General features: G+C 49.0%; 2 protein-coding genes across 2 annotated transcripts in view; both read left to right on the top strand.

Annotated features, from left to right (window-relative positions):
* Window positions 1–9,250, top strand: part of LOC8035825 (histone acetyltransferase p300) — an 11,361-nt gene extending 2,111 nt beyond the window's left edge. Inside the window, exons 3-6 of the mRNA XM_029980879.3 lie at window positions 491–695; window positions 6,778–6,896; window positions 7,296–7,577; window positions 8,970–9,250. Coding sequence (XP_029836739.2) covers window positions 491–695; window positions 6,778–6,896; window positions 7,296–7,577; window positions 8,970–9,209 — 846 coding nt within the window. The 3' untranslated portion in view covers window positions 9,210–9,250. The remainder of the gene's footprint in view (window positions 1–490; window positions 696–6,777; window positions 6,897–7,295; window positions 7,578–8,969) is intronic.
* Window positions 9,251–14,687: 5,437 nt separating this feature from the next.
* On the top strand, window positions 14,688–69,677 carry LOC8035826 (CREB-binding protein). Its single transcript, XM_029980876.4, is given in 30 exon segments — window positions 14,688–15,216; window positions 18,931–19,388; window positions 20,318–20,497; window positions 20,906–21,184; window positions 21,785–21,989; window positions 22,671–22,817; window positions 30,928–31,098; window positions 35,705–35,966; window positions 37,064–37,181; window positions 37,674–37,863; window positions 38,548–38,897; window positions 46,656–46,739; window positions 47,006–47,302; window positions 48,174–48,358; window positions 48,470–48,801; window positions 50,768–50,886; window positions 52,037–52,207; window positions 53,185–53,342; window positions 53,453–53,533; window positions 54,026–54,082; window positions 55,402–55,479; window positions 55,626–55,693; window positions 56,043–56,190; window positions 57,248–57,508; window positions 58,342–58,507; window positions 61,647–61,853; window positions 63,449–63,601; window positions 65,238–66,125; window positions 67,096–68,021; window positions 68,023–69,677. Coding segments are annotated over 30 exon segments (6,981 nt in total). The 5' UTR covers window positions 14,688–15,137; the 3' UTR covers window positions 68,186–69,677.
* Window positions 69,678–71,250: the final 1,573 nt, after the last annotated feature.

Genomic DNA, 71,250 nt, shown 5'->3' with positions numbered 1-71,250 from the left:
AGCTGCGAGCCTTGGCTGCAGCTCAAGCCTTGGCTGTGCCCTTGGAATTGGGTCGGGTTTCTCGTAAGTTTGGGTTGGCTCACCCGTCAGTTGAGGCCGGGTCACTTCTCGCTTGTGGCCAAGTCACCTGTCACCTGGGACTGCTGTATTTTTTCCCATCTATTAAAAGTGTGAAGATGTCAGCATCAATCTTGTTTGTTATATCTTTAGGGGAAGATGTGTTTTTGCCCAGTTCTAATTACATTCGTGCATATCAGGTGTGCCTTAAAAAAGAAAGAAAAAATTACACATGCATTGCTTCATAGCTAGGCTGGGCAAGAAAAGGGTTCAACCGTGTCTATGTAGGGAGAGTGCCTTATTTTTGTACGCCTGTGGAAGGTAGCCATGTGTGAGGACACTGCCGAGACCCGTCGCCACTGCGGTGGTTGTTGGCGCAGTGCAGATGTGTGAAGGAAATTTGTGCTCCCTTTGCGTTTTGCATATGCTGCAGGTGCACCAGTGCCCCCTTCCTCACTGTCAGACGATGAAGAATGTGCTGAACCACATGACCAACTGCCAGGCGGGCAAGGCGTGTCCGCTGCCCCACTGTGCCTCCTCTCGGCAGGTCATCTCGCACTGGGAAAACTGCACCCGCAATGACTACCCGGTCTGTCTACCGCTCAAGCAGGCCTCGGACAGGCGGCAGCAGCAAGCCGGTGAGCTCACACTCTGATATGCGTGTGCCCTGCACAAAGGCAATGAAAAAGAAGTCATTTTTGTGCCTCATTGTTTCGTCAGCCTGCCTAAACGCTGCCGATAAATATGTTTCCTGAAGAGATTGGTCAATTTGTGTTAGAATTACCTTAAAAAAAGTAGGAAGTATCAATTATAAAAGCAACTTGGGGCCAGAAAACAGTGCACTCATGCAAGTAAAACTAGCTGTGTATCTGCGTGCTAAGTCCCGTCGTGGGGCTGGAAATAGCTTTCAGGTATTGACTTCTAGCTCAGAACAGCAAAATGGTAATTATTGCCTCATGGCCATGACGGGAGTGGCCATCTGAACTGCCCGGATTCTTTGAGAAGAGCCTTCTTGCCCCTTATGGCCTGTTCCTGATGCTGCTAATGTGATTCAACACCAGGATATACTTTCATGACTTCGAGAACCCGCCTGAAGTTTGAGAGATGTTTTATGAGCTCCCTCTTGTTGGGTAAGTTCAGCTGACATTCAGACACATATTGCCTTGAAAAGCACCTGTGTTAAACCCTAGGATGTGAATTAGTACCATCTCTAGTGTTGTGCTGCCAGTCGCTATGTTTTCTGTTATTTTTTTTTACATGTGTAGGTGGACTGGATCATGTGTGCTTTCATTGCAAGTCGTGGCACTCTGTGGTGGTTCTCATGCATGCATCTTACTCTTTTTGATGCTCTTCACTTCACTGTACATTTCAGACATTTGTAGGGCCTCTTGTGGGTTTTGGGAGGCCTTGATCAGCTAGTGCACACTAGTGAATGAAGCAAACCAGAAATAGGCTGTGAGCCACTGTGCTGGGTAGTTTCACAACTGTGTCCAATGTGTCAAAGCTCTGAGTAAGGCTTCCTGTGCATGCATTCACTCTCATTGACTGTTGTAGCTTGCAACTGTCGAGCCGCAGCTTGGCAGTTGTCAAGCTTTACGGTCCAGCAAGGCTGTGTCAGATGTTGCAGAGAGCGTGTTGTCACAGTCTCTCATTGGTTCGTTTAGATTGATGAGTTGCACAGAGTAGGATTTTATCTTAGCCAGTTTTTGTTAGCAGCCAGAGAAGCTGGAGGCATGTGCGGCTTGCCACAGGCCGTCGGACACAAGAGTGGAAAGTTGCTAGGTGGAAAATTGGAGCGTGGTGTCTTCGAAACTGTTTTGGGGTAGTGCAGTGCGACGGTCATGCAACATGTTAATCTAGGGGAGCACTCGGTTTTTCCCTAGATTGCATGTTGTAATATTGCATTACCTAGGAACAAGCATCCTGAGCACGCTCATCTGTGTATGCCCCTTGGGACGCGGTGACTGTACTTTGCTGCAGTTACGGTTCTACCCTGCGGCCATTTACATTAATTCATTCAGCCTACTTGATTAGAGCACCTGATGAATTATTGCAAATCTTTTTGAGGCAAGAAAAAGAAAAAAAGATTGAGCATTCGTGTAAGTGTATGCCTGTTTGAGTGTACACCAAATTAAGCTCAAGTGCAGCTATGGGGAGTCAAGGTGTAGCAGTGTTTACATCATGTTCCACAGTGCAAAAAATAGGCTGTAGCAGCTGCAGGATCATGTTACACGATGCACCAACTCTGCTCACACAGCTGCTGAATGTGATAAGTGGAGGCATATCCCCCATCGCAGACATGACATGTGCTACAAAATTGTGTGAAAACTGCATAACCTAATCTACCGAGAGAGTGCCCACCTCAAATCGAGCGAAAATTGGGTGAAAATAAGGAGTGGGCTAACCTTCGATGTGCAGTCGAGAAAAGTTGAAAAAAGTGCTATTTTTAGATCACGTGTCTCTCTCAAATGCGTCATCATGGCGAGGGGCAACAAAGGGAAGATGACTGTACTTCCCAGTCACCAACGTTCGCTTATATCCCGGCGTAGCGAACTAGACGCATTTACGCCGAGGTCATCATTGACCTGAACACTAGGATTACTAGGAGTGGGCTATCTTTCGGTGTTTAAAAGAAAACAGCAAATAAAGCCAAAAATAGGGGTGGGTCACCTTTCGGCAGCGCAGCATCTGTCGAGATTTTATGGTGGTTGCTGGGGCTGGGAACGAACGGTAGGGTGTCTTTTTCGCCCCTAAAACACGCTCGTTGCGTTACATCGCGCTTCAGTTGCGTGTACACTCTCAAGGCTCGCGAGATGCCGAAGTGTTACCAGATGTAGGAAGCTTGCACCGAACGGCGGGACAACTGAGGGGCCTCTTTGCCATTCTTGTCTTGTTCGCGACTATGATCCAGATGTGGTCACCGGTTTGGGCGACCGTTGATTGAAAAACTAGGAATTGCCCGGTTCCGTGATTCGCCATTTTATCTGTCCCCTTGTATTAACCGGCGCGTGGCTTCGACGTTGCCGCAGTGCGGTGGCACCGCTGTCGGCATGGTGCATGTGCGGACACTTTGCCTCGCACAAGTCTGGTTTTTGCGCACGCACAATGCCCACATCTGGTACGGGCAAACGCGCGAGCTTGTTCATAAACGGCGTGTCGTCGTGCTGTTTACCATTTCGATGACCCAGGAATTGACTGATTGTTGTCCCCACCTTCTCCAGAGCCGTTTTCATCTGCTTGTCGGGAATTCATCGATTTATGTTTGTCGTTTGCCCTTCTTAGATTGTTTCGAACTAGAGACATGCGGCTTCAACTGCCACCATATTGGATTTAATATACCGACTATTGCACTGAACAATGTCCGTAAATGACGTACGTGCCAGAAATAAGTGACCATTCTTTGTTAAAGTTTTCACTTACGATCCCCTTTGTAGGCGTTTCCTAAAACAACTGAAGTATTACATAATTATTGCAAAACTGACTTCAATCAAATCAATGAAGAACTTAATTCATTCCTACTGGCACTTTTCAACAGATTTGAAGAGCGCTCAGTTGAATGCAACCGGTCGTTATTTAAAAGTAAGGTCGCAAAGCTAGTTAACGGTCTCATACCACTTTGTGTATACCTTATAATTCACAGGTACCTTGGTATAATTCATTCCTTAGATGTTTCTCCATGCCTAAGCACTTCTTATTATTTGTTAACGCGAAAGCATGGTTATCATTCTTCCGCTCCCTTAGTTCGTCTGCAATGTACTGGCGTGGACGGCCACGTTTCGCTACTGCTGAGGTTGCGTCCACCACCGTAGATGCCTTAGGCGCCTGCATATGTTCCTCGCCGCCAAGAGTTGCAGAAGGGGCTGCATGCCACCACCCGGGCCCCCTTTGGCAACGCCTGACACGAGAGGGGCGACCGAGCGAGCGCTCTTGTAAAGCGGCCGCCAATGGCTATCTAGGAGCTGTTTTGCTCAGCCAATGGTAGAATGGGCATTTCTTTTGCGTCTTTTTGCGGTTACAGACATTGCCGGCTCCGCCCCATGCGATAGTTATAATGCTTTCACATTAAAAACGCTTCTATCACTCCGCAAAAACGTCTGGCAACCAAGATAGCTAACCACTGTATCATTGCTGCAGGTACAGTGCAATCCACTTATATAACGATACCACATACTATAACAACGTACTGCTTATAACAATCAGTTTCTAGAGTTTCTAGCCCAGATACGACGTAATCGGTTATAACGATTGAATTTTTGTTTTTTTTATTATCGTTGTGAGTGGATTGCAGTGTGTATTCACGCCTTGCACATGACGTCATGTGGCACCGATGCTCTGTTCCATGCTCCTGTTTCTGTACCAATTCTGCAGCATACGTTTAACACCATTGAATTTCTCTTCTCGGCCATCCTTGCCGAGAAGACCAATTCGATGGCGCCAAACTAATGCTGCAGAAGGTACGGAAATAGGAGCATGGTACAGAGCAATGGCGGCTGATGTGATGTCAGTGCGAGCCATTTATACTACTGCTGCCAAGAATGCCAAGGCTTGTTTTCTTACCAACATTTTACTGAGCATGTTACTGAACAACCCTAGAAAATTCTAGAATGTTGTTAACCCTGCTCACAACGTGCAAATTATACTGACAAATTCTGTTGTTGGGCCAATAGATGATGGCCAGTGTTTCATCAAGCTTAAAGGGCAACTCCTGCCAAAACTCAAAATGAAATAAATTACTGGTATCGCTGTAGTGACACAAAATATGACCCCAGCCAAAATATTACGTCCGTGGGACGCCGCATTCTCAACTAATGCCGATAATAAAAATGCGACCCTCCGCGAGCCGCTGCTCCTTAGCGGGCGGCCAGCGGGTTGACAATCGCTAAAGCAACATTGGGCCGTGACGTCAGTATCATTCTCTTTTTTTCCTGCGGTCCGGGCGTTGTGCGGAGTGCACTTCTTTGAGGTGCTACCACTGCTACTTTGGCTTGTGGTTGGCGTTTTTGACCGTTGCTTTTATCTGTAGCCGTGTATCTTCGGTATAGCCTTTTGTTTATTTGCTTGTGAAAACTCCAAGACTCGTTTTAGCGAGCAACTCTGTGCGCCCTAGACTGTCCAGCTGTTCCTCGAAAGATGGCGAGTGCAACTTGTAGCGCTGTGGGATGCTCAAACAACCCGCTGCGCAACACTGAGGTGCTTTTTCAAAAGTTTCCAACGGACCGGAAATTGGAGAAGGTGTGGGCGAACGCTGTTCGACGAGTGGACTTTAGACTTCGGCTTTTACGTGCTCGAGAAAAAAAATAACGAAAAAACAGACGTGTACACCCCAGCACACGTGTGTTCGGGTGCCGCGGCCCGTGCCGGAGAGCCTCAAAGCTTCGTGTCTCAGACTGACCCGCAGCGCGAAAGCGAGAGGGCCCCCAGTACTGTACGTCACTGGCAGTGCGGCGTAGAGCAACGCCGCTCCATCCACGGAGCCCTGATGACAATTTAGGCCTAGCGACGAGTATGGAAGACCGCACACACGGCGACAGCCACCGAGTACGGCACCGAACGAGTTCACTCGTTTTCCAGTCGCTAGCTTTTGGGTATACAAGCGACGAGTATGGCATAGCGCACGCACGGCGGCGGCCGCCGAGTATGGCACCGTACGAGTTCACGGATTTTCCAGTCGCTAGCTTTTGGGTATATGCACTAACTCTTGCTACATATGCTGGATAACTATTACATATACAGAATTAAAACAAAATCAGCTTACCTCCTATCTTTACACGGCTAGCGCAACAGAGGTAGGTGCCGCTCGGACTGCGTACTCGTTGATCGAGAACGATCCTGACGTCACGTTCACATAGCGGCTGATTTCCAGTGTTGCCAAATGCCGTGACTAATATTTAGCAACTGAGAATCACCAGCGACGTCCCATTTCCCCAGTTTCGGCGTTACGCAGTGGAGCACGGAGGGTGTATCACTGGGGCACATATCAATCCACCCTGGCGCCCCCCCCCGATCATGCTGCTTCATGGCTGGCAACAGTCTGTGGATGACTCATTATAAAATTTTAACCCACCTTGGGCCACCTGTACATGCCGCCTTGCGGCACCCCGGTGGCGGGCCAGGTAGGCCCTAGCCCCACGTCGCTAGGTTTTACATCGCACCATCTATCTTTATGACCAGCTAATCCTGTGCGGCCACCGTCCTTCGTGCACACGCTAAGTGACCTGATCTGCTTGCACCAGGGAGAAGAGTACTTTTGGGAATGTTCACCCCGTGGAAAAGTGCCGAGGGGCTGCGTTCGCCATGCGTCGTTATATATAACCGCTGCGCGAAATGCAGGCACATATCTTCGAGGATCAGCTTGGCGGCAGCAGCGATTTCTTTATTCTTTCGTCCCCGGCACCTCTAATGACTGGAACCGCCTTCCCTTTCAAGTTGCAACAATTCGCAATGTCTATTTATTTCAAACCGCCGTTCGTAATATAATCGACTAACCATTTCATAGGTATTGTGTCTTACTGTGTATTAATTAGGACCATTTTTTTACCCTCGAGTTTTTGTTCTATGTTGATGTGTACCAGTCAATTGCCTCTTCAATGCCTAACAAACCTAAAAGTATGTATAAAAAGAATTAGCTTGTTTGGTGGCACATAGCCCTTTGTGGCTGCGGAGCACAGCTGTCGCCGTCGTCTCAAGCGGTTCCGCTGACCATCGTCTGTCTCCCCCCAGACTCGAGCAACCTCTGCGCCATGGAGAACAAGCTTCCAGATGAGCTGATGGTCTCCGGTGGAGGCCCCTCGCTCGGCGACATGGGCCCGCCCTTGCAGAACGTGCAGCAACTGCAGAATGTGAGCGACTTTCTGTTGTTCTCTCCTCTTTCTAGGCTTCTAGATTGGAAATGCCTGCCCGGAAACTTTGCCGTGCTGCGCACACGTTGTTTTCTAAAGTACATGGTCCTACAGCTTTTTTCTGCAATGGTTTCTGAATTTTTCTTGATGCCCCAGTGGTAAACAACATTGGGGTTCGTGAGAGAAGCTCTGTTTTTGTTTCTGACCTTTGAGTGAGGAATATGTGATGGTTGATATTTTTACCAAAACATTCTGCCCTTGAGTCGAACCTCAGGGGCCCATTTCGACGTTGCCTCCGGAAGACCGGCTTTTGCCGTCTGCCCGGGTCCTAAGCGTATTCTCTTGTCTCTTGGCCTAGAGGTTGCTCGGGCCTGACCATTTGGGTTCTGTCATCCGCAGCACGGTCAGCAGAGTCCCCTGGATTTTTCCCTGGGTCAGCGGCAGCAGGGCCAGCCCCCAAGGCCTCAAGGGGCGCCCCCTGGGGGCGGACCTCCCGCCCTGCCCCAGCTGCAAGGGCCAGGCCACCTGTTGCCCGGGGCAGGGGTAGCTCCTCCCCTCAGCGCAGCGGTGGCAGCTTCGACGCCCGACCCAGAGAAGCGAAAGCTGATTCAGCAGCAGCTCGTGCTCTTGCTCCACGCGGACAAGTGTCAGCGGCGGGAGTTGCTGGCGGCCAATGGAGAGGTGAGGGGGCCGTTTCTTTTTTTGTATTGGTTTTTGACATTTTGATTTACAAAGATGAGCCTGGCATGTTCGAGGGGTGTGTGCTTTTCACCAATTCTGGGAATGCTGCAAGCACAAATTCATAGGCTGATTTGATGCTCCTGTATCAAGCCTTGGCTTTGCCCCAGGAATTGGGCCGGGTCCCCCGTCAATTGGGGTTGGGTCCCCTGTCAATTTGATTCGGGTCATCCATCAGTCCGGGGCCAGGGTCGCTCGTTGCTTGTGACCGGGTCACCTGTCTCCGAGGGCTGCTGTATGTTTGTACAGCGAAGCTGCTTGGGGGGGTGGCTAGGGTTTCGTGGATTTTTGTGTGCGTGACCGAAAACTCTACGCTCGCACAGCATCACACCTCTGCGCCACACATGTCCGCATCTGCAGCGGTAACTGTTCTAAAGCAAATTAAAGCCTAAAATAAATGGCATCTTGCACGCACACTCATCACCGCTTTGTTTTACTTCAAATCTTTTTATACGGGGAAGACGTGCGCGTGCGGCACTTGGAACACCATTCCCTGCATTCTTCTTGAAGCTTGGGTAATTTAGCAATTTTCGTGTGCGTGACCACAAACTCTATGCTCGTACCGCCCTCTCTTTGTCGTCGTTCCAAGCGCTTGCGTCCCTAGTTTCCTTTCCTTCCGTTCTCCCGGGGTGGTGGTCCCGTCGTGCGTGTCTACTTTCTGCCAGGTGATGGTCCCATGTATGTAAAAAACCAGAAAGACAAGGTGCCGTTCTCCATTTTCAATTTCACTTCTCTTCTCTCGTCTTAATGGGGAGGCTGCGTATAGTCCGGACTCCCAAAGAGCAACGCACCTACAAAGTGCAACGGCGGGAACGGCAACGAGAATGTTGGCGGCGGGCGGCACGTGTGTGTGCATACCTTTTTGTCACGATGACCACCGATCAATACAATAAATTTGTTGGTAACTTTGTTCAAAATTCTGTGTCACATCTGTGTCGTGTGCTAAACAGCTTTGCTGGTCATCCACCTTCATAGAGTGAGAGTGGAATGGCTCCCAATTTGTTCATCTTCTATTAAAACTGTGAAGAACGACATCAGCATCTTGTTTGTTATTTCTTTGGGGAAAGATGTGCTTCTGCCCAGCTCTAATTACAATTGTAAATATCAAATCCGCCTAGAAAAAAAAAATAATAAAGGTTACACAGGCATTGTTTTCTAGCTATGCTGGCCCTGAAAGGGTTCAACTGCGTTGGGCAAGCACCTTACTTTTAAATGCTCGAGGAAGGTATGTGGGAACACTACCGAGACCCGTCTCCACTCTCACGATTGTTGGCGCAATGCAGATGCACGACGGCACTTTGTGCTTCCTCCCTTTGCGTTTTGCACATGCCGCAGGTACGCCAGTGCTCGCTTCCTTACTGCCGGACGATGAAGAATGTGCTGAACCACATGACCAACTGCCAGGCGGGCGAGACGTGCCCAGTGCCTTACTGCTCCTCCTCTCGGCGGATCATCTCGCACTGGAGGAGCTGCACCCACTACGACTGCCCGGTCTGTCTACCGCTGACGCAGGCCTTCTACAGGCGGCATGCACGCCCTCGGACACGTTGCAATACCTTTTCGGACGAAGAATAAAAACTGTTGTCTTGGTCGAAGGCACTGTGTTAAATTCATGACCGATAGAAATTGTCAGTTGTTTTAATACTCTAGGCGATATTTTTACCAAAAACTTATTATGGGATGACCATATATACCATGTTAGCTATGAGTTATTGCGTGTAATAGGATGAATGTGTTGTCATAAGTCTCTACTCCCAACCAGTGTCAAAATTTTAGTATACAGCTACTTACTGCCACCTAGTTCGGGGCACTACGACTTTTACAAGCTTAAAAACGCTATATCGCAGAAAACAAATTTTCAGAATAATTTTGGGCATTTCGTATTATTCTCATATCAAACAGCTATTTGAATGCCTTCGAGTGCTTAATATTAAAAAGAACTATACAACTACGAGCTTAATAATTGTTTTAAATCTGCACCATTATGAAGATTAACTTTTGGCTGAATTAGCCTCCCTACAGAGTTCTATGCCTGTCTATTTCACTTGTCATGCAGGCTGCTGGAAAGTTTCTATAGGTTAAAATAACCACGGATATCAAATGCTAATGTTTACGCTTCTTAACTTCTTGAATTGTCTAGATGGGGAAAAAAAAATATAGAAACCATTTTATTTCCCGAACTTTATTGTATGTTTTTTAGAATGATACCGTGTGTTGATGCAGTTTGCAGAATATGCCCTTTTTTACTTTTTTAAACACTTCTTTGTGTCCTTGATAAGGGGGCTGAAAGCTCGTTGAGCTGTTTATTTGGCAGCGAGTTGGAGCAGCTGGCATGGATTTGTGGTAGCACGCTCACTTCACAATTGACAGTCACGATCGAATCTGGAGAAAACAGCGGGTGGGTGTCTGAGATTTTCCTTTTCGAGCAATTGGCGACATCGACGACGGATGTCCGACAGCCATAGCTACATCATTCCAAAAGGGGAGGGGGAGGGGGGGGAGGAAGAGGAGGAGGAGGGGGAGTTAGCCAATAACAGCTGTTGCTGCAAAGAAAGCACCGTTCAATGTGACCTGAATTGCACTGAGCATTATGCAGGGCAGCGACCTTAAGTAATGACCGCCGAAAATAGAAATAAAAAAAGGGACACGTTAGAAGATACAGGTGACACGAAGACTACACAGACGACGATTCAACCTGTGTCATCTGCATTGTCTTGCACGTCTCTCTCGTTTTCGTATTCAGTCGCCCCTAAAATGTGGTCCATACACAATATTTGTGACGACCCTTTTCTTGACGACGGGAAAAGGGTGTGTAATTGTACCGAGTGGCATGGGGATGTCATTTCTCCGGGAATATCGAAGCAGTGCTTCTCCTCCCAATACTTAAGTAGCAACAGGCTGAGCGTAACGATGTTAACTGTACCAGTGCCCCCGAGTATGTAGCAGCGATACGTGTTTGCCACCATGCTCTTTCTTTCCAGCGAGAGCGTAGTAAGCATGCAATGCTGGTACTGCATGTGTATAAGATAATGATAACATACAGTTATGTCTAGTTAATATGGATGGCCCACTATAAAGGTGACATATTGGGGGTTACGAACTGAGTAAACACGTGCATATTTGTTTCATTATTATGAACGACTTGCATTACGGAGAATATCTTGGGGGAACTGAGGTGTCTAAGTTAAAATGACTGCAGTAATAATGTTCCAGTTTTACTACTGCTTTATTGAAGAAAAATATTTAAGATGTTTACAACTCCCTGTAATGCCGAATTGGAGTGCAGCTCTTGGAGAGGAGGGTTAGGAGGGTAGGGTACACTCCTCCTCTCCCCTCCCATTTAGCGGGAAATTTTCGCTACATTTCCCGCTAAATTCAGCGGAAAAAATGTCCGGCCAAATTTAGCGGGAAAATTTTTTCGCTAAACCTAGCAAGGAATTTTTTCTGCTATATTTAGCGGAAGAAATTCTCTCCCCCTCCGCCTCCTCCCTCAACACATCACATGTGACATCACATGTGGCATCATTATGAGAAACGTCCCATAATACAATGCGCAGGTACGCCAACGCCGACGGCGACGCTGCTCAAGCCGGAGACCGGGGCCTAAGAGCTGCGCTCTAAATTGATGGAGGACCCTTTTCAATGTGCCTTAGAGAGGGTAAAATTTGAAGGGTACAGTATAGCAGATACATATAGGGTGGCAGAAATAACCAGGCTCGATCCAAAATGGGCCGTAAAAATCGGCTCCTGCACGTAGCAATCTAAACTTTTTGCCAAAGGTGTATTTTGCTGGTCGATTTTTACTTGCAAATTTACAAAGCGTAGCTCCATTTCTGTAAAAAATAGGGCCAGGTTAGATTGCCACGTGCGGGCGCCGATTTTTACGGTCCGTTCTAGATCGAGCCTGGTGACTTCAGACATCGTACATTACTCGTGTGCTTGGTACTTTGGAAGGTGAATACTAATGGCCAGTTACCGCTTGCACAGCTGAGGTATACCCTTAGTCTGATGCAGGTAAAAAAAAAAGCAGGACAAGCTCCTTCCAGAAAGCACTTTACTCTTTCCACTTTAGCAGAGTGATGCTGGAGGGGCTGGTAGGAAGCTTCGTGGGAAGGGCTTGTCCCTCTTTTCTTTACCTGCAACCAACCCGGACGCCCCAGAGCAGATATTTTCCAGCAAAGTGGGTGGAGACTTCGATTCTCCCTAGGCATCAACTCTGCCATCAGTCTTCCAAAGAATGATGGCGTACGTTGCAACACAATTGATGTGGCCTGCTCCTCTTTGTGTCGACGTCAGGTGCGAGGACACCATTGTCATCGACAAAGGCCACGCAAACCCACATCCACGTAAAACCATAGTTTTTGGCTTTTTTTTTTCGATTTCAGGGTTTTGGATTTGTCGGAAGAAATGCTTTTTGAGTTAAGGTGAGCTGCTATTGTACCGTTCCGTGAGCACGTGCTTTAGTGATCGTTTTACCTCGAGCGCTGCTCCCTCGCACGTATTAATTTTCGCTAATTCTACCCGTTGCCCGTGTGCCACAATGACCGTGGAACATCGATCTGCTCATGCGCTCTGCGTGGCAGTGATGGACACTTTTAAAAAATGCGCGTCATCTAGCAGCTGCTTTGGCAGTTATTCAAATCCGCCATCGTGAGGGCTGCGTCGGCGTGGACTCGAAGAGTTGGGAAATAAATTGCCTAGACAAGTAAGAACAAGAGCTGGTCTGTGCATGCTCTTGTTTTTCTGTCCACCCTCGTCTCAGAAAGAAGATGGTGCAGAGCTAGCTACAGACATTCCAGTAATTGCTTCTGCACACTGCTACATATTTGTGGGTCCTTATAGTATTTTGCCGAAACACGTTTCATGGAAACGTGTTTCATGGACACACATTTTGTCGACACTGAGCTTTTGTGGACATGTATTTGTTCCTGCAATATTTTGTTAACAGGCTATTTCTTTCTTACCGAGTGGATTGGATTTGATTACTGGCATGATTGCATTTTCTGAAAGTATACCGGTGCTATAACAGAGCCAACCAGGCAGCTTCGATTGATAGAGCAAAAACAAATTTTTCGTGAGCCCTAAACCTAGGTTTTAAACCGACCTCGCTTTGCTCTGCTATGCTCGAGGAAAATGGTCTCTGGTCCGAGCTGGCATCATGGCTTTGTCGGAACTACCAAGGGTTCGACAAGCTATAAGCTATCATCTTGATGCCAACAGCCGAGTCAATGTGCGCGGAAATAGGCCTTCGACAAAACATTGCAAAGTGTCGACGAACAAACAAACAAATGAAATGAACTGTCGATGAAACATTACACATTGCCGATGAAACGTTGCGGTGATGATGAAATGTCGCAGTGCTGATGAGACAATCTGTCGATGATCCATCATTCGACAAACTGATTGCCACCACATATTTGTTTACCAGGCTGCGATTCTGAGCATGCGGAGTATACCACTTTTTTTGCGGGAGTTTGTCCACAGCCCAGTGACTCAGCATTTTTTGCCTGTGTAGTGAGTGCTGGAAGGTGTTCGAGAATGCAAATGGGCTGCAATTTGATCTGATATGAAAGCAATGGAGACCATTAAACGTATGCATATCGAATGCATATATATATGTGTGTTTGATCGATACAAGTAATCCTTGGGGTGGCTTAAGCTATCGAGGAAATATCATTTTAGGAAAAGCTAGACAGCAGTTAGTATTGTTCATGCAGTTAAAAAAAAAAAAAAGAACAGACCCTTTTTTTTTTTAAATTTAGCTAGCAAAGTTTTCGATAAATGCAATAAAAAAACTTTATATATAAATACGCTAAAATTCGATAGAATTTCTTGAATTTACGAGTTCTTGAGTAACTGTACACTGTACTAACAGATAGCCTTAAGAAAGCGGTGTGACCGACGTAAGTGCAGCCAGCCAGCATAGCGTTGCTGTCGTACATCTCTTGCACAAAACAACCACGGAACTCAATTTCGCCCCGTCGAGGCTCCGTTTGTAATCACGTAATAGGCTTTACTGAACATATATTCTTTTAAAAATTCGGGGTGTAGCACGGGCAAATACACTCGCAAGAAACGAAACCCAAAGACGTAGTGGAAACGCATATGACAGTTGGACGACGCAAGGCGTACTACGATCCGAGTCCCTTCCCATTTTAGTGCCTCGCCTCAAAACTCGGGCACCCTGAAATCCCGACCTACTTGTCTCCAACGGACATTCCAGTATCTACCCGTGTCTGCACAAGCTTGCGCACGCGTTCGGTGCACTGTTTAGGGTACGCAGGAGGTAGCGTAGACATGACTTTTCTGCTGCGGAGAGCCAAATTGGCGATCAGCTGATAGACCAGCTGAGATTTCCACCGCAGGGACCCGATCGCTCCCGCAACCGGCGAACGCATAGACGTGCAGTTCTAACGTGCAGATTTCAGCCGATTCGTCTCCGAACTTAAAATACGAAAAATAGGCGGCAGTAGAATTGTTTATTACGTGAATAAAATGACAAGAGCGCGTTCTCGTTTTTTTTTTTTTTTGTTTTTTATATATTTTTTTAAGGCTGTCGCAGCCAGCCGACTGACGCGGTTCGTTGGATCGCCACCGGTAGACGGAGGCGCTTCTCCCGTTATTTCAGATTTGCTCGAATGTATGAGGAGAAATAATTCGAGTGAAGGAATTATTTAATGGGGTTTATACTCAGCCTTCCATTTGTCCGCGAGCAAAATCGTGTTTTGCGACGAAACAAAAAGCAATACAGACACACACCTCGCAGACAGAGAGCAATCCAAAGAAAAAATCTGAGCCGCGCGCATTGCAAGCTGGGAATACGGCCATCCCATAATTCATCGCGCCTTAAAACATTCGGAGAGGCTTCGGAGCGTGCTCGGAACTCGCTCGGTCTGTGTTCGGGATGCCATTACTGCGAGTCGACCAAAGTCAGCCAATGGTGGCGTACTAGTTGGGTCACGTGCTCCGACTCAGCCAATCGGCTCTGTCTGTTCTCTCGGCAATGTTTGCTCGGCAATCTTCGTTGTTTTCTCTTACAAGCGTAGAAAAACTTTTCATCAACAGCCGCCATTTTGGATGAATAAGGGGTCCAAAATTTGAGGTGTTCTCCGCCGAAATTTGGCTTCTTTTTTCGTCCCAGTGGCCGTTTTTGAGGCGACTGTTCACACTCAACCTTCATGGAGTAGCTCCGGTAAGAGATTGAACTCCGTTCGCCGTGGGATTGCAGCTCCCGACGGCTCGATGCTCGGCAATGCTTGCCTGGGCAGTCGCGGAGCGTTGAAGTTTTGATGGGCTAGTACGATGCCGTAGAACACCGTCATGAAGAGACTCTATCCGTGCCTTGACCATGAAGAAGAAAATCGGACTGTGCAACCATATATTTGTGCGCGTGTCGGACCATCAGATCTCCTAAAAGTGTATTGGTATGTCGAGGGTTTAAATTCTTGATAATCTTTCCCCATTCTTGAGCGCATAGGGCATCAGTGGTTTAGGCTTATCAACATGGCTGACCATCTTGTCGACGGACCGCCGACGAAGCGACAGAAGTTGTCAGAAGCGGGCCTCTCGTCGGATAGCGCTGGTGAGTGCAACTCTTTTTCACGTCCTACGCCCGTCCATCCCCGGCTGCTCGGCCCGGGTCCGTCTAACCGTGATCGTGCTCTTGGGATCGCTGTTTCGCTGCTCCCGTGTCGCTGGGTCGGCCCATGTTTTGGACCGCATCCCGCGCTCCGGAGCTTAAATTGAGCCTCGATACTGTGTGTTTGGGCCCCGAACGACCGGACCTACTGTCCGTTTGACGTCGCCGCATGAAAAGCCTGGTTTCTCCGTGCGTTTAGAGCGCTCGGCCGACTCGCACAGCGTCGTGGGGCCGACAGATTTTCCCCGTGCCCGACTTTCCCGTAGCATCGGCCAACCCGCTTGCGTTCAAATCGCGCTGCCCGTGTCTGGGCCTCAACCTTTTGCGGCGGGACGTTTTGGATTTTGTCAGTTTTTCTCTTCTCCAAAAATAATACGACCGGGATCGGAGCCCGATGTTTCCGAGAAGGACCGCGAGTGTTTCCGCGCTCGCCAGTGCACCTTGCCCGCCGACCGAGCTGAGAGCGGGGTTGGCCTGGGACCGCTAACCCTAATTGCAACTCAAAATCGCCCGATCCTCGGCTCGGGAGGCTGAATTTTCCCCAGTTCGGCCTCAATATTGAGGACTAAAGCCGCGTGGACCCGGGTGGGAGCCGTACTCGAGGTTTCCGACGCGCTGCGTCGTCGATAGCGCGACCCGTACTCGTGAAACTGCCGCGAACTTTCGGCGCCGTTGCTCCCTCCGTCATTTTAAGAGCAGCGAGCTTGTCGGGTGCCAGCGCTTCCATGTCGCCGCGTTTTCGGCCGTACAAAATTAAACTCCGGTCCCAAGCGAGTTCGAAAAATGGTGTTTCGGGCAGTGATCGCGGCGGTGATGGAGCCGAATTTCTTTCGAGATGCGGCTCTTCGTGTCGATGCCTTTACCAAAGCGCCGACCTGTCACCAGCGTCTTCCATCTCTGGAGGCTGAGCGGGATGGCGAGGATTTCGCGTCTAACTAGTGGTCGTTAGCACTGTGATCTTCTTCCGCGTTCCGTATCGGTACCTGGTCCTTCTACAGTGAGATGTGTTTTCTGGAACGAAGAAACACTTTACGAGCTCCTTGTTTCGTAGGTCAAGCTGACGGTTGAACACGCATTGCCTTGAAAAGCGCTTATTGTAAAACTCTGGTGTCGATGCGAAATAGTGCCAACTCTCGTGTTGCGTCACCGGTCGCTATGTTTTCTGTTATTTCTTGGCATGTGTAGGTGGACCGAGTCATGTGTGTTTTGGCGCTCTGGTGGTGGTCCTCGTCCGTGTATATTACTCTCTTGAATGCTCATCATTGCAGTGCACATTTCAGGCATGTGTGCGTCTCTCGTGAGTTTTGAGAGGCTCTGATCAGAGCACACAGGTGAACTAAGCAAACCAGAAATATGTTGTGAGCCGGTGCCACTATGCTCCTGCTAGAACTGTGTCCAGTGCATCGAACCTGCAAGTAGTGCTTCCTGTGCATGCATTCACTCTCATCGACAGGTGCTGGCATTGCCAGAAGCGTATAAATGGAGGCTCGGATACTTGCTGCTGGTGCCATTGGTTAACGTTCTAGGCTGAAGCTTGTCATAGTAATCAGAGGCATTTCATAGCATGCATTTGAGCCGTAGTGTAGCACGTGTTGATAAGCGTTGCTTCCAAAGTGTTTGGTGTGAGGCGTCTTGTCATTGCACTGCAGCTTGACAGTTGTCAAGCATGACAGTTGCAGCTTTACGGTCAAGGGAGTCTGTGTCAGGTGTTGCACAAAGTGTGTTGTCAGAGTCTCTCATTGGTTCGTTGCGATTGATGAGTTGCGCAGAGTAGGATGTCACTCGGCTTAGCTTAAGATTCTTTACCATGCACTGGCGAGTGCAATAGGGAGTGGAGCATTGGACCATGTCATGTGGTTTGTGCTTTGCATAGGTGTCCTGCATTGCATGAGCATGATTTTGCCCCGTAATCTCTCGTATCTTGCCGTTGACATGTTGATGGGTCGACCGTGTGTCAAGATGTGTTGAGGCCGCTTTTTGTTGGCAGCCAGAAATCTGAAGGCGTGTGCGGCTGGCCACAGGCCGTCGGACACGAGTGTGGAAAGTTGCGAGGTAGCACAGGAGCATAGTATCTTCGAAACCGTTTTAGTTAATGCAGTGTAACGGCGATGCAGCACGTTAATCTGAAGGTAAATTCGGTTCTCTCCTAGGATGCATGTTGTAAGATTGCATCATCCTGGAAGAAGCATCCTGAGCACTCTTGCCCGTGCATGCCCTTCAGAACGCTGCCACTGTACTTGGCCTCGGTGGTGGTTCTGCCCTGCGGCTTCTTGCATTCGTTCATTCAGCCGACTCGATTAGAGATTTGATAAATTCAAAAACTTTATCGGGAAAAAAAAAAAAAAAAATTAAGCTCCTCGTGGAAGTGTATTGGTTTAGTTTACGCCAAATAAAATTAGGCACGAGCACAGGTTTGAAAACCACACAGGGAATCAAGGTGATGAGAAAAAGAAATCCTCACGTGTCCTGTTGTGCAACGAATATGCTGTAACAGCTTCAGAATTGTGTTGCACGCTACAATTCTGCACGAAAAGCTGCAGAAATTGACAGGAGGGATGGCTTCTCTCCTGTCACAGATATGACAAGAGCTAGAAAATGGTGCGACAACTCCATAGTCACCAACGTGTTGAGAACGGCACGGTGTGTCTTTCGCCTCCAGCACCCGCTCATCGCCTTGCATCATATTTCAGTTGCACGTGCACTCTCTAGGCTCGCAAGATGCCGAAGCGTTATTGAATGTATGAAGCTTGTAACGAAGCTGTGACAACTGAAAGGCCGCCTCCTTGCCATTCCCGTCTTGTCCGTGACTATATTCTAGACATGCCATCGATTGGTTGATCGTTTAAACGAAAAAAGTAGCATTATTCGCCCACAATGTGCGAAGAAACGAAAACGACAGCTATAGCACGGTAGCGCAATGCGGGTGGAATGGTGCCGTCACATACCTGAGGACAGAGGTGTGGCATGGTTAATTCTCAGCCGTCATGGATGCCACCGTCAACCGCCTCCAGTGCTCGGCAATCTGTGAAGTAATTGGGTAAGCGCGGTGGAAGTTTCTAAAATCACCAACATAACGTGTAGCAACTGGATACTGCCAAAGTCGGATTTTGCATAACACGAGTAATGTTTGAAAACATGTCTTTCAAGCAGACGACACGGCACACCCTCCTTTCGTCGCGTCGTTACTGGCGGGATGCCGGGGCTCTGCGCTGCGCGGCCGACGGGGAAAGCCAACTTCCTTGGCCTCGTGCCACAGCGGAGAGAAGGGTTTCTCTGTAGCGACGACGACATCAACAGACAAGGTCAAAATCTCTGCAAAGGGTTGCCCAAAAAGCTGTCATTTTAAAACTAGAATTGTCCCGACGCATCATTCGTCGTTTTGTCTGTTCCCGTGTATAGACCAGCGCTTCGCTCCAACGTCACGACGCCGTAGTGGCATTGCTGTAGGCACGGCGCATACTCGGACGCTTTTCCTCGTGCGAATCTGGGTTTTTTGCACGTGCAGTGCCCACACTTGGTGAGGGCAAATGCAGGCTTGTTTGTGAAAAGCGTGCCGGCATGTAGCTTGCTCAATGGCACGTGGGCCTTCGTTGTTGCGGAGCGCAACCTTCGGCGTCGTCTCTTCAGTTGCGCTGACCGTCGTGCGTCTCTCCCCAGACTTCAGCAGCCTCTGGGCCTTGGAGAACGAGCTCCCAGAGGAGCTGATGGGCTCCGGCGGAGGCCCCTCGCTCGGCGACCTGGGCCCGCCCTCGCAGAACGCACAGCAGAACGGCACAACGAGCGTCGAGGACACGGTGTCGACGTCGGCAGCGCAGGCTGCGGCGGCAGTGGCGGCGGCGGCTGCGGCCAACCAGCGGCAGCACCAGCAGCTCTCTCAGCTGCTACAGAGCAAGGGGGTGGCGGCCAACCATGGCAGCCCCGGCCCGAAGGAGCTGCCCAAGCAGCTGGGCCTGGTGGTGAGCTCCTCGGGCCCCCTGCTGAACGGCCCTCCGCAGCTGGGGGCCGCCCAGGCAGCCATGGGGGTGCGTGCATCTATGGCGGGGCTACTGGCGGCCGGTGGCCCCAACTCCCCGCATCAGGGTCCCCAGTCGGGGATGGTGGGCCCTGGAGTCAAGGTGCGTGCCTCTCCCTCTCTGCTTTCGGGACGGTTTCCGCGGTGGTGGCGTCCCCGTTCTAAAGCGGTAGCCTTATATAGAAACCCTGCATGAGCCTTGCTAGTTGGTTGACCTTGCTAGTTGGTTGCACCATTGCAAACTCATGGCAGAGAGTGTCGGCAACAGAGAATGTGTGCACTTTGGTCGACATTCAGCATATTTGCTACTCAAGTGAACTGTAGGGTGCTTGCTAGTCAGGCGAAATGGCGGACGAAACGAGGTCGTTTTCGTCGTTCAGCACGCGGACCACCATAAATTTCTTGCACTGCAGCGTAAAATCGGTGTTGCATATGAAAGCAAAGTGATTTTTCGACGGTTGAAACCTTCTAGTCAGTGCATAGGAATGACACGGCGGAAGCAAAAAAATTACTGGAAACAAGGTTTGTTTCTATACTGCCTATGAAAACCAAGCAGCGATAGCAGACGACAGAGTCAAAACGACCTCCTCTATTGAGCTTCTTAGCGTTGCCGTTATGCGGCCTCATTTTCGCTGGAGTCGACAATGCAAAAACAAAGATCAACTAAAAAAATTTTTTTTTTTTTTTCACATGGATAGAATTTTGTTTGTAGTTCGCATTTGGTGCATATTCTGCATGTAAGAAGATGCTACACAGTGCTTTGAGAATTGCCTGCTTTATTAGTGTATGAAAAAGCTTGTATGGTAATCATTATTGACATAGTTTGTCGTTCACAAAACTTCTCAAGTCTTATAACGAACGGTTTCGAAAACACAAATCCTTGTTAGGCTGCACCTATAAATAGTCTGCACTGTGCAAAATTTGAGCATTTGAATTGCCATAATGCGCGGACCATAGTTGAAAAAATGTGGTACTCGCGAGACTGTTCGCCTCGCTTAGCCGTCGTGTCTTCTCGCTTTGGTGTGGCAACAGGGTCCCGGAGGGTTGATGGGCCAGGCGAACGCCGGTTTCCACGGGGGCTACGGCCAGGTCATGGGATCTCTGGGTGGACCACCGCAGCAGAGGCCACTGGTCCCGGGCCTGGGGGGCAGCATGATGGGAATACCACCCCGGTACCCCAGTGCGGCCGTGGACTCCTCTCAGCTGCAGAACGTGAGTGACTTTCTGTTATTCTTCCCCTCCTTCTAGGTCTCTAGCTTAGCAACGCTTGCTCGGAAAGTTTGTCGCGCTGCGCAACAAATAGTCCAAAATCGCTTTCTAAAATATAAGGTCCTATAGCTTCTTTTTGTGCAATGGTTTCACAAAGGACAATGGTACAAGAACTAGAATCAGTCTGGTTGTAAGCGATGTAGTGCTTGTGAGGGAAACTTTTTATTTTTGACTTTTGAATGAAGGAGATGTGATGGTCGATATTTTTGCCAAAAGAACCTGCCATTTAGTCAAACATCAGTAGCCGATTTCGACGTTGCCCCCGGAAGACGGACCCTTGCTGTTTGCCCGAGTCCAAAGCGTATTCTATCAGCATTCGCCCTAGAGGTTGCTCGGTTTTGTGCTCTGCAGCACGGCCAGCAGAGTCCCCTGGGCTCCTCCTTGGGCCAGCAGCAGCAGGGCCAGCCCCCAGGGCCTCAAGGGGCACCCCCTGGGGGCGGACCTCCCGCCCCACCCCAGCAGCAAGGACCAGGCCACCCGTCGCCCGGGGCCGGGGTAGCTCCTCCCCTCGGCGCGGCAGCGCCCTCGACGGCCGACCCGGAGAAGCGCAAGCTGATTCAGCAGCAGCTCGTGCTCTTGCTTCACGCGCACAAGTGTCAGCGGCGGGAGTCCCAGGCGGCCAATGGAGAGGTGAGGGGGCCGTTTCTTTTTTTGTTTTTTTTTGTTTTGGTTCTTGACTTATTTACAAAGGCGAGCCCATCGTGTTTGAGGAGTGTGTACTTTTTACCAAATCTGAGGAAGCTGCAAGCATGAGTTCATAGGTTGGTTTGGTACTGTTGTATCACGCCTTGGCTTTGCCCTGGGTATCAGGCCCGGTCCCCCGTCAATTGGGGCGGGGTCGTTATTGGGCATGGCCGAGTCAGCTGTCACCTGGGGCTGTTGTATTTCTTGCCTTCTATTAAACATGGGAAGAAGAAAGATGTCAGCATCTTGTTTTGTTATTTCTTTAAAGAAAGGCATGCTTCTGCCTAGCTCTAATGACATTTGTAAATATCCGGTGCGCATCAAAAAAGAAAAAAAAAAGTTAGGCATGCATTGCTTTATAACTATGCTGGGGACGAAAGAGCTCAACTGCATCCATGTAGGGCAAGCACTTTACTTTTGAGTGCTTGATGAAGGTAGCTATGTGTTGGAAGACTGCCTAGCCCCGTTGCTGCTGTGACGGTTGTGGGTGCAACGCAGATGTATGACAGCGTTTTGTGCTCCCTTTGCGTTTTGCGCACGCCGCAGGTGCGCCAGTGCTCGCTTCCTCACTGCCGTACGATGAAGAACGTGCTGAACCACATGACCAACTGCCAGGCGGGCAAGACATGCCCAGTGCCCCACTGCGCCTCCTCTCGGCAGATCATCTCGCACTGGAAGAACTGCACCCGCAACGACTGCCCGGTCTGTCTACCGCTCAAGCAGGCCTCGGACAGGCGGCAGCAGCAAGCCGGTGAGCTCACAATCTTCGATTTGTCTGTGCCTTGCACAAGGGAGCATGCAAAGAAGCCGTTCATGCCTCATCGTGTCGTTGGCCTGCATAAAATGCTGCTGATAGATATGTTTCCTTTGGAATTAAAGTTTGAAGGGATCAATCAATTTTTGTTAGAATTATCTGGAAAAAGTGGGAAGCATTTATTATAAAAGTAACTTGGTGCAGAAAACAGCACAGTCGTGGAAATAAAACTAGCCGTATATCTGCATGCCTAGGTCCCGTAGTAGGGCTGCAAATAGTTTTTAACCATTGACTCTTACCTCGAAACAGCAGAATGAAAATTATTGCCTTGTGGCTGCGGATGCGCCAGCGGCGGGAGTGGCTGCCGAACTGCCCTGATTCTTTGAGAAGATCATTCTTACCCCTTACGGCTCGTTCCTAATGCTGCCAATCTGACTTAAAACCGGGGTTTACTCTCGTGGCTTCGAGAAATCCCCTAAAGATTGCAAGATGCAGGAATCGTTCAAACTTCGTGCACAAACTGCATGATTTAAAAAGTATACCGAAATAACATCCATCCAACTAAGCACTTAAGACCTGCACAAACTAGGCAGAAGTCAGAATTATCTGATCTTGGAGTCAACGAGCCCATCACGTTCCTAGTGCCCTGGATATTGAATTGGCCGGTTTGTTGCGCAGGTGCGGCGGTGCAGCCCACGCAGCCCAGCCAGAGCCCGGCTCCCGCGGACATGCAGCGGGCGTACGCGGCCCTGGGGCTCCCCTACAACGCGGCCGGCGGGGCCAGCGTCAACCAGCTTGTCAACAGGGGGCAGGGCGTCTCTCAGAGTGAGTCTCGCTTGCTCCGTCGACTTTTCTCGGGTCCTTCTGCCACGATAGACAGGTCTGCTCTCGTCTACAGTTCTGCTCTCGTCTACAGTGCCTCGAATGCGGCTCAGACCGGCACGTTTAGCGCGTCCGAAAAAGTGGTCCCTCGGTTTCCGCTTGAAAGGTGTCAAAAAGTGTGACGGCGTAGCTGGTTGCGATCCTGGCAATGTCACGGCGGCGGCGGGGAATGTGGCAGACGCCGGGTCTGTCGTAGGTCGCTCTCCGGCCTGGCGGTCTACGGAAGCTTTGGCAGCCATAAATAGACTCTTTTCGTAATTTCAAAATGATGCATAGATTATGTGGTGCGGCTGCCATTATTTGGTCCTGCACCGAGAGCACGCATTGGATGCGAGCGCTTTGTCGGCATTCAGAGTGTGTTCAGATCGAAACGCATTCCACACAAGTGCTGCGTTGGTGCTCGGCGGAAACTCAGAACCAATCACGGGCTTCGCACGCTGGAAGCGACTAGACCAACTGCCACATTTACTCGAGTAATAGCCGCACCAATTATGAACAAAACCTGAGGGTTCGCATTTCCGCGGAGCACGCGGATTGCCAATCACTGTGATCTACAGCATGATTCCAACTGTTTACAGGACAGAGATAACGTCTTCACGCGAAGATACCATCTGTGAAGGTTGCATTTGTATGGAGACTCGTGCTCTTGATTTTGTTATTCGCTATGTTATCTATGCGCAACGCGATGATTGGCTGTATATGTGCTTTGCGGTAAAGTAGACACAACGGACTTGTTCCTAAATAGTGTGGCTGTTGCTCGAGTAAATACGGTAATGGCGGCTGCGCATAATCTATGCGTCATTTCACAATTTCGGAAAGGGTCTATTGGGACGCCAGGGCGACAATGCCACTTGTGTCTCGTGCTTTTTGTCGTGAAGTTCTGAGATTAACTGCAGAGATCGTGATGTGCGACAATGTGACGCACTGGCTCCCAGGACGTCCTTCGTTTCCGTATCGGGGCCACTTTTGACGCATGGGCTCGTGTAGGATGCTCAATGCACCACTTTTGGATGTGTTCCATCCACTGTGGCCCGGTTGCAAGTTGAGGAAACTCAAGTGACGGGGTTGGCGTTCTTCGCCTTCGCGGCGTTTCAGCACCTGAGACCGTATTAGGAGAGGGCGGCTCGACCTGAAAGAAGCCCACGTTTTCGCCGTTATGCGATTCGGAAGCTTAGGCTGAGCAGGAGCGAAAGAAGACAGTTTTGTATGCTCTACGTGCTGTAAAGTCGTTCGTGACGCTTTACTCGGTAATGAAGGGAAGTGTCTTTTGCCTTTGCGGAGAATAGCTGTCGAGGTACTGCCGACGCCTTTTTTGAGCGTATGATGGGTTGCGGGGCTTGGCTCCTCTTTCCACCAATGGGCGCGACTCCCATCCTACATTTGCTGCGATGTACGAAATTACATTGTCCGCTTGTGCAGGCTTTTGCCTACATCACATTCTGGTTGCAAATCGCCGTCAAGCTAAACGAATGCTTTCCTTCGAAGCTTGCCAAGGTGCTACTTTACAAATGCTACTTTCTGCATCACGGGTTCTTGGTCGTTTGGTCCACTACTCCACAGTACTCCCAAAAGACAGGGTGTCTAGCGACCGAGAAAACCGGGAATTGTCATGGAAATTTTAATTGCAGAAAAAGGTCGGGGAATTGTCAGGGATATTGTCAAAAAGCGAGCCCGGTCAGGGAAAATGAGCCGGAAACGACATCGAGTTCCCTGAGCAAAGACTTGACGACTTGGAAATAGAAAAATAGGCATTAAATTCTGTTTAGAGTGGAGCGCGGGCTCTGCTCACCCAATGTAGAGTATGCTACCCGATGCAAAGGGAAGAGCCGAAAAATCTAGTCAAAGCCTTGAATTGGATAGAGGGCAAGGCACTACACTAGATTCAGGTATAGCTACTAGATTTAGTAACAAATGGGAAAGTCGCAGACCCCAGTTTAATCCAAGCCTTAAGCCGAAAGTGTGCATCTGGCGGCCATGCGGCCATGGTACCATTCGGTTATTGACGTGTGTGGTTGAATGTCGTGTTTTCATAGTGTTTCCGGGAGTGGCCTCTTCACTGACGATGTCGGCGGCAAGAAAGTGCTCGTTTAATCCGGACTGGACAAACCCGAATATTTCAAAATATGCAAGTTGGATTAAGCCCATGCAAAATGATACAGTGCTCAATGATCAATGCGTTGTGTTGTAATGGTCTTGTATACTTAACCGCCTCTACAGTGGTCAGGGAAAACCTGGAAAAGTCGAGGAATTTCAAAGTAATAATTTGCTAGACACCCTGAAAGAATGGTGTTCTTTCGGAGTAATAGTAGAGCACAGTAAAAGCCTGTTAGTTTTTTTAGGTGGGATTTACGGTGTTTGCAATTAGATGAAGTTCAAGCTAATAACGTCGAAAAAAAGAAAACCGCATTTGACGCAGGTAGACTCAGGAGTGCTGAGAACTACCACCTTTTATCGGTGAAAAATCCCCGTAATCACATTTCTTTAATGTAATGGTCTTCGAGTTTTGTGCACGGATGCAGCGGAAGACGAGGCGATGTACATGACGCAAAGTGCCTTCATAACCCGCAATGTGGATTGCCATATGTGGGCTGTACCGGTGTCTCCTCCTCATCCCGGAGGAAGCAGTACGCAGTTGTTGTCACTGACTTGATAATTGGGAACCTTTCAGCTGATAGGATCGCCAAGGCGACAGGCACGGGCTAGCTTGTGCTGCTAGCTTTAATACGCGCTCTTCTTGCTCAAGGGCTCCTTCTGCGAATGCACGCTTAGAAGCCACCTGGTGTCGACTTTACGCCCGTCAACGGCGTTGCGAAACAGCAGTCTAGCACATAACGTAACCTAGAACCGCCGGCAACATAACTCAAGAGTCTCAAACCGAAGAGCAAGGGGAGGAAAGAACGGTTGAAACTAGGTAACCAAACCGAACGTGCTCAAAAGAGTGCCGCAGCCGTAAGCAATGGATGGATAGACATGGCAAAACTCTTAGAGTCTGGTGGCGTCTGCTGCCATCTAGCTGCGGGTAAAGCGGACAATGCAATCCCACTTGGCGGCGCGCTGCACTTTGAATTGCTGGCGGCGGAGCTGATTTGCGAGCATATTACTGGATTTTTATACGTGGACTTCTGTTGCAGCGTTTTTCGAACCATGGAAGTTGTTCAAATTACAAAAAAGAATTCGAACTAGTGAGGTGTGGTACCGTGTTTACACGATTCTAACGCGCCCCAATCCTAATGTGCAGGTCGATTTAGCTTCCAGATAATCAAAAAGTAAATTGCTGCTGATTCTATTGTGCAGGTAAAATAATGAAGATTGAACGCATACCTGATGGAACAGGTTTTATGAAAGGCACGCCAACACAAAAATGAATGCCGTGCACTAGTCGCAGTTAACAGAGTCCGACGATGGTTCTTCACTGTCCACAGAGGTAATACTTGCTTTTTAAAGCGGTTTAAGTGCTGCGCTCCTTCCGCATGTACGAGTGCGCGACCGTCGCCTGTGGCAGGGTCGTCTTCCAAACAACACTTTGCTAGTGAGTGGGAGGCTGGGATTGCGAGGCCGCGCAGTGCTGCTCCGTTATCCTTTCCCGCCAGCGTGATGCCCTTTTGTTTAAATAAAGCCTCCCAGTGGAATTGTTTTTTGTTTTTTCATCTTAAAACGACAGACACGAGTCGGTAGACACGAGCGAATGCGCGTTATACGTATACCGAAATGGCGAATGTAAACAAACGGTCACAATGGCGATGGGGCTAGCCACCTGATACCGAGCACTGTTTTTTTTTTTTTAATTTCGGGTTGTGGTTTTGATTGCAACGCGCATGTAGTTTTGGGCACCGATTTTGGCGTAAAAAGGTGCACGTTAGAATTATGCAAACACGGTAGCTGTTTGTCACTAGTAGTAGTAAAAGTAGTAGTAGTAGTTGTTGGTTTTAACTGTTACTAGTCCTGGTGCTGTCTTTCTAAAGGCGGGTTCACACATTTGCGTCGTGAGTGTGACCGAGTGCATTACAACCGCTTGTGACTACCTTTGTCGAGAGAACGCACTGATGCCACCTGTTGGGGAGACCTGGAAGAACTCCGTCCTGCTTATATCCTAATTTCTTACTTATCAATCCTTCTTTCGCCAATAATTCTGACAATGCAGTGATGTGATTGCTGCGCCCTTTGCGGCAAGCTGTGCCAAAAGCACTTACCCTGCTACATCCTTCTAAGTTTTGCCAAAATATGAGGAATTTGCATCAACACTGCACCAAAACCTTTTTTCACTTTAATACTACCGAACATATAATAAATCGAGCCCCCCCCGTTAAATGGCCGAATTGTTACGGTAGCCTAGTGCGAATTTCCAGAATTTTTCGATTATCATCTTAAAGGGTCACTGACACCCCAAGGGTTGTATTCTTTTTTATTGTCTAAAACGATGCAAATTGTAGTCATAAACACAAAAAAATACTGCATTGCAAAAAAAAAAAAAAAATTCTTAGGTGCGCGCGCGCGCGTTTTTATTTTTGTTGCCCTTCTCTCCCACTCCTCGCTTCTTTTGATTTTTGACGTCAAAAATCATGAAATTTAGAAGCTTTATAGGCGACATTTCTATGACATTTAATAACGGCAATCGTAAAACATGTCTTTTAAAGCAATTATGAATGCACTACGGCCCTTCTTTCTGAAATACCAAAAATCGGAGTCCGGTGGGATGTTGCCTCCTGAATTTGTATCCTCCCTCGGAAAACATGCCGCATGGGCAGGCGGCACCGCTGGCACGGAATAAAACCGGTTTTTCCCGGCGCACCGGAGCCCTTATTTCCCGCTCCTCGCTTCGGGTCACCGTGGCAACAGCGGCTTGGAGCACGGAGTCGTGAAAGAAAGTCGGCTTGCAGGACTCCGCACTATTTGACGTCAACGCACCGGCGCGGATCGCGCGGGAACTTCGAATTCGGCATTTGGAAATTGTTTTTTTACTTCACAAATACTGATTCCCAAGTTTCGAATTTTGAAGGTATTGTCCCGGCATCGTTTTCAATCTTTTCGGATAATAAAAAAAAAAAATGATTTTGATGTGTCAGTGTCTTTTTAAAAGGAGGGATACATGGGTCTTTAAAGCCAAAAAAAAAAAAATATATAATTTTTTTTTTTTTTTTTTTGGAAAATTAGGATTTTAAAATTGACAGCTATTTTTCTTTTGATCTTGCTATTTCTTATTTTGAAGATTAATATTTGAGCCATGATATCACTTTTTAATAGTTATTGGCTGATATTGCACTAACACCAATGCTAAAAGCAACACTTTTTCATAACAAATTTTGGACTCTCTACAAATTTTTAGGAGGGATATCTCAGCATCTAGGGCAGGCAGAAAGATAACTTTTTATTACCATGTAGCTAAATGTGCGAAGCATGCAATGTTGAAAGCAGATTTTCCTACATTTATATTGAAAAATTGCTTTCAACATTGCATTCTTTGCACATTTAGCTACATGGTTCTAAAAAGTTATCTTTCTGTCTGCCCTGGATGCTTAGATAAGCCCTCCTTAAAATTTGTAAGGAGTCCAAAACTTGTGTTTTGAGAAAGTGTTGTTTTAGCATCTATGACTCAAAATTAATCTTCAAAAAATAAGAAACTTGGCTGATCAAAAGAAAAAGAGCTTTAGATTTCAAGATCAGCATTTTCCAAAAAACAGTTTTTTATGGATTTTTTTTTTATTCCAAAGACCCATGTCTCCCCCTAAATAACGTCAGATTAAATTTGATCTCTGCATCAAACATTGACAGTACTCGGAAGTTTTGGAATATTTCTTATGCTCATTGTCCGTTCTGACTGGATGGCTAGCATCAATGAGTGTGCTTGTCGCCGTGTGGTAGGCGTTTCAATTTTGCATATCTTGGTTTGCTGCAGTGCACCCACCTGCTATGGGAAAAGCACTTCCCCAAAACAAAAAAATTACACACAGTTTCTGAAAAAAAAAAAAATGTAGTGTATACTACATTATTCTAACAATTTCTTTTTCTCATTCAATGTTCATCAAGGATACTTGAGTATTGCAAGCAAACTTTTATGACCAGCTCTATATGTTTATTATTTATGCCAACCCTCGTTTAGTTATTTTTCTTATTTAGGCTCCATCCATGCGATGGCATGGTGAACGAAGTAAATGAAAACTAAATTAATTGGAGCAGGAAATGCGAACTTGGGAATAACCAGAACGGGATTTTTTTAATAAAGCGTATTTATCGTTTTGCATGCTGATTTTTGTTATCGTGAAGTTCTGCCTATAAAATGTCATTGATGTTGATAATCAAACGATAAAAGCTTTGTATTCTATCTGAATTCGAAATGGCAGTTTTATTTTACAACCTCTAGAACTTGAAAAGGCATCAGTTTGGGAGCTCAAAAGTATTATATTTCAGCATTATTTCAGTAGGCTGCGCTACTTGGTTTATGTTTGATTTCATACCTAAAATAACCAGGCATTGCAGTTTTTACAACCCGTCATCAATACGCATCTTGTTACTGTGCCTTGTACTTCTGCGTGCAATTAAACTGCTAGCTAGGGAATCAAACCTGGCATGCTTTGACGCCATCAAAATGTTGCACAAAAGCAGGAAGGCAATCTGAACAGGAACACATAAATCATAATATTATATTCGCACTGGTATGAATAAGAATAAAATGTATGTTTCAGAAGTACTTGTTGCTGCTTCAAAATCGCTCAGACTAATGGCACCACTGCAACGTTACGAACGGCCGCTTCTCGGGGAGAGTGCTCAGGTTTGTTCTCGCAAACACTGCAAAGCTTTCGGTCTAGCCCTATACGCAGATCGAAGTGTTCAGGACTGTCGATCTGGGAGCGGCCTTTGGGGGCGGTATGTACCATAGGCTCGTGTACTTTGTGTAGGAAATTCGGAGGTCGTGTTGGGAGCCACCTCAATGGCTCCGAGGCAAAGCGCCGACCCAAACGCTGAGCGAGCGTTCCGAAATGCTTCTTTGGCGCATCGTAATGCGGGCGGGGGCGCGCCAATCAAAGGCAACGGCGCGGGGAGCGAAGGACGGCGAAACAACCTTGCTCGCGCCGTCGTTGGTGAGGTCGGGGGAAACAAAAGCGGGTGGACTCGTTTGAGGGGTAAGCACAAGCACCAGGTGTGCAGGGAGCGGACGAGCCTGGACGGCGTACGGATCTCTGGGTGGCGAGTTCAAATCACGGCCGAGGTGGTCGGACAGAGGCTCATTGCGGGAAAGGCGCCGTGCAATCGAGACCCTGGTGGCACGTCAAAACGATCCCCGGGCGGTCGAGAATAAGGCCCGTTCACACGTGCATTTGCTTAGGCCCAGTTAGGCCGTGAATATCGGTATGGTTGGCAAGTTGTTCCCTAGCTTTCCCTAGATTCCGGCGCCGCGACATGAATTGCTCAGATTGCATCCAGCTCGAAAGAAACGAGCCACTCGGGACAACGTTGAAGCAGCAGCAGCCATTCGGGGACGCAGTATTTTCATGTGACACTCCGTGCCTGTGATGATGACATCTAAAGATTCGGTTTTGGTATGACATTGATAGTTTATGGAAATTAACCGTCATTGCAGAAAGATGACTCAATATTCTCAACACCATTTAAATATATAAAACATGTTGACAGTGAGAAACTGCGCATTTCAGTAGTGCAAGAAAATTGAAGGTTAACGACAATGATGGCAAAATTTAGCCGGCTGCTGTGTGCGAACGTAGAGGGGGGGGGGGGGGGGGGGGGTCGTAGTCAGTTGCGAGCATGCAAGCCAGTCTTTGATCCTTGGACCTCTGCTCTGGCGTGCCAGAGGCCCTTCATTGTTTTGTTACGTAATACCTCCATATTTGACTCGCGGTTGTGTTGGATCCAGCCTGGGGTAGAGGATAAATCATTATGCAGCCACGCACCCATGTTTTCTCTCGTCCTAAGCAAGTTGCGGCACACTCGATCGCACTCGAAATGCAAATGCGTCAACCGGCTGTAGCGCCCCGCACAATACCGGTAGCGGATTCCCGCTGCCACCTCCATAACGGGCCGCCCGCATGTGCTTGTGCAGTGAATGACCTGCAGCAGGTGGGCCCTGGGAGCCACTGCTCCCCTCAGGACCTGCTCTCGGGCCCTGGCGCCAACCCCGTGGCCTCCCAGCCGGGGGCGCCCCCCGGGGGAGGGGCGGCATCCCTGGGGGCACAGGCGCCCCAGAGGCCACCCCTGGGACCCTCCAACCAAAGTAGGGGTCCTTCAGGGAGGGGCTGGGGACCCACCTGGCTTTGCGCGCTGCTCTCGGTCCAGGCTCGTAAATCCCGCCCTGATCCGGTGTACTTGGGTTTACCTTAAGGTAAAACCAAGTGCACCGTATCAGTGTGGGACTAAAGGTTCAAAAGTTAACCCTTTTGGGTCAACCTTCGAGCTTTCAGCTTAATATTAAATTAAATTTACAGTATATAGTGGCAGTTGTGAGGACGAATGCAATGCAAAAAGTTTCATCTGTGTACATGATTTGTGAAGGAAATCATAGTTATTTTTATCAGGAACACAGTGACATCATTTAGAAAAGCTATTGTTAGAAAGCCAGTGTAATACCCAACATTCTTCTTCACTAGATATGCCCCAGAATGCCTGGAGGGTGCGACTGTGAAAACAAAATCTCCAAAAAGTAATTAATTTTATGCTAAAATTATGAAAAATCGCAAAGGTCTTGCCTGTTATGTCGAATAAAAAACATTCACAAAGTTAAAAAAAAAAAACAAAAAAAAAAACTGCCACAGTTGCATTGCTCATAAAATTCCAGTTGGGAAAAACAATGGGCAAGTCTTCCTTTTTGTCCCGTTACGGGCCGATTCACACGACAGACTGATCCGCGGACGGATTGATCACGTGACGACATGTCTGCAGCTTGTTAGTCTCCCAAGCGCACTTACACGAGAGAGACGACAAGATGATGCCAGCGAGGACGGACCGAACACCACCCACAGTGCCGTGAAACTCCCCACATTGAACCGTGGGACCGTTGCCTAAGAGAGAAATCGACGTTTGCTGCCGCGTTAAAGAATCATACGCCGCTGTTATGCACAGATAGAGACGAAACGCTGTGATAGGCTTCATGCAAAGGGCCACTAGCTTTACTGACCTGAGGCATGACAGTGACACAGGCAGCATGGTCCTATTTGAGAAGGGTTCGGCGTAGAAGTGACGAAATTTGGGGCTCGAAGAGGGGCGTTTGAAGATACCTCCATGCACTCCGCGCTTGTGCACAATACTCGAGTACACCCCAGCCACAAGAAAGGTGTTGCTTGGTGAGAGCCTGATTGGACGTGCAAGAATTATCGCGGCATGCTAGACGAGTGTTGATGGGAGCTTGTTGATACAGACCCGGAGGAGTATCGGAAACTGCGTCGCATCAGCCGGTCAAATTCTTTCATGCATGGAACCAAGAATTACGCGACAAAATGAGCCAGCAATCTCCCGCCAAAAATCCGCAAGTAAAAAGGCGCTCGACTTTGTCAGTCCGCGCGTATGCGGATGTGGTGCAGATCCCAGGAATGGGTGGCGCACAGGTCACATGGTACACGGTCTGCGGGTGAAAATCTCAATTCGGTCCGTCGTATGAATCGGCTATACCAAACGATAGTTTTGCCTAACATTAAATTTATGCGAAAAAGTGGAGCGGAGAAAAACACGCTGAAAGTGCTCGAACTTCCACCTTTTCTTTAGCGTCGGTAAACCGAAAATAATTTATAAAAAAAAATTACTATGTGGTGTAAACTAGTGAAACTTTCTGGGAATGCTCTCTAGGTGTTGGCGGGGGTAAATATTCTTGAAACTCCCCTGTTTCTGCATAATTTTTTTTTTCTGGGTCTGTCTTTAAGTTTGGACACAGCCGACATTATGAGCTGACGGGACCAATTGTGTGGCGTCACAAGTGTACCGACGGGGTGTTTGTGGTGTTTTTGTACATGTTCTGTCGTCGCCGAACCAATCGTGCTTGGAACGCCCGGTCACTTGCGCTTTTGACACTGTCCGGTCGGTCCCATCATCTCGTGGCTCCGGCTGCGTCGGGCCGTAAGCTGAAAAGAGAGCACAAAATGCGGGTTTTCAAGGTTTTCCACCTCGAAGAACCCCCATCTGCTCTGAATGGCAGCCAAAGGTCCGGTCTTGGCGTTGATACAGTAATGTAGTGCAGAAACCTGCAGACCTTGTAAACCCTAACGTGCAGTTATTGGCTTGTAGCTAGGTGTCGGGGAGTGGCTCGGATCTGTTGAAGTGGGGCTTAGACGGGAAGAACACTTTACTATGGTCCGTTCACCCTTAAGCTGAGGCTATAGCCGATGTCACGAGCACGACAGATGGGGTAGTCGCTTTGAGGTGTTCTTCCGCAGGACGAGCACTCTCTCTGGAAATGCACGTCTCAAAGCCAGGGGCACGGGCTAGCCCGCGCTTGTAGCTTTGACTGCAGTCTCTGCTTAAGGGTGAACAGAGTAGGGGGGCTATTCAGTGGGTGCCATATTTGAGGGTGCTATTTAGAGCGCATGCTCGGAAGAAGCTCACATTAATAGGGTGCTAAGACCGGCAGCCTCGATGGTGTGGAATGCACGTTGCAAAAGAACTGTAGAAGCTCGCCATCAGAACCTGTTCAGCAGTCGCAAGCTCAGCTAAGGCCACCAGTGAATTCTTCCTATAGGGGCAGGGGTAATCGAGAAAATTTGAGAGCTCTAGGAACCTTTGAGGTCTGTCTGGGGAACCATTGGGTTTCTAGAAATCCAGTTTGAGAACCTCTTATAATGGTACAGTTATTTTTTCAGAAGGAATCTTCACTATGTCAATATCTTAAAAGGGCACTAAAGTGCTTTCCGAGGTCTTCGTTTTATGGTCATAACTAAATCTACAAACTCCAAGCATCCTAATAAAACATGAAATTGCATTCACGCGCAGCCGATTTGTGTATTAAAGAAGTCATACAAGATCCCGACACTTACCGTTGGTGCAGAACGACAGGTGGCGCTACCGAACCCTGCTGAATACGGTTGAACAACGACCGACCCTTGTCAGCCGCTCGCGGGTGGTGGGTTCTCACGTGGACGAGCAGCCGACCAGTCCTGCTCGTCAGAGCAGGAGCCCACCGCTTGCGAGTGGCTGACAAGCACCGTCTGTCGTTCGACCATATTCAGCAGGGTTCGGTAGCGCCGTCTGTCGTTCTGCGCCAACGGTAAGTGTCGGGATCTTGTATCACTTCTTTAATACGCAAATCGGCTGCGCGTGAATGTAATTTTGGGTCTTTTAGGATGCTTAAAGCTCGTAGGTTTAGTTATGACCATAAAACGAGGGCCTCGAAAAGCACTTTAGTGTTCTTTTAATATGCATGCGCCAGTAGTGTGAGTATACTTGAGCTCTGCCTCATTCACATCTGTATCTTTACTATATAATTTATTTTTTTTGTCTTTCAAAAAACGTGAAAGTTGAAACTAGAAATTTTTTTTCTGTTAACATAAAACTATTTGATAGTGGTTAGAAACACCAGTTTTCTTCGGCGAGATGCGAGGCAGATGCTGTATCGAACTTCGGTGTCTGATATTTTGATGGCATAATAAACTAGTCTTGCCAAAGCACCGACATGAGACGGGAACGTTGAGTTTTCTGAAGACCTGGCAGATGAGGCTGGCATAGAGTGCCTTCATGTGCGCTTCGCATAGAGTGATGCCAACTGCCTGTTTCCCTTTCCCACACCCTCTTCCACCGCCATTTTGTTTCTCTCATTGTTTCCCCGCGCGCCGTAAAGTGGCCTTTGTGTCCATCGGTAATCCCATCCGAGGGGGAAAATGCTAATCCTCCCTCCGTGGGTTCCACAACGCTGCTCCGAACTTCTGAGATAAGGTGCTTGTTTCCGGGAGGGTTATAAGCCCCACGGATTATCACCGAGGGACAAAATGGCTGCTGGTTTGTCGGCAAGTGGTATTACAAAGGATGGCATCACCCTAGCAAAGCGCACATGAAGGCTCCCTAGGCTGGCATGCTTTTCCAAAGAACCGTTTTCTGTCCAAGAAATCACTCACATACTTATTGTTAAGGGTCTTTCATATAGCTAAAGAAGCATCACACTGCATTAGGGGGTTTCAGGGTGCCAAGATAAGCCCATAGTGGCCTCTAGGAGGACAAAAAGGGCATTGCCTTTATTACAGTTGAATGTCTGTCTGCAAATCTGAGCATCTGTGTGGATGGGGTGGTTGCATAGAACATCTATTATTAGACATAATCGGATACAAGTTAAGAATGCGCTAAATAACCGTTTCCTCGTGCGAGCCATGGCAGGAAATCGCTCCGCTGACCAACGGAAGAGGCAGTAGCCATGACGAGCTGCGTGACGTGCGGGATGGTGCACTCGATTTCCGAGCCTGTTCGGTTAAACGTGCATCTTTTACGTATCCAACTTGTCTTGTCCTCCTTGTGGGTGAGCAGTAAACAGCGATCCCCACAGATGTCGGCATGACGTGCACTTCGGTAACAAACTATTTGTGCATTGTGGAGGAACGCTGGCTGGCAGTAAAGAGGGTGTGGGAGGAGCTCCTGGCACATTATTAACTTGTATTTTCCCGTAGTAAAACAGTTGCAGTTTCCGTGCTGTGTAGTTGCATGCCAGTTGGCATCTTCGCCGTCTTGGTGCGTAGCACCTAGCCTCGAGCAGTGTGCATCTTTTCTCGACCTGCCGATCGTTAATGCGACCATTATCTACCTGTTCATCAATTTCTTTCACCTACCACGTTAGTGGCACTCCGCGGCCAAATTTGTCTCTTGTGCCGTTGGAACGCGTTAACCGGTCCGTCCCCCTCCCGACTCCGCAGGTGGGCCCCAGTCGCCGTTCATGGGTGGCCCCACGTCGCCGGCGGCGTTGGCGACGGCAAAGCTCATGAAAGCGGTTCAGCAACAGCAGCAGCAGCAACAGCAGGGGGGCAGCTCGGGGGTGGGCTCCGTGGTGCCTCCCAATCAGGTGGCGCCGACCGGCGGCGGCCCCGGCGGCGTGAGCCTCACCCAGCCCGCCGGCATCGCCAAGGACTGGCACCAGTCAGTCACGCGGGACCTCAGGCACCACCTGGTCCTCAAAATGTGAGTGACTGCGTCTAGGGCACTTCCGGCAGAGTTCCGCTCGGTGCCTTTCGGGGGATCTCTTCTGGCACGTTTGTGCACTCGGGTCTGGTTACGAATGAGTCGGTTTCTTGCTTTTTTCATGCGTCACGGTATCTACAAACTTTCGACAACGTTAGAATGACTTTTTATCTTAGTATGCGCTTCTGATCTCGCAAATACTACGAAACTTGCTTTGGTGAAATGCAGTTCCAGGGCCATTTCATAGGTGGCACCAGCCACCTATGAAATCAGTTGCAACCTCTTACAGTCGCTCGTCGTAAGAGGTCGCAAGAACTCATTTATAAGCAAACTTGAGTGCGCGAGCCAGCCTATGGCGTGTCACCAGTCCTAGCTGCTTGGTGCTTGTTGATGACCCCTGCGCGACCGAAAGTGTCGTTGTGGTTGGCCTTCCGTGATTGGCCAGACGCCGACTCGGACGTCTCGGAAGGGACTAATTCCCTCTTCGTCGATGGAAATGAGAGTGACGTCGTACCGTCGACGTCAACGGTGTCAATTCGAGATTGGGACGACTTGAGCTTTTACTGCGTTTTTTACATGCGCCAGCAACTTGCTGTTTGCAACAATGTTTTGCCTCGATGTCGCAGTTGAAGACATTACGGCGAGGCAAATCTGGGTGGTGATGTCGCACGAGCAAGTTCCAAAAGGGTGCCACCGAAACGTCCCGACGCCGCTTGGTGCGATTACCACCTCGTAAAATCCCTCGATTTCCACTTGTTGACGTCCCACAAGTGTCGTTCCCCGTCGCGGTGCTCGCAGTGGCACATCAGCGAGGGCGTCATATATTGCAGCTTGGAGACCTTTTCCTATGTTTGGGCAGGGTAGGGTGACTCTAAACGCACCAGATGTACAGCAACAATTCTACAACGCGATGCGGGCACCTGGACAGTGATTTGAATCGATCAAGCCAGAGCCACGAGCCGACGCTTTGCTTCCGATGCCGAAAGCTCGTCGCCGCATTTGAAGAGTTGTCCGGGTTTCGTCTGCGTGTTTTCGCTCGCTTTCCCGGTTTTCGCGAGGGTCTCATCCGTTGTGTTTCTCTTCCCTCACGTGTGCAGAGTTCAAGCCATTTTCCCCACCCCTGAGCCAGCCACTCTGCAGGATCGGAGGATGAACAAACTAGTCGCTTATGCCAAGATGGTCGAAGGAGACATGTACGAGATGGCCAACAGCAGGGTGAGACTCCGACCGTTTTGACATTTTTTTTCTCTAGCTTCGCTTTGTTCCCCTGGAAAGCTACGAGGTCTAGCTCGTGCTCGTACGCCTCCGTGGTCTTACTGTAGTGCGAATTTGCATTTGTAGGGACTCGTTTCCCGAGCTATTGACTGGAGCTTGTAACTTTCGTAAACGGCGGTAAACGACACGAAAAAGGCTGCAGTAAAACCGCTCTACAGAAAACATTGCTACGGCAAAGCAATGTTGAAGTATGTTTCTTGGTGGCGCAGGTAGCAACAGAGCTGAGACAAGAAAGCTGCCTTTCTTACGCACAAATTCCACTGCCTCTTACAGCACTGGGAGAGTCTAGGCACCGGGATTTGTGTACCGCAATGTCGGCTAGTGGGTGCGAAGTGCCCACACCCGGTGTGGACAAATGCAGGCCTGCTAGTAAACAGTGTGCCGGTCCATAGTCGGAACACGAGCGAATGCGTGCCCTGCGTGAACCCACAGGAGGAGTACTACCACCTGCTGGCGGAGAAGATCTACAAGATCCAGAAGGAACTGGAGGAGAAGCGGCGGAAAAGCAAGGAGCAGCAGCAGCAACAACAGCAACAGATGCACGTCGGCGCGCCCCAGATGGGGGTGCCGCCCAACGCCCTGGCGCCCGGCGCCGCCGTGCCGGGCAGGGGTCCCGCCCCCGGTGAGCGACTCTCGTGTGACTCATTTCAGCTCTTTCTTCGCGTTGGCCGGGCATAGACGCAACGTTTAGTGTTTTCGCTTTTGGCCAGGCATAGACGCAACGTTTGGTGCAAAGTTTAGGAAGCACTGTGGCAGGGGGCATTTGAGAACCTGGTATGGGTACCAATTGTTTTTCTTAAAGAGAAAAAGAAAGTGGACTTCATTAGCGGAGATTCTACCGTAGATTAATCCCTAGGTGCGATTGGAGAACCGTAGGGGCTCTGGGGCGCTCGAGAAAATTTGGGAGCTTGGTGGAATGCACGAGAGTACTTTGAGGAGCACAGTTCGAGAACTGACGGTTCTGAGGGATGCAGCTTGAAAGCATGTGCTGCCCAGTCAAGTGTTTGTAGGATTATAAATAGTAAGCACCCACTATTGTTCAAGATTGAACAGTGAGCAAAGACTAAATCTACATGTATTGCTTTTTTTTCCTCTTTCTTTTACTTTTTTTTTTCCAATATGCATGTCTGAATGGACTGCCCGTTCTTATGCACAAGCATGCGAGTGCTTTTGTGAGGCGGATTTTTGTACCTTGATGCGAATTTGTGAATAAAATATTATTTTCATAAGACAAGAAAAAAATACCTGGGGACGTTTTTTTTTTTTTTTTTCATTGCAAGTGCTGATGCGTCTCCTTCTTCCGCAGGCCTGGGGGCCGGCGTGAACTCCCAGCAGCAAGGGGGCGGCCCCTCCCACCTCCCGGGGGGCGCGTCCCTCGGCGGGGGTCAGCGCATGGCGCCCCCCAACATCACGGTGCCGGGCCCCTTCCCATCCAACTCGCTGGGAGCGCCGCAGGGAAGCGGTCCCGGGGGCTTCGCGGGGGGCCCCCTCCAGCAACAGCAGCAGCAGTCGGGGGCCGTGGGTGGACTCTCGTTCGGAGGCGGGGCCGGGGGCGGCAGCTCCAACGCCCTCTCGTCCGGCCTGGACGGGGCCATTGGGGGCCTCAACAGCCAGTTCCCACAGACGCAGCAGTTCGAGGCCATGAAGCGGCACTTGGTGGGTTTCTAAACGCGCGTCGTCTGTGTGGCTTTCGTGTCCGCGAGACGTAACCTCGACAGTGACGTTGCGAACAAGAAATACCGCCTGCATTTACTACGGAGTGCTACGAGCAGCGGCTGTGAAGGGCTGGCGCGATAGGCACGGAGATTAGGCTCCGTATTAATACAAGTCGACCTTCTTTGGTCTTGATTTTAGGTTGATCTCTGATTTAAAAAACTGCGCCAATGAAGAGAAAAAAAAAACAAACACGAGTCTATCTTTGATTAGAAGTGGTAGTCCAGGTAGTTCCCATGCAGCTGTCAATCGAAAGTGCAACACACTTTGACTTAGCTGGTTATAAGGCCGCTGAAGAGCAGTGTTACCTTTAGAAGGACACCGATTGGGTACTTATGCGTTCCAATGTTTTCATTTGAACACGACTTACGAGAGCCCAACTACCCAGAACGCAATTTGCGGCTCAAAATTCGTATTCTTTCCGCCCGAAAACGACCGGTCGAGAATAGGCCAGTTTCAGGTGCGCTCACTCTCTTTTCCATGTTCATGCGTCGTTCAGACGGATGCTTGCTAAGCATATTCATGGTCGTGGGTAATCTAAGGTACATATTCGATTTTAAAAATTGAAAAGAATGTGAGCCCCATTTCTGTGGCTTTCAAAAAGTGCAAATACGTTAATCTATAAAATTGTTGCACAGATCACAGGAAGTGCATGTACGCATCATTCTCAGTATGGCAACGTACCGCGGGCCGGACGACGCGACGGCGGCGCACGACGGACCAACGTTGCGACGGACGTGGGGTGGCTACTTAGGAACTGTGGTTCGTGGTACCGACCAATCGACCTTCAAGCGCAGAACGGCGAGGGGAAGGGATATAAGTGCGGAACGATTGCACGACGAACGGTTCACGCAAGTTCGTTGTTGCCGTCGTCTGCTTCACACGGCCGAGAAGCAGAGGAGCTGAAAAAAACTGGGTAGGGAGCTACAGCCACATGAGTTCTGCCAACTCCCCTCTGGAGGCTTCGCGCACATCTTTCAGTTTCGAGCAGTTGACCGTTTTGGTTTTATTAAAGATAAATGTAACTCTGTAGCAAAATATTGATTCGGTAGTCTCCTGAGACCATTATAAATCGCTTGGGAAATAAGTAGGGGTGCGCGAATACTCGAATATACGAATTCGAATCGAATAGAAAGTTCCCGAATAATTCGATTCGCGAATCGAATTCCTAGTATTTGGTTACTCGAATATTCAATATATTCGGCCAAAGACGCGCGGTCGGCGCGGAGTTAACAAAAAAGCAGTTTTTTCTCCCGATGTGAGCGCCGTGATGTTAGACAGACCATGCGAGAAACAGCTCTTGGTCCTACCGTTCCACAAAAATCCAACGCACAGGTTAGAAAAAAGCAAAGTAACGAACGCCACAAACTTTATAGCACGCAGATTTACTCACGATCGTGACAGAATCTACCCTTGAATCACAACCGAAACATCCCGCTTGCGCTGGTTCCAGAGAGGAATTGTTGGGAAGCCGGAATTCCGCGCCAAGCCCAATTCTTTTCACGAGTAAAGCCCCTCGTTTCAAATTGAAGCGCCGATGTAAAACATACTTGGCCGCACTCGCAGAAATCGGCGAAACCAGTCGAGTTATCGTCATCGTTCTTTTGGAACCGCAAATTCTGATTCGGAACGAAACGGAACGGAAAATTAGTGTGCCTAGATTTGAGAGGGTTTTCAGCAGCTCGATAGCCGCGTTTGAATTATGAACTGCGAGAAGGTGCCGAAAAGACGAAAGCGTCGATCGGGTTCGGGCAGGCAGGGCGGGCGTCGTCGCTCTTCTGTTTGCTCACCTTCTTTCCACGCGACAACACAAAACATGCGCATTCAAGATCAATCTGCGATGGAGCAGTCTCTGTGGTTTCGGTTTCAGTTGCTCCCTCTTTTAAATCAAGGCTCTCTAAAACAGGACAGATAAATGGAAAAATGGATGCATAGCGGCAGTTGGACGGTGACCTGCGCCACCTAACCACGTTTTTTTCTTACTTCAGATTATATTATTTAAGCCTGTTTACCTCGTTGCTGTTTACTCAGATTTAACACTTGTCTATTTATTTATGTGAAATCAAATCCCAGGTGCCATTTTTTTCCCTTAAAATGGAGACCAACTATCGCAAAATGCCCCTTTTCTGAGATATACAAATATTTTTTAAAAAAGTAGCGATTTTAGGTTGTGCTTTTAAGGGGGGACATGGGTCTTTGGAGCCAAAAACTTCCTAAAACTGCATGCGTTTGAAAATGGCGATGGCTGTTGTTCTTCTGAATCTACCAGGCTTATAATTTCGTGAATGAATATTTGAGCTATAAATCAACTTATAATATCTATGCGGGCTGTATGTGCATTGAAGTTGACTCTAAAACATTGTTTTCACAAAACACAATTTTTGGACTCGTTGAAAATTTGCAGCGGGGATATCTCAGCATCTAGAGCAGATAGAAATATAACCGTTCCTGAAATGTATAGCTGAATGTGTGAAGCACACAATGTTGAGAGCAGATTTTTTAATATAAGTCTAGAAAAATTTCTATTTGATTTTTTGCTATATTACTTGTTAGCCATTCATTGAGCACTGAACTTAAATGTGTGGTAAAATCTCTAATATTGAGTTTATCTTAAAAGTGCTTCCAACATTGTATTCTCTACACTTCGTAGTATCTAGCCATGTGTTAAAAAGAATATTTTGTTGAGCAGTTTTTTTTCTATCGTTTTTCCAAACAAAGGCAGGCAAGTTTTAATTATTTTGAGGACAATGCTACAGACTGAGAAAATGACCAGATATATGAAATCAGCACAAAAAGCTGAATAAGCTTGTGCAGTTTCATTAAGTTTGGTCATAAAATAAGAAAAAAAGCTCCAAGACCAGTGTTTCCCCTTAAAGAGAAAAAAGGCACGCTTGGCTGTAACTTTGTTGTTTTTTTTTGTGACGTTTAGGGTAGATAGATTATGTTTGCACCATAAAATTGGATCTTTAGTGCCCAACGTCCAACAGCAACTGCTTTTTTTTTTCACCAGAATTTTTTCTACATTTTGGCTTTTGTTTTGTACAAGACGTATATTCTGCACCAGGCGCATACTCTGCACATATAATAATCGCATTTGCAGCACACTTTGAAAAATTCCTACAAATAGAATCACTATTCAATATTCGATTTGATATTCGGCTTTATTTTCTTGATTCGATTCGAAAGCTACTATTCGGTATTCGCACACCCCTAGAAAAAAGTATTAACAAAATTTCTGAGGGGTGTCGTTGTCTTTTTAAAGCACAAGTGTAGGCTTTCATAATATTTGTAGGTGGTGGTTTTGCAGTTTATGTTATATGAGACTTTAGTTTAGTAGGTCTATAAAACTTGGGAGTGCATTTTTATCGATAGGTGTGTTAGCAGACATGCTGGTTTTGCTCCCATTTATCAGAAATTCAATTGACGGGCTAAATAAACTACCGAGCGCAAAGTGGGCAGGGAGAAGGGCTTTATTCCAACTGAAGTGTTAAGCTATGATACATTTTTCAACCATTTTTTTAATACTCCGTTGTAAATGGAAGCTACTCAGACATGAGCTGAATTTTTAAGAAAGCTCAGCATTCCTAGGGCACAGGGGTGGAAGCGCTGCGCCAATTGCGCCACCCTGCGCCAATTCACTTCCCGGCGCCAGCCTGCTCCTAAACGCCAATTTCAGTTTTTTTTTTGTGTTTTCTCTAAATTAACGGAAAACGGTCGGCCACTGCCCACCATGTGGTGTGTACTTTTGTTTAGGCGTCAGTGCGGGTGACTCGTACCAACTCGACTGGGGCTCCGAACCACGTGTAACCGCAGGGCGAGGCTTCGATTTTAGTTAATCGAGAGTGCGATGTCGTTTTTTACTACAAAGAGTTTATATACGAACACATCGGTTTGGTTTCGGGCATAGTTGGTTGGCGCGGTTGGAGCGCGCATGCAGTTGCCCGTGGTCCCGATTTGCCGTGATCGTGGGAGTTGGTGCCTCGGCACCGGTGGGCTACCTTGGCCATTAACATGAGCAGAAGTAAGTGGTCTTTACTAGCTTTACCTGTTATTTGGTAGCCTACCATATTTGGACGCTTAGCCGTGAAGAATCGCGAGCACAGGCACATGCGTTCTCGAGCTCAATTTGTCTTGTCAAAACGAAACCAAAACCATCATTGTGTGCGCGAATGTGCACGCTGTCGTGTGTTGTCTACCGCCGTCAAACCACTGGCGAAAACAATACCCGCGATCTTAAGCGAGTTGGTTAATTGGCAGTGCTACACACTTTTTTGTTTCTTTCCTTTAGCGTGGAGGAGTGGGGGTTACATCAGAAATGCCGTACAACACTCCCGCGCTGCCGATTCCTGTCAAGAACGCACCTTAACTTGCTATAGCCACTCTACTCGTATAGACCGACACGCGGGCTTGACGTCACGGCGCTGCGGCGGCGCTGCGATCGCGCCGGAGCCGGGGGGTGTGGGCAAAAGCGCGCACGTTTCGCATGAGCGTCATAGCATTTCAGCATGCCGCGAAGCTGTGTTGCCGTTAATCTCACCGAAATGTAAAAGAAAAGTAGCGGAGTGAGCTTCTACAAGTTCCCGGCAGACTCTGAAAGGCATAGAAGGTGGATAATATCCGTGGATCGAAAAGAATGGTCGCCTCGCGCGTTTGTGCGGCAAGCACTTTCTTGGAGTCAAGTGCGGCTTCCATTTCAGTCTTCGTCCCGATGCTTGCTTATGTACAGGGAAAACGTCCTCTGATCGAGATTACCCGGATTTTGTTCCCACGGTGTATGCGCACAAAGCACCGGCCAAGCGCTCGTCGGAGGCTCGCTACGCCCGTGTTACCCAGCAGAAGGGGATCGGCGACAGAACGGCAGTGTGGTAGGCGTTACCAAAAAATAAGTAACGAAATACGTTACTCATTACTTGCAAATCAACGGTACGCGTTACTGAGCTACGTTGCCTAAAAATAAAAGGAACGCGTTACCGCTACCGATAAAAAGTAAAGCATGTTACTTCTGCGTTACTTTTTTAAATTATGATTTAACACGTTTTACGGTTTTGAAGATACAGGTATGCATAAGCTCATATATCAAGAAACGTTATGTTCATGCAGAAACAGAACATAATTACTTTATCTCTTTTTACGGTTTCACCTAAATACTGACGAGAAAAAACGCAAAGAAAAACATGGCTTGATGCCTAAAAACACGGAAAAACTTGAAGTGTGATTGCAGTAATGAGTAACGTAACTACATTACTTGAAATAGTAACGTAAGTACGTTACCCGTTACTGTGTCGAAAAATACTATAGTAGGTTACTACGTTACTGAAAAAAGTAACGTGTTCCTGGCAACGCCGTTACTTGTTACGTGTTACCGCCAAGACTGCAGAACGGACAAAGCGTTACTGCTTGTAATGCCTTGTGCACATGTGGTCATGAGAGTAGGAAAAATAGCATACCTTGACTTGAAGACGCTGTGTATATTTATTTAATTAATAAATAAACTTCCGCAGACCCACAGTCTGCTGATCCCGCCGACAGTACGGAAACCGACTCGAAGTAATCGTAGGCATCGAGAGACTTGTACGCCTGCTCCGTGTCGTCCGTGAACTGGCTTGGCGAAAAAACGAAATAAACGACGACGTGAGCCGTCGACTTCGGTGGCAGCAACATCACGTCGGAAGTCCAGCAGGCCTTGTTTACGGCGTACGGATCCTCGTAGGCAACGCCGTCCACGCATAGTCTGTTTTGATAACGCCGCCGTTCAGGCTCGGGTAGCAAGCTCAAATAGTCGGGCATAGCATACGACATACGTTGCCAGGAAATGCGATCACAAATAAAGCTAGAAGCGTCCCTACAACGTCAACAACGAGCGCGGCCACACAACGCAATGACGAAAACACGGAGGGCCGAATCGCGTTTGCCCACATAGCTACCGCGCATGCGCGGCCTTCCGGCCGTGTTGGTAAACAGAGCCGCTCCGCGTGTCGGTCTATAAGTTTCTGGTTGGGGGGGGGGGGGGGGGGGGGGGGGGGTTGGGTAGGGTAGGGTAGAGAGAAGTTGGTGGGCTTTTTGTCACGTAAGAAGGGAGCCTGCCCCGCAGGGATCAGCGCCTGATCAACTACATCTCATTTTCAGTCTCGTTCAAACTGCCTTCTCTTAAAGCACTTCTACTGAGTGCACAAGAACTCATAAGCAAGGGTGAGGCAGTTAAGGACATGGACAAGGTGGGGATTGGACACCTCCTGCTAAGAGATGTGAACTCTAAACTGCCCAAAGTACTCCAGCGCATAAAAGAAATTGACTCTGCTCTTCAAACTGTGAAAAAGAAAAGGTGAACTTTAGTTGTATCTAAATTACACAGATTCAGCTTAGTTACAACCCTTTTTTTTTTGAACATGGAGCCTGTGGGCTCTTCTAGTCAGTGTTTATGCTGCAAATGTATTAGTGGCTGTGATATTTTTAAGACAATATATTTTTCCATCCAAAGTAATTAGATATAGCTTTGTATGTTAACTTGGGTGTAGGGATTACTGTATTTTATGAACAGGGATTAAGAACATTTGTATTTAATGAAAACAGGTCAGCAAGGACTGCTTTATTCTGAAACATGTTGTGGTACCTTAGTTTTTTTTTATGGAGACCCGCAATGCACAGCATTTTATGGAGTACATAAGGTTGCGTTGCTCTTCTAGTCGATGCTTAAAGCTGCATATGTACGAGTGACTGTGGTAGTCTAAAGATATAAAATACACATTTTATTTTGCATCTGAATTTTTGTCAAATGTCAGTAGCCTTGTATTTTGTTACTAAACTTGATATAGGGCTTTTTAAGTAGTGATTGAACATGTGTATTCTTTATTAAACAAAAACTGTAGTCAGCGAAGGTAGTTTATCTGACACCTTGCAGTGGTTTAGTTTTCTGGATACATGTTTACAATTGGTCTATTAAGTAGACGGTTTTGTACTGGCGTGGCTCAAGTTAGGCTTTTATTGTCGGGGCCTCCCATATAAAGTCTATCATGACTCTGCCTGCTGCCGGAATGGTTCTCAAAGCCTTTCCTTTGCATAAATTGCCAATATTCCATATTTCAACGCAATAGAAATAGAAAAATGTGTATGTATGTTGCTTGAAAATTATTCTGGGATGTGCATGCATATATTTTTGCTACATTTTCACATTTAGAAACAACAAATCACTTTTAGACATTTGTTTGACCTCCGTGACCTGCTCCAAAACCTACTTCTACGGCTACAAAACTTACTTTTGCTGCTCCCGAGCTGCTCTAAAGCGAGCGTTTTACTGCTCCAAAACTGCTCCAAAGTGCGACTTTTGCTGCTCCCAGCCCTGATACAAAAGGCTCTAGCCCGCTTCCACCCCTGAGGGCACCATATCTATTCATATTACGGAAGGTCATAGTTAATACGCTGCAATATCAACGAGGCCTCGATCATTGTTGTAGATGAGCTCGATTAGCGACGCAATACTTTTTTTATTTTCGAGCGATGTGCTATCGGATGTCGGCGGCTGCTCCAAACCAATATTTTGCCTGCTACAGAACCCGCTACAAAAGGTCGAATGCCGCTTCCACCACTGAATGGGGCAGTGGGCCGGTGGGGTTCGAGCCCCGCGACTCGGCGTGTAAGCCGCGTGCGCCGTGCGCCCGACTAAGCTCACGGTGTAGTGACATTTGCATTGTCTCCGGTGTCCAGATTCAGCAGCAAGCGCAGCAGCTGATGAACCAGGCAAATCAAGTCCAGCTTTCCGGCAACGCAAACTCTGGCGCGTCGGTGCAGGTAAGGGGAGGAAAGAAATTGACGGTTGTTTGTTCCAATTTGTGCGAATTTTAACCGGTTGCTAAAGCACTTTTTGGCTCGTTCGCTTCCTGCCCTCTTCCGAGCACAGTTCAGCGGCTTGAGCCAAAAAAGTAACAGAATGGGCTGAGCTTCTTTTAGCAATTTGATACTTGCAAATAGTGTAAAATCTTATAGCCCCATCAGCTCCCCTCCTGGCTACGCTGATGGTACCAGCCTTTACTATACGGTGCGAACCACCTTTGCAGATGTCCCAGATGCTGCAGTCCCAGCTCAACTCCACGTCGGTGGGGGGGCCCGGCAGCCAGCACCAGCAGCAGTCCCAGCAGCAGCAGCAACAGCAAGTGCAATCCCTGGGAGGTCCCCTGGGAGGGGGACCTCCGATGCTGCCCCAGGCTTCGACGCCCCAGCCCCAGCAGCAGGCGCCCCCTCCGCAGCATCCCCCGAGGGCCCAGTCCGTGCCCACGACGCTCGGCGGGTCCCAGCCCCCGACCCCGCTGGGGGGAGGAGGGGGCGCCACACCGGTGTCTTCAACGGGCAACGTGGTGAGGGATGGTTCTGTCCGGCGGTGTTTTAGTTTGGGCGCAGTCTGCGGATTGTGCAGTCCCCGAACTGCATTTTGTGACTAGATTTCTTTGGATGCGCGATGCTTGTAGGGCTAGCTCTTGTGCTTTCGTGTCCGTGCTGGGGATGTAACCTCAGTGATGTCACGTGACGTTGTGAGTCACTTCACGGAATGAAACACCGTAAGTTCAGATGACACGGTGTCGTAACGACCCCTGTGGCGTTTCGTGATTCTGGGATGGCGCAAGATGTATCGTCTTGCGGCACCATAATGTTAAAAGGACCTGTGAATGTTGTGCATTTCAAGCGCCTTTAAAGTATCTAAGAAAGGCAGGCAGGTTTTTTTTTTTTATTATTTATTTATTATTTTTGTTACACGTGTGGTTTTGGCGGTGTTCGGTTTCAATCTTTAGTCTGGGGGATTTACAGAAAAACCAAAACCACGCACCCGGTAGTGGCGACAGCACCGACAATCGGCAGGTCGGCAAGTAGCACGAGTAGTACCCGCTCTATATGCTATAGGATATGCTCATGCACGTCTGGCCATTGCGGCTTCATCGGTCGAAGTCTTCGAGGAGATTTCGGTGGACATTCCATCGTGGCTTTGAGGCGATTTTTGAGGCTTGCGTCCCAGTAGAGCGATGTCGGTTGTTTGTTTCGGTCGGAATTAAGAACTTGAACTCGTTGAAGCAAGACAAATGCGCCTAACTCGTCCGCTTTCTTTTTCCGCTTTTCCGTCGCTCGCTTTCTTGTTCTTTCTCTTGTGAGCACCGACGTGAGATTATCTGCCTTTTGGGGGGGGGGGCTCCCTGCGAGGCGGTGGCCATAAAGGTGTGTGGTGTGTGTGTGTGGGTGTTGCAGTTGCCGCCGCCCTCGCACCAGCTCCCGGAGCAGATCCTGGCCACGGAGGACTCGGTGCCAGAGGACTGCAAGCCGGACCAGGACCTGTCGCTCACCCTGTCCACGCCCGAGGGGTCCGCCGCCCCCACGCCCGCCCAGCAGGGCAAAAAGTCCATTGAAAACCTGGACTCCTCCGGGTGAGCAGACGGCTCGTTATTCTTCGTCCACAAGAAAGGCGCCACAGTCTTACCGAGCGCAAATCTGCGTCGTCGAAGGAAACACTGAGAGGGTTTCCACCGCTTGCGCAGGGGCCCCAAATCGATGCTGGACTCCTCGTCCGGCAACGGGGGAGGAGGCAAGATGGAGGTGGACTGCAAGCCGGACTTGCGGTCCATCGGCAAGGGCAAGGGACTGGACATGCCTGGGGAGAATGGGCTACCTTCGTTTGGCCCAGTCAAGGAGGAGCCCATGTCAGTCAAGGAGGAGCCCGTGGCCACGCCGGCAGGCGGATCAGGGGAGACCGGAGCCACGGCGGCGGCCGCGGTCAAGCCGGAAGTCAAGCCGGACATCAAGACGGAGCCAGCGGCGGCGGAGGCGTCCTCGGCGAGCTCCCCGCCCAAACCCAGACCGAACAAGAAGAGTGAGTTTGGGGGAAGCTTTCGGTCGGGGCATGGCAACGGGTTTTCCGGACGTCTGTTCGGTCTCGACTAGGGATAATGGAGAGGTTATGCAATCCACTCCCAGAATCTCGTGTGTGCGCCGCCATTTTGGTTCTTGTCACAAAGTGTGCACAATAGACCTTATTCATATTTCTGGTGCCATCTATTGGAAGCATAATTCACAATGCCTCAAAGATCGTGGTGCACCATCCTTCTTTTGAGATGCAAAAAAAGGCCACACAGAATGTGATGCATCTAGATGGCAGTGATGCATCAACTTACTCGAAACGTTCCTCGTCAATCTGAGTGCCTCGATGCAGCACTCGCATTTGGATTCTCAAATTCGCTGATTTGCACAAATCTCCAAAGAATTTCCTCCTTTGGGCTTTTTTCTTGATACAAAATGTTTCCCCGTGTCGCCAGGCTTATGTCAATTTGGACTTCTGCATCTCTGCCGAATGCTAGCGCCTTGTACGGTGAATTCGTGAAGCTGCGCCTTAGTATACCTTGAGTGCTTGCTGACGGAGAGCTTCCACAGTTCTTCTGCAACATGCATTTCGCACCATCAAGATTCCTGGTCTTAGCAGCCTATTAATGTTAGCATGTTCCGAGGATGTTCCCTAAACATCGCCCTCAGATATTGTGTTCAGAAGATTGCAGAATGTGTCTTTATAGCTTTCTTTTCTTGTTTAAAATAATTTTTGCTAGTTCGGAAGTAAGAAATCCAACAAACTCTTAATGATTGTATGCTGTGATCGATAACAGACCTTGTCAAAAGTCAGCGTGCGAGAAATTGTTTTTTTAAAACCAACGGTAATTGTGATTTTGAAACTGCTCCCCTAAAATTGGGTTGAAATGCAGACGAAGAAGCCACCATCTTTGAGGCTTGCAGCCTGGCATTTTCAACAGTGTGCCGACAGGCGACGTCAAAAATGCATAATGTCTAGGTTGATTGTCGCAATTTGATAATGCGGCTTCCTGAGCTGTGGATCTTCTGTCTGGAATTTCGCACAATGTCATTTCGCTCTGTCGGGGACAGTCCTGACATTTCTGCGGGATGATAAGGCATTTCCTGCGATTTCAGTTGACCGGCAACAATGCTTTTAAGCAAGAAAGTGGCTGAAGTGTCGTTATTCTCATGTTAGGATTTAGTAGATCTCGTCGCAACCCCTCGGCCCTGGCGACTTGTTATCTCCAGCCTTCCTCACTTCTATTTTGGACTGAGTCAAGATGTTGAGATAAATTTTCTTTGCTCAGTTGTAGTGTTTCGGAAGATGTTATTTGGACGCAGTAAAGCCTTACTAGAGTAAAGCCCGTTGTAGTGAAGCGAAGGGGGAGGGCATGCTTGGAATACTAGCGTAGACATTTAGGTACTAACATTACAAACAGTTTTCACAAAAAAAACAAAAAAAAAACAGTCTGGGTTCTTTGCCGTGTCCAGCAAATAAATCCGGTTACAGCCGGGGAGTTGCACACTGCTGCATGCAGACTACCATACAATCGCACCCCACATTTAGCATGACATCACATAAAACCATGACATTGTCGTGTCATGTGCTGTCAGTGTCGCACGGCGTCATGTCTTCACGAGACATCGCAGTGCCACGCGACAAAGCAATGTTTAAAGGAGACATTTTCCCGCTGGATTTAACGAAAGAATTTCCCAGCCACGACGACTTTACGAGGAACACACTCCGGGAGATCTGCCGCGGACCTTGTCAGTAACGGCTCTCACCTAAAAAATGCTGAATAACTGATTGCTGTGGGGAAACTTCAGTGCGTCAACGAAACTGAGGACGGTGGACAGGGCACTGCTGACAGGGATTGCGAATTGCCTCCACTCGTTTCACATTCAAAGGTTTTTGTCGGTGCTTCCGGCGCTGTTCGGTTCACGTGAGCACGTCCCTGCAACCGCGCCTGTCTGTTCCCTCGCATGTGGCGTGGCAGTCTTCAAGCCCGACGAGCTTCGTCAGGCCCTCATGCCGACTCTGGAGAAGCTGTACAGGCAGGACCCCCACTCGCTCCCCTTCAGGCAGCCCGTGGACCCCCTCCTCCTGCAGATTCCCGTGAGTTGCTCAGGGTTCCAGAGGCGGCCGGGGGCCCGGCCCACCGCCCGCTCTTCCCCGCCTTCAGTGACGACGACGCCGGCTCTTCTGTATTCTGTCCGTTGCGTGGCATTGGACACTGTTGGGGCTCTCGGTGCAAGTGCGTGACTTTGTCCAGCGCCTTATTTGTGCGTGCTCTCGTGCGTATGGAGGCCGGTTCGTGCATTGTGATAGACAGCATTGGATCCGCTTGTGACCGCTTAGGCCGCTTCAGACGGGGCAATTTCTCCCAGCAACTTGACGTCACAACACGGGCCGCCGGCGTTCACACGCAGCAACCAATTCCTGCATTTGGCTATCATCATTACATTTGATTTTTCTTGCTCTATATAGACAGTTATGCGCTATAACATGTTTTCATGCATTTAAATGGCATTGAGAATACTAACTTGTCTTTTTGAAACAATTTATTTCCAAAAAAACTATAAATTTCAAACCAGAACAAAGTCGTTAGTTGTCATCATCACCGGCACGGGGTATCGCAGGAAAATATTGCATCCCTGATTGGCTGCTGCTGCTTCAAACATCTTCGAATTGCTTCAAGTTGCTCGCTTGTTTGAGCCAGACCTGATTTCGGCAATTCATGCCGATCTAGGGAAAGCTAGGGAACAACCCGCCAGCAACACAAAAATGCTGAGAAAGTTGCCTTGCCTGATTGCACGTATTTCCTCATTTTTTTATGCATCATTCCTTCGTCGTGAGCTTGAAATAATTCTGGCAATGTTATAAGCGACCATTTATCGTAAATAGCGGGCGAAAATACTGTAAAACCATTAGTCTAGTTATACGCAGATTGTAAGGGTTTTCATGTTGCTGTTATATGGCGCAAGTGGTGCTCTCGTCACGACCAGTTGCTACACAGTCGATCACACTCGGACGCATATGTGCAAACCTGTTTTTAGGCCTAATGAGATCCTCATACAATAGTTGTGTCGTTTGCCTTGTGTGGGGGGTTGTATACGGACGTTTTCTGTCGGCGGACGTTGGGTCGACGAGGCGCGCGACTCGATTTGAACCAAATTTGTGCGTCCAAGCTTTCTTTTTTGTTTTCTGGGGGGAAAGGCTTCATTGGTTCGCTCAGTGACTTGGTTTGTCCTGTGTGTTCCGGCAGGACTACTTTGACATTGTGAAGAAGCCCATGGACCTGTCGACCATCAAACGAAAACTGGACACGGGTCAGTACCAGGACCCGTGGCAGTACGTGGACGACGTATGGCTCATGTTTGACAACGCCTGGCTCTACAACCGCAAGACCTCGCGTGTCTACCGCTACTGCACCAAGGTGAGACGCCCGGCCTTGCTTCCTCTGCAGGAGAGTTGGCAGTCCCCAATGGCGGGGGAAAAAAAGCCTAGGGAATCGCTGTGAAATGTGGGGAAAGTGTCACGAAGCTGGGAAAATTTGGGAAAGTTGTTGAAAGAGCTGGGGAAATTGGGGAATAACTCACTTGTTGCATGCTTTTAAGTTCCTGGTATGAATGTTTCATATGACCCGGCTTTGTTACTTCTGTAGTGAAGATGGTTCTCCGTAGTAGGGAAAATATTTCAGGAAGTAGGGGGAAAGCATTGTCAGAGACTGGGATATTTGGGAAAAGTGTTGCGAGAGCTTGAAAAATTAGGGAATTGTCTCTTCATTGCATACTTTCAAGCTCCTGGCTAGAGTATCTTGCGTGACATGGCTTTGTTACTCTGCAGAGGAGGTGGCGGTCCCCAAGTGGACACAAAATGAGGGAATTGCTGGGGAAATGTGCAAAAAAGCATTGTGAGGGCCAGGGAAAGTTGTTGTGAGATTGAGGACCTGGTAAATTTGGGAATAACCCTCACTTCATTGCATGCTTTTAAGCTCCTAGAGCGAATGTTTTAAGTTTGATTTTAAAGTAGGTCGTAATGAACAGCATGTCATTTTCGTCATTAATAATCTGGAGGCCTTTCTTTTTTTGCTTTGTTATACATAGCCACTGACAAAATAAGAACAGCAGGGGGGTCTCTTCCACAATCTTTCTACTTTTGATAATGCTTTGGCGTCTCACGAGCTTCGAGGGTGTGCAGCCAAAGCACAACAGAAGGCAACAAACACATGCTGTAAGCTGGAATACAAAGGAGAAGCCCTACGCCTCTTGTCTTGTCAGTGACTCTAGTAGACGCCCTGGTGAGAGTCTCGATCCTACCCATTCCATGCTTCGATAGAATCCGTCCAGTTTTGCAGAAATTTGAGATTGTTCAAGCTTGATGCGATCCTCTCTCGGTGTCTTGTGTGTGCAGCTGTCAGAAGAGTTCGAGCAGGAGATAGATCCCGTGATGCAGTCGTTGGGGTATTGCTGCGGCCGAAAGTTTGTGTTTCAACCGCAAGTTCTGTGCTGCTTTGGCAAGCAGCTTTGCACCATCCCTAGGGATGCCAAGTACTGGAGCTACCAAAACCGGTACCTAGCATTTTTTTCCCCCATCTCTCCCCCCCCTTCTCCCGGTTAAGGGGTGTACGAAAGCGGTGCATTTCTGACTCTTCGGCCCGTTCTCTTTGTCCGCTCCCAAGGTACACCTACTGCCAAAAGTGCTTTGCTGAGATTCCTGGTGATACCGTGACTCTGGGCGACGATCCAACTCAAGCCCAGACGTGAGTCGAGCTCTCTGCTTGGTCCGTATTACTTGCCACGTGCCTCATTGCCCTGATTGTGATGGTCTACTCTACCTAGCTTCACATAATATTCATCTTTTGTGGGGACTGTGACGAGCAGTTTAGACAAAAATCTTTTAGGAAAAGCGATAGGTGAAGGTGCGATGCTAAAAGGATTTGCATATTGGCACACGTGCAGGTCTTAGGCAACTATGAGTTGCATGCGTGCCAAAACGTAAGAAAACTTTAAAATGACGGCGTCGATTACAGGTTCTGTCGTAAGGGCCTTGGAGATAACCCGACATATGTTTATTATTCCTTCACTGGAGGTTACTGTTGGTAAACTGAAATGACCGCCAAGTGAGACCACTACCATTATTTCTTGGGTCTATAATTAAGAAGTTTTGGCCGACTTCGGGGTATGGGGAATGCTTTCTCGGCACTTGTTCCTGCATTGTTCACTGAACCTTGGCGCTTGGCGACACCACGCAGGACCATTCGCAAGGACCAGTTTGTCGAAATGAAGAACGACCATCTGGAGCTCGAGCCGTAAGTTCCCTCTTTCGTGCGTCTCTCTGCCTTCAAATTCTGTTCGGTCGGCGCGCTCGGTTGCGCTTATTTTGTTCACCTGTAGTGCCGTAGCCATTTTGAACTCTGCACGAGAGAGCGGCCCTTGGAGCGGCCACGGACGTCTCCTTGCGTGATATTGTTCTCGTGGGACTAATAGTGTACAATGCCGTAGCTGCTACGCCGACGGGACAGGAATGAATGGCATGTCTGTGGCATCCTCGTCGCATAACCCTCGAAAGCACGCTGATCGTTGTTGTTGAAACATCGATTTGCTAAACTTCTCGCGTTTAACGACGGTGAACGGTACGAGCGGGAAAAATGTGGGAAAACTTTCTTTGGTCGAAGAGTCTGCAAATTTAAGATCATCATTGTGACACATACGCCGGAAAGCCTCGTTGGAGCCTCGGTTATTGTGGGTTGTTTGTCTAAACCTTTGTGCATGTGGTTAAAGGGGCACTGACACATCAAAATCATATTTTTTTTATTATCCGAAACGGTCGAAAACGATGCCGGGACATTACCCTCAAAATTTGAAATTTGGGAATTCAGTATTCGTGAAGTAAAAAAACAATTTCCAAATGCCGAATTCGAAGTTCCCGCGCGATCGGCGCCGGTGCCTTGACGTCAAAAATTGCGGAGACCTGAGAGTCTCCTTTCCTGTCACCACTCCCTGCTGTTGCCATGGCGATCCAAAGCGAGGAGGAAAGGAGCGAGCGCCGGCTAGCGCCGGCGTTGCGGCGGACCGGTTTTGAGCGGTGTCGCCTGTTTTCCGTTGGAGGATACAAATCCAGGAGACGGCACCACAACGAACTCCCGATTTTTGGTATTTCAAAAAGAAGGGCCGTAGTGCGTTCGCAATTGCATTAAAAAACATGTTTTAGGATTGCCGTCATTAAATTTTATAAAAATTCCGCCTACAAAGCTTCTAAATTTCCTGATTTTTGACGTCACCGATCAAAAGAATCGAGGAGGCGAGAGGCGGGAAAATCAAACGCCAAAAATAAAAAGGCGCGCGTGCGTGCGGGAAAAATTTTTTTCGCGATGCGGTTTTTTTTGCGTGTCTATGGCCGCAACTTGCATCGTTTTAGACAATAAAAATAAATACGACCTTTGGGGTGTCAGTGCCCCTTTAAAGCATTGGCCCAATATGTATATTTTGTTTTCTATCATATCGAGTGCTAAAACTCCACCTTGTATCGGCCCCTCTGGGCTAACAGTGTCAATAAACATTGAGAGGCACCGGTTGTTGAAGTTGATGGAGGAAGTAAACTGAACGCGTTGTTCTGCGTCCCCCTCAGGTTCGTGGAATGCCTCGACTGCGGCCGCAAGCTGCATCAGGTGTGCGTACTTCACTTTGACAACATCTGGCCCGAAGGGTAAGCACCTTGTCTTTCCGCCGAGTCGTGCCGTCTGTCCAGAGACCCGGCCGTCTTGCTTTGGACCCGTCGCTAAATTAGGGAGACTAGACCCGTGACTGTGCGGTGCTGATGTGCTTCGTGCCTTCCCTGTTTCTGCGTTGCAGTTTCACCTGCGAGAATTGCCTAAAGCAGAAAGGAAAAAAGCGGAAAGAGAACAAATTCACAGCCAAACGTGAGTATGCCTTCTTTGTCCCTTCTTAAAAAAAACGGACTTGGAAGTACACTCTCGAACTTGAAAGTTGCATTCTGGAGGGTGCACTTAGGTTTATGCGGTTGTATAGTTCCGGACAGAATGAAAACGGCAGGCTGGTCTTTCGGTCGTCCTGCCTTTAGCTCAGGCGTCTCGTTAACTTCTGGCGTGCACATACGGCCAGAGACAACGAGCACTCGCCAGAGGCCGGGCATGCGAAAGAGACAGCCTGCCATTTTGATCCTGTCGTTGACTGTGGGGTGGGCACGGGTGTGTGCGCAGCTAAACGGACCCCGATTGACTGACGTGACAAATGTCTCTCCTCTTGCAGGGTTACCCTCATGCAAGTTGGGTAACTTCATAGAGAACCGAGTGAACTGCTATTTGAAGAAGAAGGACGCTGGAGCCGGGGAAGTGAGCATCCGGGTGGTAGCCTGCACCGACAAACTGGTGGAGGTGAAGCCCGGCATGAAGAACAGGTGAGTCGCCCAATCCAATGTCCAACGTTGTGACGTCAGGTTTACCGTCACGGGCAAAGCTGCAAAAAAGTTGACGTGGTTGCGAGCTTCGCCATTTTGTAGCGTCAGTGCGTTGCAACATGGCCGTTCAGGATGCCCGCTCTCTGTGAGGCCCTAAGCTGGACACTTGGCGAGATTTCTTACCGTTGCGATTGGCCAGCGTCACACTTGACCTAGCCGCTGGCCAATCGCGGCCTTCAAAAATTTCACCGAGTTTTTCGCCAAGTGACCATCTCCTGGAGTTGAACAGGGCTCGCGTACACACGCTGCTTTTATGTGTAGTTTGACGTAATGAGATTTCGATTTGTTCGTTTTAAATAATGTTTTGTCGTCTTTTCGAGCAAAGAATTGGCATCTGTGGTGTGGCCAGAACGTGGTTGATATTTAGACATAAAAGTAGGTGCTAGAATTTCGTTTCACTACCCCTTCAAAGACCCCAGGCTAGCAGTCGTACTGCACTGGCTAAATTTCACATCTACGGTGCAAACTAGTGTTGCTGTACCTCAAAGAAAGGCCGACCTTACACTGTCTAATGCCTTGCAAAATTGTCCATTGTCCGTTCTCTGAAGGCTATCCGTTCAACGCTTTTTTTCTGAAATGGTCTTTTCGAAGCTGCTCTACATGCTCCCTCAAATGGGGGAATGGGATAAAGCGTTGCGAAGTAATTTTACACGCGAGAAAAGTGGCTTTTCCTTTTCCATGCTCGCTTTCACTTTTGGAATTGCAACTTTGCAGTCTTTTAATAAAGTCACGGGAGCACTCACTGGCGGCGGGCCATATCCCGGAGCACCGCGTAATTATCGCCGAAAGTGAGCGCTTGTGCACGAAACTGTTCTCACTCGCAGACAACTCAACAGCGATCTGTAATACAGCGCCGATCAACCTGCCCATAAATAGGCCCGCAATATTATTAAAAGATTGCTACGCCGTGCCTGCGTCGTGCCAGAGCACTAGCTGCCCCTTTGAATGTTTTGTCGACAAGCCGCCTCTTTAGAACCCGACGCCTTTCCTCTCGCAGATACGTGGACACGGGCCACTGGCCCGGCCAGTTCCCCTACCGGGCGAAGGCACTGTTTGCCTTTGAAGAGATCGACGGGACGGACACGTGCTTCTTCGGGATGCATGTGCAAGAGTATGGGTCGGACTGCCATCCGCCCAACACCCGCCGGGTCTACATCGCCTACCTGGACAGCGTCCACTTCTTCCGACCTAAGCAGTACCGCACGGCTGTCTATCACGAGATTCTCCTTGGATACCTCGACTATGTCAAGCAGCTTGGGTGAGCACCTCTCGCGGCAGTGTCTTTATGTGGGAATCTTCCGCGCACCTCGCTAGTTTGTGTTGCTCACGGTGTAGCAGTGCCATGAGAGAGGACGTTGGTGGTGGAGTGTGGCTGTTCGTTCGATGTCGTAGCGTGCTGGACCAATAGTTTGTTGCGCAAGCTGAAGGAGGAGAAGGAGGGAGGGAGGGAGGGAGGGAAGACAAGCAATGCGCTAACTTCCCCCGTGCATGGCATCATAGATGCTGTGTATTTGCTGAATAATATAATATTCATGGAGGTATTTTAGTAGTATTTTATATGGAACAGCATATCAAAGAAAATAATGCGATGCCCCCTTAGGAGAGGTGCATGGATGAGGTCCTTCATACATTTGCAATTCTTTTGCCACATTGCATATTAGTTCAATAACAAATGCTGCTCATTAAAAAAAAATGATTAGGTGCAGTTGCACCTTCGGTGCATTTGATGGAAAGTCTAATCCAGGCAATTTTTAGTATTGTGAGCCGATTTTTATAATTTTTGCAAGGGCCAATGGCAGTAGCATTTTGCGTCTCAAAAAAGAACTAAAAAGAACCTTTCGTTGACCGTTGTCACGAAACACTCCTATTCGGTTCTTCTGTATTTTGAGCCTCGGACCCTCGCCAAGCTAGGATTTCCGGGGCTGTTGGGATTCTGCGCGAACCCCTTCACCTCGTGTCTTTGGTGCATGCTTGAGGAACCGTCTTATTCTCGCATTTGGACACAAACATATTCCTTCATTTTCGCACGTCGAAATGCCGCCTTCCGGGTGTTTCATGTCTGCTTCTCTCCTTGCGTGTTTGTCTGTGCAGTTTCGCAATGGCGCACATTTGGGCGTGCCCACCGAGCGAAGGGGACGACTACATTTTTCACTGCCACCCTCCGGAGCAGAAGATCCCAAAGCCCAAACGGCTACAGGACTGGTACAGGATGATGCTGGACAAGGGCATCATCGAGAGGATCGTGCTAGAGTACAAGGTGGGCCCCACGTTTTCGTCACCGGCGCGCTCCGTAGGCCAATAGTAGAAACCAGTAATTGCAGGGCCCCGGCCAACGGTGATCTTATCTTGGCACAATTGGCGTTACTTAGCCACGGCGGGTGATAAGCAAACATTGCTGATTGGGAAGGACCCCTGCGATCACAACAAGCCTTTGCAGGTCACAAAATCTAAAACAAGCATTTTTTTGTCTTTTTTTTTTTATTGCGCATTGAAAGTTAGTTTATTTTTTGTTTTCACCCAATTGGCCTTCGATTTTGGGTGGGCTATCTTGGAGTATTACGTTGGGTATGAGTCTATTCAATGACTCAGTCTTGTGCCTCATGTATAAAACAGTGCTTCCAGGATCTGCAACCTTCATGGCTTACGATGGAGATCTTAAACGAGAGGTGGTCTTGTCCGAGGTGGAGTTATTTTCCCGGGTGCATGTGCGAGGATACTGAAAGCATCCGAGAATAAGGACCAGGAAGAGGGGAGTGAAAATGGAATGGGTGACGCATGCAACGAAAAACATGCCAAGAAATGTCCCCCCCCCCCCCCCCCCCCCCCCCCAAAAAAAAAAACAAAACCAAAACAGTACAGTGTTTTGTCCACCGCAAAAATAAACTATGCACCACCGAATGCTCATTGCCAGCCCGAAATGTAGCGGTAAAGGTCCGAACCACGAACCAGGTGTCAAATTTTTGGAACCAACCGTTTATCTTATTCAAAAGTTATGAGCGATTCTCTGAAATTTTTAATGGGTAAATGGCTGCCAATGGGCCTTCTATAATTCACTAAGCTTCATGGTACCACTTACCGAAAACGGGCAAAAATAGACCAGATTTTTTTCCTGGAAAATGTCGAAAAATCGTTTACAAATTTTAAATAACAATTATGAAATTTTGGCATCTGGTTTGGATAGGGCTATGTTTGGGCGGAGAATGAATGTTCGCTGATGCATAATTTATTTATGCGGTAAAAACCCATAGAGTTATTATAATGTACGCTAGAGGTTCAACTGGCGCTAGTGTGCTGCTGGAAATTGAAGCAGACAGCAACCAGTCCGAAATTGACTTCCAGTAATGCATTTCTATGGGAAAAAGCGAGTGTGTTTTTTTCTCTGCGCTCGATTATAACAGCAAATATCACGAACAATTCGTGCGCTCTAGGTAGCTTGGAACATTTCTTAGTCACGCAGACAAAATAATTGGTCAGTTACAGCGTTTTTACTTGAAATTCGTGGCACGAAAAACGGCGCTAAAACCGCTTCGTACGTGTATTTATGTGCACTGTCGGACACTGTTAGCGCGAGCACTGCGTCGGCGCCTTCCAGCATGGGGGATATACGTGCCAAACGAACGAAGGACATGTGGAAAACCAAGAGACGGCAAGAACTACGCAATTACACTGGATAAGTAACTCCTTGTGCGTGCAGACAATCAAAAATAAATTGAAAGCCACGTAATATAGTCAGATTTGCAATAAATAAGTACTGCTTTATTCTTACTGCTCCCAAATATGCGCGAAGGTGCATGTTCTGGGTTCAAATCATCACCCCCACGCTCCAGACCTTTGCAAATAGGGAGAAGCTAGAGAACAGGTGCCCGAATAAAACTGCCTGACATAGGAAATAATAAAACGACACCTTTCGTAGCCCACATACTTTATTTTTTAACAGGTCATAAAGATGCACGACGGAGTCATTTTCGTAGGGTGACAGGACGGGCATATTAGCAATATATAAGCGCCATCGTAATGCTAGCGAACCTTGAACGCACTCTACATTCCTTTCGATTGTTATTTTGCTTAGAATCGTCGCTCATTTTTACATACCTGCCATGGAACATAGGTTTGGGCCTGAAATATAGCGAAGTTTAACATCGTTCAGTGGTAAAGAAAAATGCTGTGACTAAAGCAATTACACTTTCACAATATTAATAAAGGTGCATATTATCCGGTACTACTAAAATAAGAAAAGTTATTCGTGTCATTTTCCAGTGAAGAGACAAAATTCACGCGCGGTTTCCCTAAGGAATGCACAGGAGCACTGCAAAAGTAGACTGGTTGCTGTCCGCTTCAATTTGCCTCCCGGAAGTCGCTTAGACACTACCGCCAGTTGAACCTCTAGCGTACATTATAATAACTCTATGTAAAAACCTATAAATCATTTTAGGGGGACACCTTGTAGGTTATGTTGCGACACTTGCGGCATGCATGCGTGCGCACGTTAGCCATACGACACGGACGACATGCGCACGCGTGTATTTTCGGCAAACAGGCAGATGCTGCAACGTATGGGCAAGAGCACGATATATCCGCGAAGGTGGCAATGTCGGGACATTTGGCGACGCATTGTCCTAGAAGTAATAGTTGCAAGCCAGGGGCTCTAAACTCGTCAAAGCACAAAGTTGGGGTCGAAGTTCATGGGGCGCACCGATTGGGCTATCACGACGATGACTTTGCACCTTTGTCGGCAGGGTCCAAGCGGCACGCTCCGGAAACTTTCGACTCCAACTTTGTGTCTGATGAGTTTAGGGCCCCAGATGCGGATAGAATAATGGTGCTAGGAAAGTATGTACACAAAAATGAAAAAAGATTTTCGAGTCTGTTCATGTCGAGCTCGCCGGTAAAAGGAGGTGCGTTAGGACTCCATTCCTACGCTTATCGCATAAGGAATTCAATACGTTACGTCGTCATTGCTATGTTCTGACAGCGTTTTTGCAACATTTGTGCCCATGGCCGACACATGCGGAACGTCCTGGTGGTCGGGGAGTGCGCTATATTTTTGGCAGCTGGCTCGGCGTACGACCGTCGCAGTAATTGCCTTAATTATTGAACCGATTTTCTTTCGTGCGCGTTGTTTTGAGGGGTGTTGTGCAGCTTTGAGGCGAGCTGCGAGTATAAAAACTGGAAGGAGAGGAGGTGGAAAGTTTTGGGGATGGCCGACCCGTCGCGTGCCTGTTCCATGGGCTCGCCAGAGGTCTTAAACCGGAGACCCTGCGAGACTGGCAGAGGTCTGTTGTACGGAAGACTGTAAGACCGGCAGAGAGACCTCTCGGAAGGGAGGGCTTCGTAGGGCCGCCAGGGATCTCTGGAAAAGGAGGACTCCGTGAGACGAGCGTGCGTTTCTTCTGCAGGACATTCTGAAACAGGCCACGGAGGACAACCTGACGAGCGCCTCGGAGCTGCCCTACTTCGAGGGGGACTTCTGGCCCAACGTGCTGGAGGAGAGCATCAAGGAGCTGGACCAGGAGGAGGAGGAGAAGCGCAAGGCGGCCGAAGCCCTGGCCGCCTCCGCCGCCGCCTCCGAGGGCTCCCAGGACGGAGAGCCTGAGGGCACTGAGGTGGGCGGCCGACACTGTTTCAATTGAGCGCAAATCACAAAACAGGTCAGGGGACCGGTGGGGAAGACTCAAGAGGGAGGGTGCCACGGCAATTGTACTTAGGCTTTATGTATTACTTTTTTACAGCGGTAGCTGTTACGGGTTCTTCCCACCACTGGAAATGACGACCGGTGTCAATGTAGTAGGGCATCCGTCGTCGATATCGACAGACACTCAAAAGAGAACACCCGCCGTCGCAGTGTACTCGGGGTTCGATCCTGGGTGTGCTGCGCGTGCGAAGCGGGCGTCTTACCTCGAAGCTACGCCGTGGGGCGATCTGCTTTATAAAAGCTATTTGACGAACACACGTGTGCTTACGAGTCTCGCATAGCGCTCGCCAGAAAGCCACGGTTGCTGCGACGTCGCGATAAAAACGATTATTTACCATTCTTAATTAATTTAAAATTTAATCGGAGTTAATTGTAGAAATGAAAAAGGTTTCAGCTAAGTGGCCCACGTTGCCGCCCGAGTAAAAGGCTTCGGCCGTTTCCATCCATCGAACACCTCCTGGAAAACAGAGCCTGCGCATTATGTCGTTGTCGTTGGACCCCCAAAGCGCCCCGAGCAGCGAACGCGCCGAAGCTTGACGGGAATTACAGTGCAAAGCGTCTTTTGGCGTCTCTGTGAGACGCGATGGCAGCGCCAGTGCCGTCTGTCGCAAGGAGTGCGGGCTCGTGAGAATGAAGCCAGGAGCCACGCTGCTGTCGAGACCTCACGGTTAGTGAATGCGATGCCTACGTCCGACGACTTCGCCGCGACGTGCCGCAGCTGTTACCGTTACGGTACTGTAGTTTCACGCAAAACTGCTCTTCCCTTTTTTTAGAAATTTGCCTGCAATTGTTTAGCACAATCCAGTCTAATCCAAGTCGCCGTGATCGTCATTCCCTTTTGACCTCTGACCGTTAGTCTGGATGATGCCGGAAAGTGGAGGAGGGAAGCCGATATACTGGCGGTTATAATGTGTTGTGCTGGGACAGGGGCATTGAACGCATTAGGCAAGAGTCGGAAGAATACAGACAAACCACTATACTCCGTTTGCTTCTAAGCTCACAGTGCAGTGGAAGCTACGTGCTCGTTGGGCCAGTCGTACGTTGATATCTTTCGGCACGCCGTCACGCTCCCGTTCATACCCACGCGCAGTGAACGAGGATCAGATGAGGAAAGGGAGGCAATCGATTGGTCCAGTAGGTGCATAGCCCCCCCACACCGTCCGCTGAACGGAGTATAGCGTGAAAGGGATGACACTATGAGGATATAGACATGGTAAAGGATGGTGGAGGTGTGCCTTTATAGGTATTTAGTTAGTTTTTCTGAAATTCCTTCTAGGTGTAGGAATCTGAGAAAAACTGACCTCACTCTTGTGAGTTCCTGCCACGGTAATGTAGAGGGCTTGTTGGAAGTTCACTTTTTGGAAAGTTTGGTTTCCTCCCTCTGGACTTCCATGGATTTGGAGCGTACCAAACCAGATTTTCTTCAATATCATTGTCGTCCGCGGGTGTCTCTTAGCGGCCGGCGATTGTTTGACCCGATCTGACCCTGTCTCGTCACCGTTTCAGCTGGGCGAGAAGAAGGGCCAGAAGAGTGGGCGCAACAAGAAGGCTAACAAGAGCAAGAGCAACCAGCGCAAGAACAACAAGAAGTCCTCTGTGCCCCACACGGGCAACGACCTCTCGGCCAAGATATACTCCACCATGGAGAAGCACAAAGAGGTGGGTGCCGCACTTCCCGCCTGCTGAGCCTGGAGGCAGGGTTTCTTCTTACTCTAGTTGACCCGCGGGATTCGTAAAATCCCGAGAGATAGCCCACCTTAATTTGAGTGAAAATCGGGTGAAAATAAAGAGCTGGCTAGCTTTCGGTGCACAATCGAGAAAAGTTAAAAATATGCTATTTTTACATTATACGTCTTTCAGCCTTGTTATCGCTGTGAGGGGCAATGAAGCAGAGATGACTGTACTTCCAAGTCAGCAACGTTCTCTTATATCCCGCCATAGCTAACTAGACGCTTTTATGCCACGGTCATCATTGGTTTGAACACTATGATTACTAGGAGTGGGCTATCTTTCGGCATTTAAAAGAAAATAATGGATCAAGCCTAGAATAGGGGGCAGGTTATCTTTCGGAGGCGGGGGAATCTCGGGATTTTATGGTACACGTTCATTATCATTATTTCTTGCTCTCAAGTAGATGTAGTTGACCCGAAGGTTTCTAAAGTGCACAAGCCGCAGAAGTGCATGGCAGGTTAGGTCTTTTTTTCCCCCTAGGGCTGTTGAGTTTAAGACTCCGAAATGTGTGCGTTAGGGTGCCGAACTTCATCTATACTTAGTTTTACTTCATGATGGATGGCGGAGGACGCTACGAATGGTCGGAGCGTATCCAGTGCCGTGTGGGTGTCCTTGACTTTTGGGAGGGGTGCAGCGACGCCCCTAGGCGAATTGTCGCGTGATACGTCTGCAGCACCGAATTGACTGGGGTGACTTGTAGTGTCCGTCGCTGTTCATTGTAGGGTGAAATGGTGTATAACACTTGTTTGCCCAGAAACTACAATGCAGTAGACTCTTTTTCAAACTTCGAGAAGCGACAAATTTTGTTTGAATAATCAGAAATTCATTTAAATATGATGCAAGATAAAATTATGATTTGCCATAAGAATGGCTACAGATACAAAACGGATATTAGATGATTTCGTCCGCATAGGCGTACGATCATAAGCAGGTATGCCAAACACGAAACGTTTGTGAAATGTACGACGTAAGTTTATTTATCTCTCAAAAATGTTGTTTATAGTGGGCTGTTTAAAGCAGCACATGACAATTCAAACCGAAATTAAGTTTGTTCGTCGGGCCAAGAAGTTGTCTGATGTGGACTATCAATCAGGGGACGCATGGGCAAGGAAAACGGGCACCTTGCGGCAGTTTGCATAGTAACTTGCGCGGACGCTGTGACGTGGACCTATATGCCATGCCGCCACGTCACAGCGTCTGTGCAATTCGCTATAAAAATTTCCGCGTGGTGCCCGTTTTCATAGCTCATCGTGCCCTGCGTGAGTTTCGCTGAGCGCACTTCTCACTGAGCTCTGGTGCACTGCAGAGAAGCAACACCTGCGGCAGCAAGCTCCGCTGGTGTTGCCTCTCTGCAATGCACCGGTGCACGGAAAGAAGCGCGCTCAACGTGGTTGCGAGAACAAAAAGTATGAATTACGCAAAAACGCCGTTTGTGCTACGGGCTGCCAGGTAAACAGCCACTTTGTAAAAAGGTACTATAAAGCTCGGGCGAAAATAATGGCAGCATTGTTTGGCACGCCACGGCGCCGTTGACACGGGCGGCGTCCCAATTCCTCCCTCGCAGGTGTTCTTCGTGATCCGGCTGCACTCTGCACAAGCGGCGGTGAGCCTGCCGGCAATCCACGACCCGGACCTGCTGATGCAGTGTGATTTGATGGACGGCCGGGACGCCTTCCTCACCCTGGCCCGGGAGAAGCACTACGAGTTCTCCTCCCTACGCCGAGCCAAGTTCTCCACCATGGCCATGCTGTACGAGCTGCACAACCAGGGCCAGGACCGCTTCGTGTACACCTGCAACACCTGCAAGAGCCACGTGGAGACGCGCTTCCACTGCACCGTCTGCGACGACTTCGACCTGTGCGTGGCCTGCCACGAGCGGGAGGGACACCCCCACAAGATGGAGAAGCTGGGCCTGGACCTGGACGACGGGACGTCCCAGTCGGACCCCAAGCAGAGCAACCCGCAGGAGTCCCAGCGGCTGTCCATCCAGCGCTGCATCCACTCGCTGGTGCACGCCTGCCAGTGCCGCGATGCCAACTGCCGCCTGCCCAGCTGCCGGCGCATGAAGCGCGTCGTGCAGCACTCCAAGAGCTGCAAGCGCAAGACCAACGGCGGCTGTCCCATCTGCAAGCAGCTCATCGCGCTGTGCTGCTACCACGCCAAGCACTGCCAGGAGGCCAAGTGCCCGGTGCCCTTCTGCCTGAACATCAAGCACAAGCTGAGGCAGCAGCAGCTCCAGCAGAGGCTCCAGCAGGCGCAGATACTGCAGCGGCGCATTGCGAGCATGGCGACCATGCAGAGCCGGGGCGGGGCGGCCCCGCCGCAGGCGCAGCCGCCCCCGTCGCTGCCACCGGCGCCGGCGCCCCTCGCGGGGGGCGGTGGGCCCATGCAGCCGGGGGCCGGGGCCAAGCCAGCGGGTCCGCCCGTGGGAGCGCTGCAGGCCGTGCAACAGGTGCGTCTGGCGATCCACGGTTTTCTGTTTCGTGCCGGCTGAAGGGGTTCCGGCCAAAATTGGCCGTTTTGAGGTAGAGATTGACACGTGGAGTGCATCCTACCATGTGGCAGTTTGTGACTGCAGCTGCCAGACATGATGCGTGGAGGTTTTTGGGTGTTATTGGGGGGGAAAACATGGACGGTCTTTATATTTAAATGGCAGGCCATAAAAATTCAGCGAGCCTTTGGATGGCACTTATTGAAGCTTAGGATATGTGGAGGGTAGGCCAAAGCACTGCATCATCGTAATATTGGGTTTTCTGTCTTTTGTTTTTTATTAAGGGATGCATTGAATTTAGGAACTGAAGTCCGGAAATTTTTAACCGCACTGTCAGTTCGGGCATCCTTCTTTTCTTGGCCAGTCTTGCGCCACAATTCAGCTCAATCACAGTTAGAGCCTAAGGGGAAACCTGACAGGAATCGTGCACATTCCTAAAAGCTGGAAGGCTGTAGTTAACACGCTATGTGATTTACCTGCAACATGCTGCTAACATGTTAACATGCTGTGTGATTGTAGCAATGTTTTATGTAGCCCTTTGTGGTTCTATATAAAGAGATGAAGATATGTGCAGGAAATAAGCATGCATCACTCCTAGAATAAATTTCATACTTCTCATTATATGAAGTCTTTTTTTTATCCGTCCTGGTCTTAGTGCATTGTGCGCTTTCTTTCCTGAGTTTGTGTTTCTGGTTGTTTTGCCATTAGCTGTGCTCCAACCCCAAGCTGGCAGTTCGGTGCAAACCAGCAAGACACTCGGACCAGTCATACATCGATCTTTCAGCAGTGATCATGCTTCGGTTTATGCTTAAAGATTGGCAGGTGGTGAAAGGGGGAGACACCCACTGCAATACCAGTGTAGGATTGGACGAAGTACAGGCGGTCAGTCCCCGTGCTCACCGGTCTGTCCGCTGGCCCCACTGCCGTGCAGGTACAGGCAGCGGCGGCGCGCCAGCAGGCTCCCCACCTGGCCCCGCCGGGGGGCTACGGCAAGGGGGCTCCCCCCCTGCAGAAGCCCCTGGCCCCCGCAGGTCCCCGCATGATGCCGATGCGCTGGGAGAGCCCGCCCTACGGACAGCCCCCACAGCAGGGCCTCGGGGTGGGGCCCCCCATCCGGCAACAGGGCCCACCCCCCGGCCAGATGGTGCCCCCCGGGGCCCAGATGGGGCCCCCCAACGTGGGCGGGCCCCAGCGGCCCAGCCAGATGACGCCTGCCCTGCAGCAGCTCATCCAGACGCTCAAGTCCCCCGCGTCGCCCCAGCAGCAGCAGCAGGTGCTGCACATCCTCAAGTCGAACCCCCAGCTCATGGCGGCCTTCATCAAGCAGAGGAGCCAGCATCAGCAGCAGCAGCACCAGCAACAGCAGCAGCAACAGCAGCAGCAACAACAACAGCAGCAACAGCAGCTGATGCTGGGCGGACCCCCGCAGCCGATGCAGCAGCCTCAGCAGCAGCAGCAACAGCTCCAGCAACAGCAGTGGCTGCAGAAGCAGCAGCAGCTGCTCATGATGCAGCGGCAGCAGCAGTTTCAGCAGCAACAGCAGCAGCAGCAGCAGGGGGGCGCGGGGCCCGGAGGCGCCTACCAGCGTCCCCCCGCGCGGCACTTCTACCAGGGGGGCCCCACGGGGCCCGGCAGCGACGGCTACCCGCCCTTCGCACCCCCGCTCAAGCAGAGCCCCCTGAGCCCCCAGCAGCTGATGCAGCAGGTGCGGTCGCCCCCCCCGGGCCAATTGGTGCGCTCCCCCCAACCCTCCCCCCGCCCCATCCCGTCGCCACGGCAGCAGCCCATCCCTTCGCCTCACTACCCGAGCCAGACGCACTCGCCCCACCTGGGCGGCGGTCTGGTCGAGGGCCCCCCCCGGGGGCGACCTGATGCTGCCCCAGGGCGGGCTGGCTCCCCCCGGTGGCCCCAGCCCGGGGCCCGACCTCACCCCGCAGCAGCTGGCACCCCCGCAAGGCTCGGACGGTTCGGAACTCCTCACCCCTCAGGAGCAGCTCAACAAGTTCGTGGAGAACTTGTAGCAGCGCTGCTCCGTGGTGTACATAGCGGGGGGGGGTGTTTCCATCGCCGGGTGTGGGGGACGTTGTGCCAACGCCGAAGACTGGGACACTAGCCGGGGGTCGTCGTCCCCCGTTCCCCCACCGGACACTGTACAGTTCAACTCCTGCATCGGTTTTTTCGTGCTCCCCTTTTTATGGATCATCGGACCCTCTCTCTTTCTCTGCGGGCGGCAGCCTTCTCCGGAGGATGGACGTCTCCGCCGTGCGCTGCGGCCGCCCCTCATCTCCACTGTAAATTCATCCGCTCCCCCGCCGCCTCGCTCTGTATTATTACTACTATTATTATTATTATATTATTATTATTATCGTTGTAAATTTCTTTTTCGTCTAATTTTAAGAAGCGGTTTGTGCGCGCGTGGAGGCCACGGCTGGCGAGAAGGTCAGCCTTTGTCTCGGCTCAGCAAAGGAAGTCTGAATCGTGTCACCGGTTAAGTTAAGAAAGAAAAGCGAGTGCTGCCTTCCCCCCTTTCTTGTCTCTTTCCCGCATTCCTTCCCGTTCCCCAATGAAGCGGAGCCGGTGGTCACACGCGGCGCATTTTTCGGGAGGCGGCCCGTGCGGTGCATTTGAGTGCTTTTGGACTTTTTTTTTCCCTCCCTTTTTTTACTTTCCCCACATCATGGATGTGTCTGTTTATCGTGACCCCTTTCCCCCCCCCACCCCCTTTCGGAGACATTTTTTACAATGGGGTGGCACGGTGCCACCCGAGGTTATTTATTACTTAGTTTTCCAGGCAGACATATTTTCCCAAGTCACCCGTTCCTCCTCCCCAGATCGTGGCGTATTATTTTTCATTGTTTTCTTCTTTTTTTTTTAACGAGGGCTGTACATGAGTGCGTGTGTGCTTAAGGGCTGGAATTCGGTGTGCCTGTCGTCTGGCGTGCGGGTAGACCCGGTCATTTTTTTTTTTTTTGGCCCCCGTCCTCCGGCGATAGACGTAAAAAGAGAAATCGTTTGCATATGAAATAAATCGGGATCACATTCCACGTTGCCCTAAAACCCCACCTCCCTGTCGTCGCGATGACTCGCAATTTTTTAAGGGGGAGATATGGGGAGGGAGGAAAGGTCGGCGAGGACAGCGACATGAATGCGTGGAATGTTCACTGCCACCGGTTGTGCTGATATCCAAAGCTAGACACGACGGGTGCGGGGGCGCGGGAGGCCGAGGGCATAAGGAAGAAGTGGTGCTGCGATGCAGGAATCGAGGGGTCGATAACGAAGGCGATTTTGGGGAGGCGTAGGGAACCCCGTGCGACCGTGGGTTTTGTCATCTCGAAAACATTGTCCTCTTTTTCTGCGATGAAAGCCGTAAGAAATGAAAAAAAATGGTGGCCGAATTTTGTCTGTTTTGTACATTCATCCCCCTAGAGCCGCCACTTGGTTGTGTGGCGTCTGCATTGTACATACTGTACACATTTCATGTCTACCGATGGAATAAAATTAGGTACGTTAATAGATGGCTGTTTCATTTCGACCGTGGAATGCCCGACTGGTCGGGGGTGCGGTTGCCGACAGAGTGAGAACAGCAGGGTGTGTCTTTTGAATGCCTGGCTTCCAGCATGCATTTTGGAGGTGCTGAAGCACTGTCGGAGGTAGGAGGCTCACACTTGACTTTGGCACAAGAGTTAATCTTGATGCAGAAAAAGAATCTACATAATAGGCTGGGGAGGGTAAAGCAGCAAATTCTTTGGAGTGAAATATTGGACAGCATGTTGCATTTTAAAACGCTGGCCGTACATTTGGAAAGGTGAAAAATGCGGCCATTACGTAAAGGAATAGGACCGCAATGTCTTGTGCGAGGTCATGTTTAGAGAAGACAAGGGATCATCCTGTGGACCACCTGTGGGTCGGCGGAGACATGGAGGACCCCGTTCGTGGTGGGTTGAAGGGTGACGTATAGGTTAATTAGGATAATGATTTAATGTATAAAACTAGGGGCTAGTGTGAAGTAGACTTGTTTCATCGTTATTTCGCGTGGACTATCGCCGCTCCGAGGAGCCGGAGGAAACTAGTCACGCGCGACGGGACCGCCACCCCGGGAAAGCAGAAGGAAAGGAAACTAGGCACGCAAGTGGGCTTGGAATGACGACAAAAGGAGGGCGGTGCGAGCGTAGACATGGCCGACGCGGGTCGGACAGCGGCAAGTCTTAGAGAAACCTTTATTGCTACATGATAATCACTGATCTTGAAAATGGTGCCTACTGATAACTAATCTACTGAATAGACCCTATTTCTAAATCGCCCAAGCATCAAGGAGAATGCTGGGAATGGTGTTCCACGCGCCGCACGTGCCGGCGTCTGCAGCAGTAATTGTTCTAAAGCAAAAGCCTAAAACACACACACACACACATATATATATATATATATATATATATATATATATATATATATATATATATATATATATATATATATATATATATATATACAACGGGCATGGTGACGGGAGAACGAAGGGGTAAGTATATATCAGACAAAAAAACAAAACAAAACAAAAAAAAACCTTAGTGAATACAGCAACAACGGACGATTTAATCTTCGACGTTTCGGCCGGAGTCCGGCCTTCGTCAGGAAGCTCCTGACGAAGGTCGGACTCCGGCCGAAACGTCGAAGATTAAATCGTCCGTTGTTGCTGTATTCACTAAGGGTTTTTTCCTTCTCAGTTATATATATATATATATATATCAGTGTGTCGAACCGAAAAAAATACGGGTTCGGTTACGGTTCAGGTTCAGGTAAATTTATTTTGTTCCGGTTCAGTTCCGGTTCGATTAATTCTATCCGCGAACCGGTTCGGGGCGCTGATATAAATTATTATAAAAATTATAAATGACAAATTGCAACATCAAAATAAATTACAAATAAAACATCTGAAATCAGCACATACGAAACGGGATACATCGTAGTGTAAGGCTCAGGGATTTCTACCAGGAATGGTTTCTTTATGTGCACTCAAAGGTTACCTCACCGACGTTTACGTATTCGGACTTCATCTAATTGGGTCCGACGCAGTAGCTGTAAAATCCGC

This window comes from Ixodes scapularis, unplaced genomic scaffold (assembly GCF_016920785.2).
Source record: "Ixodes scapularis isolate PalLabHiFi unplaced genomic scaffold, ASM1692078v2 PGA_scaffold13__105_contigs__length_92229423, whole genome shotgun sequence".
NCBI lineage: Eukaryota > Metazoa > Arthropoda > Arachnida > Ixodida > Ixodidae > Ixodes > Ixodes scapularis.
This window is presented reverse-complemented; position numbering and strand designations above follow the sequence as displayed.